This window comes from Podarcis erhardii (assembly GCF_964252035.2).
Source record: "Podarcis erhardii genome assembly, chromosome: 4".
In the NCBI taxonomy this organism is placed as follows: Eukaryota; Metazoa; Chordata; class Lepidosauria; order Squamata; family Lacertidae; genus Podarcis; species Podarcis erhardii.
Genome location: NC_138508.1, coordinates 8,710,840 through 8,782,928, shown reverse-complemented (window position 1 = coordinate 8,782,928; position 72,089 = coordinate 8,710,840). Strand labels below are relative to the sequence as shown.

Genomic DNA, 72,089 nt, shown 5'->3' with positions numbered 1-72,089 from the left:
GTTGCTCTGGTTTGCCAGAAGCGGCTTAGTCATGCTGGCCACATGACCCGGAAGCTGTACGCCGGCTCCCTCGGCCAGTAAAGCGAGATGAGCGCCGCAACCCCAGAGTCGTCCGTGACTGGACCTAATCGTCAGGGGTCCCTTTACCCTTTACCTATACCTTCCCTTGATCTGGACACTGTACTCCTGTTGATGCAGCCTAGAATAGTATTAGGTTTTTTTGCTGCTTCATCACACTGTAGTCTCATATTAAGCTTGAGATCCACCAAGATCCCTAGATCCTTTTCATATGTACTGCAAGTAAGCTAGAGACTTCCCTGCCTGACGTTTAACATTATAAGCATCTCTGACTGGGCTACAACAACCTGGGCATCCAAATCTTTCCTTAACAACAGAGAAATCTGCCCCAACAAGTTCCCTGTTACTTATTAATCCACTGAGAAACAGAGGTGGCATATTCGGTCTGCAAATGGCATTGCGGCTCCAGTGACCTGCCGTTGTTAACAAGCACAGAAAGATTCCTACCTTCTGTAATATGTATATTGCTCCATCCATGTTAGCGAACACCCTCCCTTCATATGTGAAGGAAAAAAGCAGCTATCCTATCTTTAAAAGACATCTGAAGGCAGCCGTGTTCAGGGAAGTTTTTAATATTTATTTATTTTTATTTTATTTTTTGATGGGAATTGTAAAGATATTTATTAAGATTTTATATAATAAAACAAACATACAACAAAACAAAAAGAAAAAATACATCACAAAGAAACAGAAAAAGACAATAAGAACATAAACAAGAAAAAATCCAATTTTTAACTTAATATCTATGTAACCCTCTTTCTTGACTTCCTCGCATCTCCCTTTTTTGTGTTCCCCTTTACACAATCGAGTTCAGCAAATTCTAACCCTCTTTCAAACCTCATTTAAAATTATATATTTCAACCTATTATATCTCCAATTTTTCTTCTCTTTTCAAAATCAATTTTTACCTATGCTTTGTAACTTAATCCCTTGTGCCAATTTGTTTAAGTTCGGCATAATATTACTCTGGTCTTTGCCCCGTTTCTTTTAAAAATTTTTTTGCATACTCCTTTTAACTATATCACTAATGCCATATTCTCTTTAAATCCAACATCATTTTAACATTCAAACATTTTACAATGTTTCTGCAAATAGTCTTTGAACTTTTTCCAATCCTCTTCCATCGACTCTTCTCTCTGGTCTCGGATTCTGCCAGTCATTTCTGCCATCTCCATGTAGTCTATCACTTGCATCTGCCATTCTTCCAGGGTGGGCAAATCTTGTGTCTTCCAATACTTTGCGATGAGTATTCTTGCTGCAGTTGTTGCGTACATAAAGAATGTTCTGTCTTTCTTTGGCACCAATTGGCCGACAATGCCCAAGAGGAAGGCCTCTGGTTTCTTAAGGAAGGTATATTTAAATACCTTTTTCAGTTCATTATAGATCATTTCCCATATTTAATGCTGTACTGTTTTTAACACTTGATTGGGAGCCGCCCAGAGTGGCTGGGGAAACTCAGCCAGATGGGCGGGGTATAAATAATAAATAATAATAATTATTATTATTATTATTATTATTATTATTATTATTAGTGGCACATTGCATAAATGTTAAAGCAGTGGTTTCCAAAACTTTTCAGGCCACTGCCCTCTTGGTTCCATAAACTTGTCCCCAGTGCTGTCCACCCTAAGGTAAAGGTAAAGGGACCCCTGACCATTAGGTCCAGTCGCGGCTCATCTCACTTTATTGGCTGAGGGAGCCGGTGTACAGCTTCCGGGTCATGTGCCCAGCATGACTAAGCCACTTCTGGCAAACCAGAGCAGCGCATGGAAATGCCATTTACCTTCCCACCTATTTATCTACTTGCACTCTGACATGCTTTCGAACTGCTAGGTTGGCAGGAGCAGGGACCGAGCAATGGGAGCTCTCCCCGTTGCGGGGATTCGAACCGCCGACCTTCTGATTGGCAAGTCCTAGGCTCTGTGGTTTAACCCACAGCGCCACCCGCGTCCCTACCCTATATAAAAAGCATTATTCAGAAAAGCATAACCCTCTCAGGAAAACAAGAACCCAATAAAATTTGGAACAGTAACAATCAATTGCACGTTCATTCAAAATCAGGCAGCCTGCGGTCATTGGGGGCAGTTTAACCAGCCCACGAGCCGCCCGCTTCGTGAGTCCCCGTGCGCTGCGCTAAACCTGCGCGGTGTGGTGCGGGGACTTGCTTCCGCGGCACCGCGAATCATGTCTGCGCATGCCCAGATGCTGGAAATCATGAGTGGGTCTTGACTGGTCCAAGCAGGTAAAACCTTGCCGCCCCCTGGTTTAATCAATTCAACGAAACTGGCAAATTTGATCCAGCGATACCAGATTTTCCAAATCTGATGGTCTTGCCCCCTATTGCCCGCTTGCTTCTTAGCACTTTTCATCCCACCCCAAATTGTCGCAGAAGTTGCAGAGAAGTTTGGCGCGCTCATCCTAATGTTTACCAGCAAAGCTTTCGTTATCCTCCTCCAGTAACTTCCTCATCCTGGAGAATCTTGGGTTTGTATGGCTCCCTAAGCTGTTGGAAGAAGTCTTGCAAGCTGCTCGGCTTATTACTCAAGCTATGTTTCGCCAGACCTCTGTGGCAATAAGCCAGGATCAGAATTTATTGTAATAATCACCATCCGTTTATTAATCGCCTTCTACACAATTGTCTCAAAGCGATGCAAAAAAACCCAGCAACCAATAACACGAAAAACAGCAGGAAAACTGATATTTAGAAGGACTTTATGGAAAGAATCTGGTAGAACAGCACCAATGTGCTGCCCATGCAGTTGAAGATCTTTATCATTATTTACTATACCGTCCCTTGCATTCTGAACCACAGGCAAAGTTTATCCTGCAGTTGTTAAATAAGAAACCTGATACTGATGATCAAGCAAACATTCCGTATTTGTTGTCTGATTCTGACAAACTGGTGACAAACGACATTACAAGATTTGCAGGGGTAGCCCAGGAGCGAAGGATAAATCTTACTGAGACGAAGGTGCCAAATTGCCTTGATTTAATTGGATCGTTTGATTTTAAAATTTATCTGGATGCTTTTAAATGTATTAGTTCTCCTAACTGTTTGCATTTTAATAGATGTTTTGTTTTATTATTTTTTAACCTTTTTGTTAATAATAATAATAATAATAATGTGAAGACATTTTGGTGAATGCTGTTTTTCAATATTGCACCAGTATATGTTTTTATTTTTCTGTGGCTTGCCAGGAGTGTGTGCAGGAGCCAGGCCCTGTGATCAGTAGGGCTTCGCAGGATCGGGGCCTTCCTAAGTTTGTTCTGGAGAGGCAAGGCGCGGCCGCACAGGTGAGGCCGCTTGGTAACTCACTGCACCTGGTCGCAAGAGCGAGGAAGGGATATAAGGTCAGCATTTCCCTTCGGCTCTTGGCCATAGCAACACGCTTCCTGCCTTTGGCTTCTTGCTTCCTGATCCTCGGACCTTGACTTCACGACTCCCTGCTTCCTGACCTTCGGACCCCTGGCTTCTGGACTCTCGTTCCTGCTCCCACACCGCCATCTTGCCCCCAGTCCCGACGTCCTCAGCTGGGACTTTGATTTCCCATAGACTGGACTGTGACATGGCTGATATAATAATAATAATTTATTATTTATACCCAGGGCCTCCCCAGCCACTCTGGGCAGCTTCCAACAGAACACTAAAATACAATAACCTATTCAACATTATAAAAAAATTCCTTCCAGTAGCACCTTAAAGACCAACTAAGTTAGTTCTAGGTATGAGCTTTCGTGTGCATGCACACTTCTTCAGATACACTGAATCAGAAGTCACCAGACCCTTCTATATAGTGGGAAGGTGGGGAGGGGTATTACTCAGAAGGGTGGTGGGAATGGGTGATTGGCAGATATCTGTGATGAGCCTGTTGACGACTCTTAACGACTGCAATAGGTCTTACAGGAAAAAGCAAGGGGTGAGAAGGTGAAAAATGGCTATGTCATGTATAATGAGATAAGAATTTTATGGAATTTTTTATGGAAGGAATTTTTTATGGAAGGATTTTTTAAATTTTGTTTTGACTATGGCAGACCAACACGGCTACCTATCTATAACTATTCAACATTAAAAGCTTCCCTAAACAGGGGTGCCTTCAGATGTCTTCTAAAAGTCTGGTAGTTGTTCTTCTCTTTGACATCTGGTGGGAGGGCGTTCCACAGGGCGGGTGCCACCACCGAGAAGGCCCTCTGCCTGGTTCCCTGTAACTTGGCTTCTCACAGCGAGGGAACCACCAGAAGGTCCTCGGAGCTGGACCTCAGTGTCTGGGCCAAACGATGGAGGTGGAGACGCTCCTTCAGGTATACTGGACCGAGGCCGCTTAGGGCTTTAAAGGTCAGCACCAACACTTTGATATGACCATGATGGTCAAAACACCAACAATATAAAATAGACACTCATGGAAAAGACTGATTCATCCTGCTCTGAGTTCCTACGGAGCAGACTTCTGGGATCCTTACAACAGACAGAACAAATACGTTGTGGGTGGGGGTGTAAACCTATTACGTAACTATGACAATGCCAAACTTCCTGTGCTGATACTAAACACATTGCCCAAGAACCGGAGATCTTCCACTTTGAGGATCCATTTTTCCGCATTCAAACAGCTGGTGCAACGAAAGCTGAGTAGCACCTGGAGAATTCACTCCCCCCCCCCCGCCTCCAGAAGCATATTTCACATAGTTAATTGTGCGTGAAGCATCTGCGAAGATTTGCACACCAAAACTGCCCTAGATGCGTCGCATTCCTGTTTGTAACTTTTTGCGCCCCGGCTGTTGCCAGTATGTCAACCCCAAATCTTCCTTACTTGGTTTGGGTCCAATCAAGGAATGACCCTCTCTCTCCTTTCTCCACCTGCTGAAAAGAGGGAGTCGTTTTGCAAGGCATGTCAGGAATTTGTTACAGGCTCCATGCTTAGCCGAGTTTCTTTTCCAGCATATCTCAGGGTAGCTGGAAGGCCCCATTACTGCTCATACATATTGTTATAAGAATTTTAAGGTCTTAGATATATAGTAAAGTAAAGGGGACCCCTGACCATTAGGTCCACTCGTGGCCGACTCTGGGGTTGCAGCGCTCATCTCGCTTTATTGGCCGAGGGAGCCGGCATACAGCTTCCGGGTCATGTGGCCAGCATGACTAAGCCACTTCTGGCGAACCAGAGCAGCGCACGGAAACGCCGCTTACCTTCCCGCTGGAGCGGTACCTATTTATCTACTTGCACTGTGACGTGCTTTGGAACTGCTAGGTTGGCAGGAGCAGGGACCGAGCAATGGGAGCTCACCCCGTCGCGGGGATTCGAACCGCTGACCTTCTGATTGGCAAGTCCTAGGCTCTGTGGTTTAACCCACAGCGCCACCCGGGTCCCTAGATATATAGTAAATATTCATAAATGTACCATGCAAGCACGTACATAAATATATAAACCACATGTCTGAAGCAGCACAGGAAGACAGTCGTGAAACCATTTTGACTCCCAAGCCGACCAAATGTTTCTCTGCAAGGAGGGAGGAGGTTAAAAAAAAACGTCCTTGTTACAGGAATTGGGTAATCACCATCTTAAAGGAATGGGCAGACTACCAGGAAAGGCAATCAGATAAGGCATTCTCAGATAACCTGGCAGACAGGAAAAACAACGTTCAAATTTCTGTTGCAGACCACCTTTTCTGTGATGCATGTATGTTGTATGGAGGGGGTGGCCTTGAGCTCCAGGGCAGGGAATTCAAATTGTCTATATAAGGGCAGGCACACCTTTGTTCTGGGTCCTCCCCCTTTCCTGCATGTGAGGGGAGCATCCTGTTGCAACAGCTTTAATAAAGATCAGGCTTACTAGCTGCTTTGCTTCTCAATATTCTCTGGTTGGCCTCTGTTATTCTCTCCTACCAATAGGGAACCTACGTAAGGACTCTATATGGGCTCTTGGATACCCCTTAAGGGGAAACGGGCAGATTTTGTTTACAACAGAACTCCCAAGAAGCTGAGTCCGATTATACAATGTAAAAAAGAATGTTATATCAAACGGTATAATGAGAAGGGTGGGAAGGATTGTGCTGAGGAGTATTTTTACTATGTAAATAACTTTGTCTCTTTTTAAAAAAATATGATTTCTTTGTTTCTTATCTTTGTTATAAGATAAATTTTCTATTTTATATAATTTTCTTTTTTTTTTCCTGTTAAGAGATAGTACATAATGTTTGTTGTTGTTGTTGTTTTGTCGTTTAGTCGTCTCCGACTCTTTGTGACCCCCTGGACCAGAGCACGCCAGGCACTCCTGTCTTCCACTGCCTCCCGCAGTTTGGTCAGACTCATGTTTGTAGCTTCGAGAACACTGTCCAACCATCTCGCCCTCTGTCGTCCCCTTCTCCTTGTGCCCTCCATCTTTCCCAACATCAGGGTCTTTTCCAGGGAGTCTTCTCTTCTCATGAGGTGGCCAAAGTATTGGAGCCTCAGCTTCAGGATCTGTCCTTCCAGTGAGCACTCAGGGCTGATTTCCATAAGAATGGATAGGTTTGATCTTCTTGCAGTCCATGGGACTCTCAAGAGTTTCCTCCAGCACCAGAATTCAAAAGCATCCATTCTTCGGCGATCAGCCTTCTTTAGGGTCCAGCTCTCACTTCCATACATCACTACTGGGAAAACCATAGCTTGAACTATACGGACCTTTGTTGGCAAGGTGATGCATAATGTTTGTATAGACATGCAAATCTTTTAATCAATAAAGAATAGATAGTAAAAAAAAAAAAACTCCCAAGAAGCAGCAGCAATTTGTTTCAAGAAAGCGTCATTTACACCATCCTTTGGCAACCTGGGGCTCTCTAGATTCTTTGGACCGCAACCCCAGCACGAATGATGCCCAATGCTTTTAGTTCTTCCTTCATGTGTAGTATTCACCCAGATGCTCACTGCAGGCCTCTGGGATTTCTGCGCAGGTGTATAAGCGTTTTTGACAAGCAGGGCTCCCCCCCCTCCTTTTCTTTTTCTGAAGAGGTTCTGTCCTTCAGCTGCTACATTCCAGTCCTGGGAGTTGTCCTACTAAGTCTCTCATGGACCTATCAAGTCAGGTTTACTCAAGGTTGGGACAGCGATTCAGGGGGTGCATGGTCACAAAAGGAGGATTTGCATTCCTGCCCACCCCTCCGGATTGGAAAAAAGAGGTATGCAATTAACAATGGCGTATGGTTGTTTGTATATTTAGCCACAAAGTTAATTGCAATACAGTGGTACCTTGGTTCTCAAACACCTTGGTACTCAAACAACTTGGAACCCAAACATTGCAAACCTGGAAATTAAGTGTTCTGGTTTGTGAACTTTTTTTGGAAGCCGAACGTGCTCCATTTTGAGTGTCTGTTTTGAGTGCTGCGCTGAGGTCTGTCTGTTTTTGCTATTTATTTTGCATTTTTGTTTTTGCGGCTTTTTTGTTTTGTTTTTGTGACTGTGTGGAACCCAGTTCAGCTACTGATTGATCGATTGTGTGACTGCAGTACATTGTTTATTGCTTTCATTTTATGGATCAATGGTCTCGTTAGATCATAAAATTCATGTTAAATTGCCGTTTTAGGGGTTGTTTTTAAAAGTCTGGAACGAATTAATCCATTTTGCATTACTTTCTATGGGAAAGCGCGCCTTGATTTTGGAACGCTTTGGTTTTGGAACAGACTTCCGGAACAGATTAAGTTTGAGAACCAAGGTACCACTGTAATTTGAATGGAAATACATCTCCCCACAGTAGGGAAGACACAAAGTGACCTGGGTGGCTGCTCATTCTTTTGGGGAGCTGATGAGAGGCTTAACCTAAGTGGCCAGCTCTGCCCCTGCCTGGATCACATGCAGGCACATCTGCCCCGGGCACAGGCAAACAGTGCCTGTCCTCTATTCCCAATTTGCTAAGTACTGCAGACCCCCTGTTTTTCAAAAGCCAAAGCCATGGACCCACTACTGTTGAAAATGCGGATATCTCCGTGGTATTTTTTGTTATGTTCATGGTGCCACCTACCCTCCAATTTGTGTCCCAGCACAAAACTGGGACGCATTCCATCGCTGTAAGTCATATGACCCACTTGGGCTGCATCAATAGGAGTATAGCATCTAGATCAAGGGAAGTAATAGTGCCACTGTATTCTGCTCTGGTCAGACCTCACCTGGAGTACTGTGTCCAGTTCTGGGCACCACAGCTCAAGAAGGACACTGACAAACTGGAACGTGTCCAGAGGAGGGCAACCAAAATGGTCAAAGGCCTGGAAACGATGCCTTATGAGGAACGGCTAAGGGAGCTGGGCATGTTTAGCCTGGAGAAGAGGAGGTTAAGGGGTGATATGATAGCCATGTTCAAATATATAAAAGGATGTCACATAGAGGAGGGAGAAAGGTTGTTTTCTGCTGCTCCAGAGAAGCGGACACGGAGCAATGGATCCAAACTACAAGAAAGAAGATTCCACCTAAACATTAGGAAGAACTTCCTGACAGTAAGAGCTGTTTGACAGTGGAATTTGCTGCCAAGGAGTGTGGTGGAGTCTCCTTCTTTGGAGGTCTTTAAGCAGAGGCTTGACAACCATATGTCAGGAGTGCTCTGATGGTGTTTCCTGCTTGGCAGGGGGTTGGACTCGATGGCCCTTGGGGTCTCTTCCAATTCTATGATTCTATGAGAGCATGGTGCCCCAAAAATGCACACAAGATGCTCGTCTAGCAGCAATCTTGCCTGTTTTGGGGTGCCGTGCTCTTGCATGAGAGCACAAACCCCCAACACGAGATGTCCTGGACAGTTGACGGGTATGTGCCACAGACCCCCTGGGTGGGTTATGTGGACCGCTTGAGATCTTCAGACCACCAGCCACAAACAACTGCTCTACTTGATTCTGACCCTCGTTGGTACAGGACCCCAAGTTTTGGGAGGGAGGCAGGGCGTCATCTAGACTGATGCCTCCAAACCCACAATATCATCATTCATTCCCAAAGGGTGAGCCAGAGGGCGTGATGATCAGTGGACTTAATATTTAGATTATTTACGGGATTAGAGTATTTACGGGACCGCCTCTCCTGGTATGTCCCACAGAGGACCTTAAAGTCCATGAATAATTGTAGGTCCTGGACCCTAAAGAGGCCAGATTATCCTCTATCAGGGCCAGGGCCTTCTCAGTGATGGCTCCAACCTGGTGAAATGCTCTGTCCCATGAGACCAGGGCCCTGCAGGATTTAACTTCCTTCCACAGGGCCTGTAAGACAGAGCCATTCCACCTGGCTTTCAATTATTTGAACTTATCCCGACCTTTTATTCCCCTTCCTTCCCTCCCCCTCCCCTTTTTATGAAGATTACCCATGCTGGGATCCCACAGCTAATTCTCCCCTGGTCTCCCTGCTGGCCCAAATAGGACTAATTTAGCCAGCTAGCCCTGGTGATCATCTAATGTTTATTGGATGGATTTCCCCCCTAAATTGATTTTTGAATTCTGAATTTATTGTTACTTACGTTTTATACTGTATTTTATGCTTTTTTTGGTTACATCAGTTAAGTGTCTTAAATTTGTTGTTAGCCGCCTTGAGCCTGGTTTTTTGAACCGGGAGGGATGGGTTATAAATAAAAAGTTATTATTATTATTATTACGATTATTGATTCATCAGAACAGAGACCTGTCCTCATACATACCAGTTATTTATTTCTTTATTACCTGCCTTCACCCTAGGGTCCCAGGGTGGGTGACATTATTTAGCCAGGCTAAAGAGGTGCGTCTTCAGCATCCTCTGAAAGATGTGGAACGAAGGACATACCTCTGAACACATGCAGGGAGTTCCACAGATGTTTTGTGCTACAACTCCCAATCAACTAAAGCCACCAGCATTCTTTAGAAGTCATGGGGCCTGAACTGGAGGTGATGGACCAGGAATGAGACCTCTGGGCCATTATAGAATCAAATCGCAAAATATGGCCTAAAGCTCAACATCAAAAAAACTAAGATCATGGCCACTGGTCCCATCACCTCCTGGCAAATAGAAGGGGAAGAAATGGAGGCAGTGAGAGATTTTACTTTCTTGGGCTCCATGATCACTGCAGATGGTGACAGCAGTCACAAAATTAAAAGACGCCTACTTCTTGGGAGAAAAGCAATGACAAACCTAGACAGCATCTTAAAAAGCAGAGACATTACCTTGCCAACAAAGGTCCGTATAGTTAAAGCTATGGTTTTCCCAGTAGTGATGTATGGAAGTGAGAGCTGGACCCTAAAGAAGGCTGATCGCCGAAGAATGGATGCTTTTGAATTATGGTGCTGGAGGAGACTCTTGAGAATCCCATGGACTGCAAGAAGATCAAACCTATCCATTCTGAAGGAAATCAGCCCTGAGTGCTCACTGGAAGGACAGATCCTGAAGCTGAGGCTCCAATACTTTGGCCACCTCATGAGAAGAGAAGACTCCCTGGAAAAGACCCTGATGTTGGGAAAGATGGAGGGCACAAGGAGAAGGGGACGACAGAGGACGAGATGGTTGGACAGTGTTCTCGAAGCTACCAGCATGAGTTTGACCAAACTGCGGGAGGTAGTGGAAAACAGAAGTGCCTGGTGTGCTCTGGTCCAGGGGGTCATGAAGAGTCGGACACGACTAAATGACTAAACAACAACATAATCAAATCACAGCTTTCACATACAGGAATCGAACCTGCAACCTTGGCGTCATCAGCACTACGCTCTTAACCAACTAAGCTATCGAGGCTCAGCCAAAATAGAACTCTCAATAACTTATTTCCATTATGAAAATCTGTGCCGCGACCACATTTGCAATCCTGTGTAATGTTCTGGTCGCCACACCTCAGAAAGGATATTGTAGAGTCCGAAAAGGTTTAGAAAAGGGCCACCTAAATGATTGAGGGGATGGGGGAACTCCTCTCTCAAGAAAGCTTACAGCGTCTGGGACTTTTTACTTTAGAGAAAAGGCAAGGAACACCCGATAAATAGAAGTTTATAAAATTATACATGGTAGGGAGAAAATGGGCAGAGAAAGCATTTTTTCCTCCCTCTCTCATAACGCTAGAATTCCTGGAAATGGCATGAAGTGGAAGGTTGGAAGATTCAGCCCAGATAAAAGAAAGGTCACGTAATTAAACTATGGTGCTCCCTCCCATAGGTGTTGCTGAAATCATCACCATTATCGCAATCCTTGCCAAGTCCCAGAAAGATTCCCAAGTTGCACATCAGGAAATTGCTTGAGTGCAGGCTTCCGGGTTAGCGCGAACGGCTAATGGCGGATTCCCTCCGAGCTCCGGAGGGAATCGGCTCTACTGAGGACGGGTCTTGCCGTGCCGGCGACACGGGGACCCTCAGAAACCGCAGGCGCGGAAGCCTGCGGACTTGGTGACTCGGTGGGCACCTTAAGCGCCCTCCCCGACCCACGAAGAGCCTTTTTAAAGGCTGCGGAGAGGGTACGGAGAGTGGCGTGGTGCTGAGAGTAGACCGCTACCTCGATAGAGCGAAGCCGCAAGCCATGGCCGGAGAGCGCTGACTTTCTTCCCAAAATTTGGACTGGATAACAAAGGACCCGTGAGTAGTGGAATTTGGACTTTAAAATTTTATCCTGTGAATTCGGCACGATCGGGGGATGTGTTAAAGGGAAGTCCGCACCCCCTCTACTTATTGACGTTTCAAAGCAAGGAACGGAGAATTAAGGCGGAATGAATACTGTTTTGATGATTTAAAAGTTTCTCACAAATTTGATAGAACAAGATTTTTGTGCTGGAGAGAAAGGGAATTTGGAACTTTGTGTGTATCCCCCCCAAAAAACCCGGGAGTGTCCTATTTGGGTCCCGGAGGAAGAAGTGAAAGGAGTTTGACAGCTGTCAAAGAAGCTGTCAAACGGGCGGACAAAGTAAAGAATTTTGCTATTCAATAACTCTTGGAATTAAAGCTGATACATTTGGACTGAGGCGACTGGAAACAAAGTATTGATAATAACAAAGTAACAGATTATTGGAAAAGGACTACTAAATAACTGAAAGCCCCCTAGGGGGAATTAGTGACATTACAATGGCTGCAGAGGGAAAATTACTGGCGGAGATAGAAAAAATGTTCTTTCTCGTGGGAATCCTGCAGGAGCAGAGTATGGCTCTGAGTAAAGTTTTTATGACCTTGAATCTTGAAACAAACAACTCTGCTGAATGCACAAAGGAGATGCATGATAAAAATTCTGCAGCTGAGCAGGAAGAGATGCCTTTGGAATTGACAGAGAAAAAAGAAGGAGTTCAGACACTACAAGTGGAAAATATCAACCAAGAATCTGCAGCGTTAGAGTATGAGCAAGAAGACCTCTGGATTACAGACCTGCGAAAGATGAGAAAGAAGAAGAGAGAAGCCCCTGGAGTACTTGGAATATTAAAACTAGAAAGAACAAAGCAACATGATTGGGACTTTTCTCTTGAGTATGGAAAACTAGATGGTCTTTCGCAGCAAACACTCTTTAACATTCTGAATGAAAGAAAATATGATCTGACTCTGACTGAACTCCTTCGGGGTCTTAGGACCATCAAAGAGGACTACCAATATAGTTGGCAGAGAGGGACTGACAGAGAATCAGACGCCTCGGACGTGAGGAATCCGGGCTAGAACTATTTTTTGTTTGTTTTCTGGACATTTGTCTAGGAAGGGACAGAAACCGGGGCAGGGGGGGGAGAGAATAGAATTATAAAATGTTATGTTTTGTTTTACTTGGTCAATGTGACCTATAATTAATATAATAAAGGGAAAATTTGTGAAGGGGAAGTTAGACCGACCTTAAAAAAAAAAGAAATTATTGATTATAAGAGAATTGGATAGTTGAATATAGATAAACAAAAGAATTTAATTTTCAAAAGTAATGTGAATATCTTTAAGAGGTTAGGTAAGAACTTGCTGAATTAATTTTGGAATTGGGATGTAAGAGGAGGGGGTGGGGGGAAGTCAATGAAAGTGGGTAAAGAAACTTAGGGTATGTAATTGTATTTGTGTGTTTGTTTGTCTTTGTCTTTGTGTGTGTGTCTGTTGTTATAAAATGTAAAAACCCAATAAAAATTATTTAAAAAAAAAAAAAAAAAAAAAAGGAAATTGCTTGAGTGCATCTCTGGAGGTGACTGAATCATCTTTCCTTCTGCTAATAGCAAAACAAGATCTTTATTTGGGCCAACCGGAAAACATCACGGTCGTGTGCCAACTTTCAAGCAGCCTGGAACTTTGTGATTTCGGCTGTTTTATTTACTTTGTTGTATATAATTTTTATTAAATTTTCTGTTTTACAATTTAAAATACTCATTTTACATCCTTAAGATATCACCTTGCCAACAAAGGTCCGTATAGTAAAAGCTATGGTTTTCCCAGTAGTGATGTATGCATGTGAGAGCTGGACCATAAAGAAGGCTGATCGCCGAAGAATGGATGCTTTTGAATTATGGTGCTGGAGGAGACCTTTGAGAGTCCCACGGACTGCAAGAAGATCAAACCTCTCCATTCTGAAAGAAATCAGCCCTGAGTGCTCACTGGAAGGACAGATCGTGAAGCTGAGGCTCCAAGACTTTGGTCACCTCGTGAGAAGAGAAGACTTCCTGGAAAAGACCCTGATGTTGGGAAAGATGGAGGGCACAAGGAGAAGGGGACGACAGAGGACGAGATGGTGGGACAGTGTTCTCAAAGCTACCAGCATGAGTTTGACCAAACTGCGGGAGGCAGTGGAAGACAGAAGTGCCTGGCGTGCTCTGGTCCACGGGGTCACGAAGAGTCGGACATGACTAAACGACTAAACAACAACAACAACAACAACAACAACAAGATAACAATAACTTCCCTTCTTCTCTTTCCATGGTTCATTTTTGCATATCATAAATCCCTGAATAGTTTACAAAAACTACACCATTCAGTATTCCATTATTGCATCCATCAAAACTTATTTACACTGTTGAATTTCTCTTAATGCTGCTGTTTTCAGTTGTACATAATTATTTCCCATATACTCAGTATATGTTTTCCAATCTTCTTTAAATGTGTGTTCTTCTTGTTCTCGCATTCTATATGTTATGTCTGCAAGTTGTGCATATTCTGTCAACTTAAGTTGCCATTCTTCTTTGGTTGGGACCTCGCTCGTTTTCCATTTTGGGGCTAACAAAACACAAGCTGCAGTAGTAACATAAATAAAGAACCATTTTTGAAACCTGGGAATTCCAGTCTGAATTATCCCCAAAAGAAAGGACTTTGGTTTTTGAGGGAAAGTACTTTAAAACATTTTTTTAATTCATTATGGATCATTCCCCAATGCTCTTTTACCCTTTTACAAGTCTGCCACATATGAAAGAACATTCCCTCCACCTATATTTATTAAGTTTTGCATTTTAATAATCCAATAAAAACCAATAAAAACCAGTTAAAACATTCCAAATTACAATGCAATCAAAAAAGCCAAATATAAATGCCAAATATATATCTTTAGGTGACTTCCCATACTCTGAATTTCGCGAAGTGCTGATCATCTAATACAGTGATACCTCAGGTTACATACGCTTCAGGTTACATACACTTCAGGTTACAGACTCTGCTAACCCAGAAATAGTGCATCAGGTTAAGAACTTTGCTTCAGGATGAGAACAGAAATCGTGCAGCAGCGGCGTGGCAGCAGCAGGAGGCCCCATTAGCTAAAGTGGTGCTTTCAGGGTAAGAACGGACCTCCGGAACAAATTATGTACTTAACCTGAGGTACCACTGTATCATGTTGCATTTCTTAATTAGTCAATAAAGCATTCCGATGTTAATTCTTCATTTAATTTTCATTTATTTTTACAACCACTGGTCTGTTCAACTTTCACCCTCGTAGTTCTGTGTGAAATATTTTCCCCAGTCTTATACAGTGGTACCTCGGGTTAAAAACTTAATTTGTTCGGGAGATCCATTCTTAACCTGAAACTGTTCTTAACCTGAAGCACCACTTTAGCTAATGGGGCCTCCCGCTGCTGCTGCGCGATTTCTGTTCTCATCCTGAAGCAAAGTTCTTAAGCCGAAGTACTATTTCTGGGTTAGCAGAGTCTGTAACCTGAAGCACCTGTAACCTGAAGCGTCTGTAACCCGAGGTACCACTGTACATCTTAGCAAGCCTCCTCAGAGTTAAATACCATCCGTGAATCATTTTTATGTAGTTCTCCTTCAAAGAATAACATGCTGTAAACTTCAAGTCCCTTTCCCAGAGTTTTTCCCACAGTGTGATTTCGCCCGTTTTACAATCCTTGTATGGGTTTAAAAGTGAACCAGCTTGCACCACTTGTGCATTTGGGTTCATCATTTAGTTCAGGGGCCCCAAACTAAGGTCCGAGGGCTGGATAAGGCCCAAGGGACTCGTTTATCCGGTTCGCGGCGACCCCTGCTGCTGTGTTGCGTGGCTGCCCACTTCTGGGTTGGAGGAGCGCTGGTAATAGCTTGTGCGCATGCACAAGCATTATTTGCACATGCGCAAGCGTTATTTCCAGTGCATGTCTGGGTCGGAGGAGGCCCGTGCACATGTGCACAAGCTATTTCCGGTGCTCCTCCGACCCGGAGGTGCGCTGGAAATAGTGTGCGCACACGCGTATGGGCATGCGCTCCTCTGCTCTCTGGCCATAACTGTCAACGTTTTCCTTTTTTTAAGGGAAATCCTATTCGGAATAAGGGAATTTCCCTTAAAAAAAAGGGAAACCTTGACAGCTATGTCTCTGGCCCACCAAGCAATCCGTGCTGGAGACACCGATGGTAAGTTTGCTGACCCCTGATTTAGTTAATTGTGGCTTTGGGGGAGACATGTCGGACGACGGCAAAATGCCGGAGGGAACAAAACGAGTGAGGATGTGAAAATGCGAAGCAATCTGGCCCCTCTGCTCAAGCAAACAAACAATAGTGACCTCAACGCAGGGCATGGAACCATCAGGCCCTGCCAGTCAATGGAATGACGCAACACCATTCTGCAGCCTCCTGGTGGATTTAATCCATGTGCAAAGGGCTCAGATTTCATCGCACGGCCGGCGCCTGCCAGCAGCAGCAGAAGCCACCAGCGGACCCCTTGCTAAGCAGTACAGCTTTCCTGTTTCCCCTGCATTGCTGACAAGGCAGCGGCAGCCAGGCGGCAGAAAACATGGGAATGGCTCTTGCTTGGACCACAGGGAAGGCCAATCGCATTAGGAGCAAAAAAGGTTGCAGACAGACCATCTCACCCGGATATTCTGCTCTCTGACATTCGCTTTCTAGGTTCTCAAGCAGGGATGGCCTTTCCCTGCAATCAGGAATGAGCAAATCGGTCAATCTCAGACCCTCCAAGTGTCCTCAATTTCCAGGGACAGTCCTGGATTTACAGAAGCTGTCCCACTTTCTGACTTGATCCCAGAATGTCCCGCTTTTTCTTAGGATGTCCCTACTTTTAACAAGGGGACGCAGGTGGCGCTGTGGGTTAAACCACAGAGCCTAGGGCTTGCCGATCAGAAGGTCAGCGGTTTGAATCCCCGCAACGGGATGAGCTCCCGTTGCTCGGTCCCAGCTCCTGCCAACCTAGCCGTTTGAAAGCACACCAGTGCAAGTAGATAAATAGATACCGCTCCAGCGGGAAGGTAAACGGTGTTTCTGTGCTATGCTCTGGTTCACCAGAAGCGGCTTAGTCGTGCTGGCCACATGACCCTGAAGCTGTCTGTGGACAAACGCCAGCTCCCTCAGCCTATAGAGCAAGATGAACGCCGCAACCCCAGAGTCATTCACGACTGTACCTAATGGTCAGGGGTACCTTTACCTTTACTTTTAACAAAGAAATGTTGGAAGGTATGGTAGGACGTCCCTATTTTCATCGGAGAAATGTTGGAGGGTATGGTTATGCGAAATGTTTTAGTGTGTTTTTATGTATGTTGGAAGCTGTCTAGAATGGCTGGGTCAACCCAGTCAGATGGGCAGGGTACAAATAATAAATGTATTGTTGTTGTTATTATTATGTTGATGGAATAGGACGTCCCTATTTTCATCAGAGACATGTTGGAGGGTATGCAGCCTCTCCCGCCATTTTTCGTACTTTCAACCTCAAATTCAGTTCAGCATTTGCAAAAATGGCATTTAAAAATGTGTTGTATTTCTTTGTGGAAAAAATGTGCATCTTAGGCAAGATTGCATGTGAAAAGGTGTAGAGACAGTATGAGATTAAGAGCCTCATGCATGAGTCTTGAGGGGTTGCCAGGCTCAAAATGAGGGGGAACAGGAGGATGATTGATTGATTGATTGATTGATTGATTGATTGCCATAGTGGAAGCTGACACATGGCTAAGGATGTACAAATCTGTGAGTTTTGGTTTCTCCCAGGCTCTTATTTTGCCCAACGCAGGACTCGAACTCACAACCCCGAGATTAAGCACCTGATTGATTCTATGATTCTATTATTTGCATGCATGCCTTAAAGAGTAAAGATAAAGGGACCCCTGACCATTAGGTCCCGTCGTGACCGACTCTGGGGTTGCGGCGCTCATCTCGCCTTACTGGCCGAGGGAGCCGGCATACAGCTTCCAGGTCATGTGGCCAGCAGGACTAAGCCACTTCTGGCAAACCAGAGCAACGCATGGAAACACTGTTTACCTTCCCGCCAGAGTGGTACCTATTTATCTACTTGCACTTTGATGTGCTTTCGAACTGCTAGGTTGGCAGGAGCAGGGACCGAGCAACGGGAGCTCACCCCGTCATGGGGATTCGAACCACCAACCTTCTGATTGGCAAGTCCTAGGCTCTGTGGTTTAACCCACAGCGCCACCCGCGTCCCTAGATATGCATTTTTGCACACATTACTTGTCTGGAGAGCAGCCTTGCAAAAATCAGAGAAGTGAGGATACGGAAGGATTCCTGTGTTTGGGCTCACCTCTTGTTTTTGGAAGTGCTTAGGTAGTTTCACCTTTAAATGTGAAACGAATCAGATTTCTCCTTCATCCCTGCCTGCAACGTGATGCTTTTAACTGGGGAGGGAGGTTCGGCATCCAGCCCGGAGCCTTCTGCGTCCAGAGCGGTTGCCTCCCCAACATGGAAACATCTATTGTCCCAGGTCAGACTATTTGTCCATCTAGTCCAACATTGCCTACACTGGCAGGCAGCAGCTCCCCGGGGTCACAAGCAGGACTTTTAAATTACCGTATTTTTCGCTCCATAGGGCACACCGGACTATAGGGCGCACCTAGTTTTTAGGGGGAGAAATAAAGGGGGGGGATTATCACCCCCAGCCCCAAAGAGCAAAGAAGCTAAGACAGCGAGTGGGATCCATCCTGCTGGCTGTCTTGGCTTCCTCTTTAGCCGCGCGCAACCTCTCCAGCCAGGAAAGGCTGTGCACGGATTGGCAGAAGCCAAGACAGCGAGCGGGATGGATCCCGCTCGCTGTCTTCGCTTCGTTTTTACCCACGGGGCTGGGGTGGGGTAAACCCAAGCTTCCCCCAACCCCAGCCCCCAGAACAGGTCCAGGAGTGGCGACAAGGTTGCACACAGCCTTGCCGCCGCTCCCGGAGCTTGCGGGGCTGGGGGCGCACTCTGAAGGCTTGCGGATAGCTGCCTGAAGCCTGGAGAGCGAGAGGGGTCGGTGCGCACCGTAGGACGTAGATAAATAGGTACCGCTCCGGCGGGAAGGTAAACGGCCTTTCCATGCGCTGCTCTGGTTCACCAGAAGCGGCTTAGTTGTGCTGGCCACATGACCCGGAAAGCTGTTTGTGGACAAATGCTGGCTCCCTCGGCCTGAAAGCCCCATAGTCAACTTTGACTGGACTTTTTTTAAAAAAAAATTTAAAAAATGTAATTTATTTAACATAATTCTTACAAAATATCAGCAAAATATTGCAAATACATACATATTTCAGATAAGCACACATATATTAAAAAAAGAACAAAAGAACAAAAAGAACAGCCAGTAAAGCGAGATGAGCGCCGCAACCCCAGAGTTGGCCACAACTGGACCTAATGGTCAGGGGTCCCTTGAGCGGGGAATCAGAGCAGCGCACGGAAACACCATTTACCTTCCCACCAGAGTGGTACCTATTTATCTACTTGACTGTTACGTGCTTTACCTTAAATAGGTATCTCAAGCCATTTGCACATAACAAAATATGTATTTTATCAAAGTAATTGTTGAACTGAAATACAATCAAGAAGAAGTGTATTAACAGTGAAATACAATTGAGAAGAAGTATAATTTTGGGGGAGGGCCAAGAGAGTGGGGCCCTAAGCTGTAGCCCGTTTAGCTTATATGTAAATCCAGCACTGGTGTGGAGAATGTGTTGGCATTCAATCCTGACTTGGAGAAATGTATTGTGACGTGACCATGCTCATCTTACTTCAATCCTGCACCTCGACGTTCCAGGCGTTGTTGCATATTACAATCAAACAGGCCGACAAACAAACTTATGCCTGGAATGAATGCCTGTCATGGATGAGTACAAACAAACGCATCATTTCGCAGGGGCCAATTATGGTTATTTTAAGGTTGTTGTCCAATGGCCCCTCTACTGTTTTGTAAGCATACTCACATTTTTCTCTCTCCCAGGCAGGCAGGAAAAAGCAAAAAACAAACAAACAAGTGGCTGGAATAATCCCGCTATGGGGGGCAGGGAAAGGTTATGGCATTTGAGGTTTGGGGTTTCTTTGGTTTAGAAAAAAAGAGAGGAGTAGGGTAAAGGGAAGTGACAAGAAGTATGTGGACAGCAAGAACTTGGGGACATCCAGTGAAACTGACAATTCAGGACGGACGACAGAAAGACCTTGAAGAATAGCAATGTTCAACTTTTTATGAAGCAATTTTCTATGTGTCCTTGGTATTTTACATTTAAATAGGTATTGAGCAGTATGAAGCCTTGAACCAGGATGGTGTAAAGGTTGTTTTCTGCTGCTCCAGAGAAGCGGACACGGAGCAATGGATCCAAACTACAAGAAAGAAGATTCCACCTAAACATTAGGAAGAACTTCCTGACAGTAAGAGCTGTTCGACAGTGGAATTTGCTGCCAAGGAGTGTGGTGGAGTCTCTTTCTTTGGAGGTCTTTAAGCAGAGGCTTGACAACCATATGTCAGGAGTGCTCTGATGGTGTTTCCTGCTTGGCAGGGGGTTGGACTCGATGGCCCTTGTGGTCTCTTCCAACTCTATGATTCTATGATTCTATGACTGTGTCCCTGAAGGACCAGGTGCGCAGCCTGGGGGTCTTTTTGGACTCACAGCTGTCCACGGAGGCTCAGGTCAATTCTGTAGCCAGGGCAGCTGTCTACCAGCTCCATCTGGTATGCAGGCTAAGACCCTTCCTGCCCGCAGACTGTCTCACCAGACTGGTGCATGCTCTGGTTATCTCCTGCTTGGACTACTCCAATGCACTCTACATGGGGCTACCTTTGAAGGTGACTTGGAAACTACCAGTAATCCAGAATGCGGCAGCTAGACTGGTGACTGGGAGTGGCGCCAGGACCACATAACACCGGTCCTAAAGGATCTTCACTGGCCCCCAGTACGTTTCCGAGCACAATTCAAAGTGTTGGTGCTGACCTTGAAAGCCCTAAATGACACTGAGCTAGATGGAGAAAAGATTTAACTCTGCAGATGGCCTAGCTTTCTGGTGGTTGGCACAAGGCTGCTAATAACATGACTTAGGAACGTTCCTCTGAATTTCCCCTTCCAATTTCTCCTTTCCGGTGCCTCTTCTTTCCCTGGCAGCTGGTGGAAAGAGGAAGTGGGACCCCTTTCTCCGCTACCCACTTGCCCTTCCGCTGGGAGACGCTTCCTCTAAAAACCTCACACTCTGGGTTTTTCTTCTGCATCAAACCCAAATTAGGGAAACAAAAGTTTGAAGGCAGGATGAAAGAAACCACACCCAGAGCCACGAAATTGAGCCCTTTGCTTGCTGACATATCTCTGCAAATCTGTTTCTGGCTGTAAAATGAAGTGGGGAACCACCTAGCAATTTGTCTCCTTAAGCCAGAGGTTTTTAACCTTTTCTGGTCCACGGCTCCCTTGAGCAAATACATTCCTTCTGTGGCACCCCTGTGGGGTTCAGGAACCCAGTTCTGTCCCCCCTTGCCTGCAGAGCTGGCAGCCCCTCACTCCTTTTCAAACACCCTTCCTTGTGGAGGGTTCCCTCAGCCTCCTCTCCCCTCTCCTGCGTGTCCTCCGGGCAGCCACAGTTGCCGCCCCTGTCCCAAAGAGAGAGGCCTCATTGCACTGCCCCACAGGGGCCTGGGAAACACCCCCCAAGCCAGCCCCACAGGCACCTTTCACCTGCAGGGCTTATAGCCAGGGCTGCTGCAACAAACAGCTGTGCAAACATTTGCATGACAAGTTCCCGCCCCCCCCCCAGTGGAAATAAAGACACATGACACAATTATTAAGGATAATGGGCTAAATAATTAGCATGCCAGAGTGCTGCATGCTCTAGATATCTCTCGCTTGGACTACTGCAATGCGCTCTATGTGGGGCCACCTTTGAAGGTGACCCAGAAATTACAACTAATCCAGAATGCGGCAGCCAGACTGGTGACTGGGAGCGGCCGCCGAGACCACATAACACTGGTCTTGAAAGACCTACACTGGTTCCCAATACGTTTCCGAACACAATTCAAAGTGTTGGTGCTGATCTTGAAAGCCCTAAACGGCCTCAGTCCAGTATACCTGAAGGAGCGTCTCCACCCCCATCGTTCAGCCCGGACACTAAGGTGCAGCTCCGAGGGCCTTCTGGCTGTTCCCTCCCTGCGAGAAGTGAGGTTACAGGGAACCAGGCAGAGGGCCTTCTCGGTGGTGGCACCCGCCCTGTGGAATGCCCTCCCAGCAGATGTCAAAGAGAAAAACAGATACCAGACTTTTAGAAGACATCTGAAGGCAGCCCTGTTTAGGAAAGCTTTTAATGTTTAATAGGTTATTGTATTTTAGTGTTCTGTTAGAAGCCGCCCAGAGTGGCTGGGGAAACCCAGCCAGATGGGCGGGGTATAAATAAATTATTATTATTATTATTATTATTATTATTATTATTATTATTATTACTAGGCCACAATTTTATTGGTTACAGGTGATGAGCGGTATTGGCTTAGGCAATGGCCCTAACCGACTATATCCGACTTCAGTCCGTCCGCTTGAAGTCTGGGAAGGGTTAACCACCAGTAGGGGGAGTCCTGCTGATGCACATTAACTAGGAATTCCCCCGGGGACACCGATAGGGGGCGTGCCTTAGGCCCTCACCTCCCTAGGCTTCGGACAGAGCCATGCCCACCAGAATCCTTTATCAGACTGCCCTTCAATATACGGGGCAGGTGATGGCGCTACCTCCCCTCTTCCATCTATAGAACAATACCAATGCCGAACCGCCAATACCAAGAAAGTTGTGCCGATTTGCTATGAGGTAGGTGAAAACCATGGGACACGGGTGGTGCTGTGTGTTAAACCACTGAGCCTAGGACTTGCCGATCAGTAGATTGGCAGTTCGAATCCCCGTGACGGGGTGAGCTCCCGTTGCTCAGTCCCTGCTCCTGCCAACCTAGCAGTTCGAAAGCACGTCAGAGTGCAAGTAGATAAATAGGTACCACTCCGGCGGGAAGGTAAACGGCGTTTCCGTGCGCTGCTCTGGTTCGCCAGAGTCGGCTTAGTACGCCGGCTCCCTCGGCCAGTAAAGTGAGATGAGCGCCGCAACCCCAGAGTCCGCCACGACTGGACTTAAATTGTTAGGGGTCCTTTACCTTTACCTTTTTTAGGCAAAAACCAAGTGGCTATAAAAATTCCTTCCAGGCACCTCAACGGCGACCAACCAAGGTCCATAGCAAGGTCAAGGAAGGAAAACCTAGGGAGGGAGGGTGGGAAACAGGAACAGCTGGTAGGCGGCAAAAGAGGGTGATCCCCGGCCGCATCCTGCCTTAAATAGGGCAGGCCACGCCCCCAGAGCCAGCCTATTGGCTGACCAGGGGGTGACACGGACAGGAATTCCCCCAATCGTGCAGGGGCTGGGCTCCAGCCGCCGCACACGTGGTGGGGCCATGAAGCCCGCAACTCCACCTCTGAAGGCTGGAAGTGGCTTTGTGAGGCAGAGACGAAGAGGCCATCACAGCAGGGAGGGAAGGAAAGAGGGGCAGGGTTGTTTGTGGTACCCCTGACCATCCTTCAAGGCACCCCAGGATGCCACAGCACACTGGTTGAAAACCACTGTCTCAAGCCAAAACATCCATATATTAAAAATTGTAAATGTATGGAAATAAACAGCCATGTAAAATATGTAATAATGAGGATTTTCATTGGAATTTAGTTTTGGCACACAACCCCTCTCTGTTCCGCAGCCGGACAAGCAAGAGGCACAAGTCCAAGGGCACATCTCAGTCAGGTGAAGATGAATGCATAGGTGTTCATCGAATTATAGACTTGGAAGGGTTCCCAAAGGGTCATCTAGTCCAACCCGCTGCAAAGCACATGACGTGTGCTTCTCATTTTACAACTCTGGATGAGCTGAACTTGGCCTGGTTGAGGAGCACGCTCTGTTAGTGCAGCCCTTGTTTCCCAACTCACACAGTACAAATTCATTGCTGTTGTCGGACTCCTATAGATGCAGAAACAGGAACTGCCACAATCTTGAAACCAGCAAAACAGGATGGCTACTTGATATGTAGTTTCCTGAGAAAAGTCCCTAAAAGAAAAAAGGAAAGAAAAAGCAAACTGTATCCTCCTTGGATTGCTGGTTGACCAGGAATTATGTAGGGGGGGGGGGAACCCCACAACTAGTCCGTTTTAGTTTCTAATTCTTATTTTTCCCCACTTTCGGACCACTTGCCAGAAAAGGGAGAAGGCGTTTTCTCTCCCGGTAACCTTTATGTGCAGAAGTGGGCATCTATTTCTCTGTTGGGGGCTGCATTCCATCAGGGTGGCCTGTAGAGGGCAGCACTGGCAGCAGAGGCGGAGTCAAAAGTGGGTGGGGCTAAACTAAGGATGGGCGGGGCTACCCCACATTCTCTGCTTACTGCCTTGTCTGTCTGTCTGTCTGTCTCTCTCTCTCTCTCTCTCTCTCCATATCTGTCCCCCAGAAGGGGCTCTCTCTGTGCTGGCCCCTCGCCAATGATGATGATGATGATGATGATGATGATGATGATGATGATAATAATAATACCGTGGTACCTCAGTTTTCAAATGTCTCTGTTGACAAATGTTTCGGAATTCGAACACCCAAAAACTGGAAGTAAATGCTTCCCTGTTTTTTATTTTTTTTTATTTTCAATGCAAAATTACAACAAAAATTACAAACATTGAATCCAAAATAAAACAGTACAAACAAGAAAAAAAGAACAGAAGAGAAAAAAGAACACAAAAAACACAAAAAACAAAAACAAACATGTACAAATAAAACCATATCATCATTCTAATCTCGTCATTATATACATATACACATTGATTTCCTTCCTTTGTTCTAAGACCTCAAAATTTTTACTCTTTTTAAGTTGTTGTGTCTACTGTAGATTACCTCTAGCTTTATACTTTTTACACCATTTTTCTCTTTCTTTAACCCTGCAAAGCATCATTCATTACATACCAATATGCTTACTCCAGAACAATGTTTTTTCATATAGCGCATCCCCATTTGTTTAATAATTTCTGGTCCGACTGTCCCCTTATGAAAGCTGTGAGTCTTGCCAGATTTATATATTCACAAAATTTAATTTGCCTTTCTTTCATTGATGGAATTTTTCTCCCTTTCCAATGTTTTGCTATGAGCATCCTGGCAGCTGTTGTCGCATAGAGGAATACTTCTATGTATAGAGGAATGCTTCCATTTTTGAACATGCCTCGGAAGTTGAATGGCTTCCGCTGAGTGTTTCTCAATTTTCTCAATTAAATTTGCAGGCCTTTTGCGCCTTGTTTATTCGAATGTTTTGGGACTCAAATGGTCTTCTGGAATGGATTACATTTGGAAACCGAGGTGGTGCTGTATTTATATGCTACCCATCTTACAGTGTGGCCCCTGCCACTCTGGACTGCTCCAACTAAAATATTAAAAACACAACTTTGGATCCAGCACAGAGCAAGCAGGTCTTTGTGTCTCCAGCTTCCAGGCTGCTTCCAGTTCAGCCCCTACACCCAACTCTGGCCCTTGTTCTTCTACCCAGCAGACAGGTGAGGGGACTCACTCATTGTGAGCACCATCACTCATGAGCACCTATCTGTCCGCAGACTCCCTCGCCAGAGTGGTGCTCTGGTTGTCACCCGCTTGGACTACTGCAATGCGCTCTACGTGGGGCTACCTTTGAAGGTGACTCGGAAACTGCAATTAATCCAGAATGCGGCAGCTAGACTGGTGACTGGGAGCGGCCGCCAAAACCATATAACACCGGTACCAAAAGACATACATTGGCTCCCAGTACGTTTCCGAGCACATTCAAAGTGTTGGTGCTGACCTTGAAAGCCCTAAACGACACTGAGCTAGATGGAGAAAAGATTTAACTGTGCAGAAGGCAGATTTGTGAAGAATTAAGTCTGTTATTATTGTTTATTTGTTTATTGTTTCCCCCCTTTCCCCCTCCCTCCCCCTTTTTTTCTTCTTTTCTTTCTTCTTCTTTTTTCCCTTTTCTGTTTCTGTGTATTATCCTGCTTTGTTTTTGTTTTTTTAATAATATTTATTCAAATTTTAAAAATTACAAAGAGAAAAAATAAAAAATAAAAATAGAAAAATAGAAAAGACAGAAAAAATACAAACAATTGAAAAAAAAAACAGATCAAACCTTTACATCACTTGCTTTCATTCACTTACTTCCTTGACCTCCTCACCCCTCCCATTTTTGTATTCTAATTCAGTTAGATATTTCAGCAAATCCTTTCCAGCTTTGTTTTTATCTTAATAATTTATCTTAATATATTGTGATTTTGCATTCTCTTCTTTCACCAAATTATTTTTACTTAATCCTTTATATCTTTCCTGCTAAAACCACATAATTCTATTCCAACATCTTTCTAACATTCCTTAATTTTACAATATTTCTGAAGATAAACTTTAAATTTTTTCCAATCTTCTTCCACCGACTCTTCTCCTTGGTCTTGGATTCTGCCAGTCATCTCAGCCAGTTCCATATAGTCCATCACCTTCATCTGCCATTCTTCCCGGGTGGGTAGGTCTTGTGTTTTCCAATACTTTGCGATAAGTATTCTTGCTGCTGTTGTGGCGTACATAAAGAAAGTTCTATCCTCCTTTAGCACCAATTGGCCAACCATGCCCAAGAGAAAGGCGTCTGGTTTCTTCTGGAAGGTATATTTAAATACCTTTTTCATTTCATTATAGATCATCTCCCAAAAGGTCTTAATCTTTGGGCACGTCCACCAAAGGTGAAAGAATGTACCTTCAATCTCTTTACATTTCCAACATTTGTTATCGGGCAGATGATAAATTTTTGCAAGCTTGACTGGGGTCATGTACCACCTGTACATCATTTTCATTATATTCTCTCTTAAGGCATTACATGCCATAAACTTCATGCCAGTGTGTATTATCCTGCTTTGTGGCTTGTTATTATGGTGGGAAAAAGTAATAATTTTTAAAAAATAAAATAAAAATGAAAGCCCTAAACAGCCTCAGCCCTGTATATCTGAAGGAGTGTCTCCACCCCCATCGTTCTACCCAGACACTGAGGTCCAGCTCCGAGGGCCTTCTGGCGGTTCCCTCCCTGCGAGAAGCCAAGTTACAGGGAACGAGGCAGAGGGCCTTCTCGGTAGTGGCGCTCTCCCTGTGGAACGCCCTCCCATCAGATGTCAAAGAGAAAAATAAATACCAAACTTTTAGAAGACATCTAAAGGCAGCCCCGTTTAGGGAAGCTTTTAATGTTTGATGTATTACTGTATTTTAATATTTGTTGGAAGCTGCCCAGAGTGGCTGGGGAAGCCCAGCCAGATGGGCGGGGTATAAATAAATTATTATTATTATTATTATTATTATTATTATTATTATTATTATTAGGTCTCCAAGCTCATTATTTTGGGATGCTAAAGAGGACACTTGAGCTGCCAGCTAAGGTCACTGACCTGTGCACAAACTTGTCTGAGTAGTTCAGCAACCTCCTCTGTTAGATTTTAACCCTTGCTGGGGACAGGATTCCAAGGATTGGAAGGGACTCAGGACATCATCCAGACTGACCCCCCCCTCCAACCCACAAAAGTACATTTAGGATTCTGGGAGCGGGAAGCCCCACAGTTCTTGCAGAGGCCTCTGCCAACGAGATGGGAGATGCTGGGAAGCTTTTTGCAGAGGCTCCTGGGAAATTAAAACTCCTGTTGCTGTGATAAACGATCCCTGGATGGTGTCCAAAGAATAGAAAGCCGGTTGCACATTAAAAGGGTTACATTATTAATGTTGAATTAATGTCACATCCGAAACCACATGCCAATTATCTGGGGTTCGACAGCTGGTCAACGTAGAAGGGCTTTTTGAGCCCTTACTTCTGGCAAAAGGTTGAGATTGATTCCCTGGAAAGCCCCCCCCCCCCTTTGATCAATGGATAGAAGATATGGCAACTCTTGCAGTGTGCGAACGGATTGCTCTCAGACACACCACCATTTAAGGAGGATGTTGACAAGCTGGAACGTGTCCAGAGGAGGGCGACCGAGATGATCAAGGGTCTGGAAACCATGCCTGATGAGGAACGGTCGAAGGAGCTGGGCATGTTTAGCCTGGAAGAAGAGGAGATTGAGAGGAGATACGAGACCCACCTTCCAGTACATTTCCGAGCACAGTGTTGGTGCTGATCGTTCAACCCTAAACAGCCTCGGCCCAGTAGACCTGAAGGAGCATCTCCACCCCCATCGTTCAGCCCGGACACTGAGGTTCAGCTCCGAGGGCCTTCTGGCGGTTCCCTCCCTGCGAGAAGTGAGGTTACAGGGAACCAGGCAGAGGGCCTTCTCGGTGGTGGCGCCCTCCCATCAGATGTCAAGGAAATAAACAACTACAGAGGTACCTCTGGTTGCGAACGGGATCCGTTCGCAACATGAAAAGAGTGCGACTGTGCATGCGCGTGTTGCGATTCGCCGCTTTTGCGCATGTGCGTGACGTCATTTTGCGCTTCTGCGCATGCGCGAGCGGTGAAACCCAGAAGTAACCCTTTCCGGTACTTCTGGGTTGCCGCGGGACGTAACCTGAAAGAACGTTACATGAAGCGGACGTAACATGAGGTATGACTGTATCTGACTTTTAGAAGACACCTGTTTAGGGTAGTTTTAATGTTTGATGTTTTCTCGTGTTTTTAATATTCTGTTGGGTGCTGGCCAGAGTGGTTGGGGAAACCCAGCCAGATGGGTGGGGTATAAATATTATTATTATTATTATTATTATTATTATTATTATTATTATTATCTACAAATATCTCAAGGGCAGCCACATGGAGGATGGAGCAAACCTGTTTTCTCCTGCTCTGGAGGGTAGGATCCGAACTAATGGCTTCAAGTTACGAGAAGGGAGATTCTGACTAAACATCAGAAAAAAACTTTCTGACAGTAAAGCGCTATTCCACAGTGGGACGGTCTCCCTCGGGAGATGGTGGACTCTCCTTCCTCGGAGGTTTTTAAGCAGAGGCTGGATGCCCCTCTGTTATGGATGCTTTGGTAAAGATTCCTGCATTGCAGAGGGTTGGTTGGACTAGATGATCCTCAGGGTCCCTTCCAAGTCTCCAATTCTGTGATTGAGTTTGTATGTGTTATGTACTGAGTTGAATAGGATCCAAAAGGCAGCAGTCTGATTGGTCCTAGAACAATAGGATTCAGAATGCAGCAGTCTGATTGGTCCTAGAACAATGCAGCAGTATGATTGGTTGGCAAGAACCACCCAATCATGCTCCAGATATAAGTGAATCCACAACCTGATTGGCTTACAGTAGAATTCCAGAATTAGCCAATCATGTGCAGCCCATTGTGTAAATAATGTATATAAAGCAGATACTTTGAGGGGACTTTCATTCATTCCTCCTCACCACTAAGAGCTGAATAAAGAGCATGAAATCACTTTGCGACTCTGAGTATATTTCAGTATGCATACTTAAGGTACATATGGAAGAGGCTCATTTATCATTATATTTTGGGAATAATTCAGGCTCTTATGTTGCAGCTTGCTTTAAACTTCCTGGACATCCCATGATCATATTATAAAGTAGTGGAGTTCTAGGTTATAAATAAAGCACTGCTAGGAATGGTTTCTTTCCGCTTTCCAAAGTATTCTTCCCATTAAAATAAATACAGTGGTACCTCGGTTTACATACGTTTCAGGTTACAGACTCCGCTAACCCAGAAATATTACCTCGGGTTAAGAACTTTGCTTCAGGATGAGAACAGAAATTGTGCTCTGGCGGTGCGGCAGCAGCAGGAGGCCCCATTAGCTAAAGTGGTCCTTCAGGTTAAGAACAGTTTCAGGTTAAGAACGGACCTCCGGAACGAATTAAGTACGTAACCAGAGGTACCACTGTAAATCCAGTTTGGCACAAGCAATTATTATTATTTTTTAAATTTTTAAACATTTTTTATTAATGTTTATAGAGAAAAACACAAAACTTAGTATCTTCCTCCCCTTTTAAAACCAAACCAAGATTTTTATATACATACTATAAAAACACGAAAGGGGGAGGCAGAGAAATAGAGCAGGAAAAAGAAAGAAAGAAAGAAAAAGAGAGAGATAAGAGGTTAAAAGCGAAACACGGGGGGGGGGGGGAAGGTTCAGAAAGTGATGAACTTCCGATTCTTCATCTGTCTGCCAAATAAAATCAATATTCACTTCGTCCAGACCATGGGTAGGCAAACTAAGGCCCGGGGGCCGAATGTGGCCCAATTGCCTTCTAAATCTGGCCCGCGGACAGTCCGGGGAATCAGCGTGTTTTTACATGAGTAGAATGTGTCCTTTTATTTAAAATGCATCTCTGGGTTATTTGTGGGGCCTGCCTGCTGTTTTCACATGGGTAGAATGTTTCCTTTTATTTAAAATGCATCTCTGGGTTATTTGTGGGGCATAGGAATTCGTTCCAAAAAAAAATATAGTCCGGCCCCCCCACAAGGTCTGAGGGACAGTGGACCGGCCCCCTGCTGAAAAAATTTGCTGACCCCTGGGGTCTCCAGACCAATCCAATATAATAGCCCACAGAGCCACTTTATAAAAACAAACATCTTCAGTCCTCAAATCCAGATGTCAAGGTTCCATTTTCTTTTTTTACGCAAAAGGTCTTTGACACAGGTTCACAACGACTTTTTCTGATTAAACGTGCAATTTTTTTAAAATTCTGAAATGGTGGCCTGGAGGGAAGGGGAAATAAGTCTGAGCGCCACTGATGCAAACAGACAACGCTGCGCCAAAGTGGACCGAAGTTCTGAATCTCTGCAGAAGGAAGATTCCTGGGTTGCCGGGGGTGGGAAGTGAAATATGGGCTGGGAAATCCGGCTAGTTTCCTATGAAGGCTTTTGACCCCGAGCTGTTTGCCTCTGCTCTGACAGCTGGCGGCAACTGGGTGTCGCGTTTGGAGCGCGCGCCTTTGCCAATCTAACTTGAGAGCGCAGCGACTTGCATTCCTAGTCATCTTTGCCGAGAGAGAGAGAGAGAGAGAGAGAGAGAGAGAGAGAGAAAGAAAGGGCAGCCTCTTCTCTACTCTTTCCCCACCCAGGGGCCAGTCTGGGCAGGCCAATTCGCAGTCCCAGGCACGCCTCTCTGCCTCCACTTCGCTTTGCTGCTGCGTCTCTTTTGCAAAGCGAGACAGAAACAAGCGAAGTGTTGGAAAGAAAGAAGCGCAAGAGCGCGCGCGCGAGAGAGATAGAAGCTAGCCAAGGAGAGGGGGGTAGAGGGGGTGGGATATTGTATTTCCCGGCGATTCCTCCTCCTGCTGCTGCTGCTTTTATCAGGGAAAGGCACTGAGCATGGAAAAGCAAAGAGACCCAGCATCGTGAGATTCTCCCCGGAAAAAGCAGAAACTGTAAGTTTGGGGTGGGTGTGTTTGCAGGTTGCGGAATAGCTCCCGGAAAACGTCTCTGACATACTCCAGTAGCGAGGAGTTCCAGAGATCAGGCACTCCATGAAGACTTCCACCCTGCTCACACAGAACAGAAGTGTTCTCCTTGATCTTATCTGGGTCTTTTCCTTCCCTTTCCCCCCAGGTCTGTGATAACTTAACCCCCCTGGGATGTCGATCTCTCCCTCTTGCGCTATTTTTAGGTTCCTGTTTTGTCAACCGCCGGTTTTAAATAGGTTGTGACCTGCTAGGGAGATGGGACCCAACACGTAGATCAATTTGCAGCCTTGAAGACTTAAAAAACACACAATTAAAGGGCCATTTTTAAAAATTCTTTTAAAAAAGAAGGTCAGGCAATCAGCCCTTGGGGGTTCAAAGTGGTATATGAACAGGTTTAGAAAAAGCCTTTTGAGTAATTGCAACATAGCTCACATTTTGCACGATAACGTGGTTTATTTCATGATGATTCATGGTTTATTTATGATGTAAAAGTGTGGTTTGTGTTTTTTTTTTTAAAAAAAGGTTGCTGGCTGCTTCCTTTTGAGTAAGCATGAATAAACTCTGGCATTAGGTTCTTGCAAGGGGGGCTGTGACACCATTGTATTCCCCACTCACTACAACCAAAAGCCTTCCTATCTGACCAAGATTTGAACCCAGTGCTTCTGAGTCCAGTGTTGTATTGGTTGTTAAGTGTGGGTGGGCTAGGAAGCAGAGGTGTGGGTGGACATTACTTGGAAGGATCCAGCCATTAATAAATCTGAGCAAAAAGTTATTCAACTGTTAACTATTTGATGAGTCAAATCAAATCCTTTACTAATCTCTGTGGAGCAACTGTGAGGACACAGGCAGACCGTGGAAAAACACATTTAGGAAGAATATATTGTGATTTCTATTGTGCTACCTCCCTGTTCATCTCATGGGTTTGCGAGGAGCTGTTGTTTATTCTTTTTACTGTATTGGGGTTTTTTGTCCAGGCTGAGAGTTTAAAATATATTACTTGACCTGCCTGATCAAGTGGCATGGACACCCATAGTTTGCAGGGGGTCAGGGAAATACTGGATGAACCCCAATTCCCCAGATCCCCAGCTTTCATGAAACAAAAAACTTCCTAGTATTTGTGGGCCTCAGATTTGAAGCAAAATATACTGATCATTTGCGCGTGTGAAAAACTAGCTTACTTTCAGAATTTGGTTTCCTCACCCTCCCAAAATTCCTGGGAACACCCATGGCTCTAAGGATGAGGATTCAGACACGGAAATAATATTGCAGCAGCACAGCTGTCAACTTACAGATTTGAAAATAAGGGACCAGCAGCCTCGAAAATAAGGGATCAGCAGCCAAAATAAGGGATCAACAATTACTTTGATAAAATACATATTTTGTTTTGTGCAAACGGCTTTGGATACCTATTAGGTCCATAAATTACCATATAGCATATATTCAACACAAAAAAACAGCAACAATTTGTTGTTGACAAAGCAAGCTGGACATAGAAAGGGCCCCATTACCTTCAGTAGCTTATTTAAGAGACATCATCAATAAGGGACAGCAGTGGGACATGGCACTGGAATAAGGGACTGTCCCGCCAAATAAGGGACGCTTGACAGCTATGTGCAGCAGTCCATCAAACACACAACACACAGCCCCTATAGGCTTTGCCAACTCAGTGCCCTCCAGAAGTTTGGGACTACAACTCCCATCAGCATCAGCCAGCACAAAACATCTGAGGGGCACCTGGTTGGTTAAGGCTTTGAGGGTCTTCTGTTTTTGTTTTACAGTTGAGGGATGTATAAATTTTATCAATCCAACAAATAAATAAATTCCAGAACGATGCGTTCTCCCACAGGTTTATCACAAACTGCACACAGACGTCTCCACAAATTAGTAGTTTCTGCATCCTGCATCAGACAGAAGGAATTTGAGCTAAGCTCTTATTTACTTAGTGTAAAGCAAGGTGTTCAATTGGAGCAAGCCTCCTTTAATTTCCTCGTAGCATACGCTGGAAGCACAACTTGAACTATTAAGCGCACGTTTCCCTGCTTCCCAGAAAGCCACGAGAAATGCAGGCTGCTATCGATGCCAGACAGCAGCATCTAGCTTCTAAAATTTCCTGGTAGGGCAGGGTGAGGCCCCCTTGCCCATGAAACCCTGCATAACCTCTGCCAGTCAGGGTAGACAATGCTGAGCTAGGTGGAGCAGCAGCCTGGCTCCTTTTCAATGCAGCTTCCCATGTATTTAAAGCACAATTGTGTTTTGGAATGTCAAAAACAATTGGCTCTCTGCTTGCAAAATGATCTGATCCAGTTTCGAGCGAGTCTTAACGCCCAGTGGGCAATCAGAATAGGCACAGGTGGCGTGTTAGCGACAGGACTGGGAACAAACCTCATCCTCATTGTTATACGCACAGAAAATAGTTATGTTGCTTGCTTTAACAGAAGGATGAAAGGAAGGATCAGATGACTCCATAGAACACATCAACACGAAAACACCCCTTGCTTTGGAAACCTGGGCTTGACCCCCCCAACCTTGTCTTTTCATTTGTTTTATCATTGAAGCGAAACCTGGTTTTGTTCTTGCGAGACGTGAATTTGCTTGGAGTTGTCACGGTGCCGTCAGTCTCTTAATTTGTTTGCGGCGCGGGCGAGGGGAGTGTTTGCATAGAAACGAGGATACCTGCAGGAACTGAAATCACTTCTTGCCTAGGACCCATGTACCTACGGGACCGCCTCTCCCGGTATGCCCCGCAGAGAACCTTAAGGTCCATAAATGACAACACTTTGGAGGTCCCGAGTCGCAAGGTGGTTAGATTGGTCTCAACTAGGGCCAGGGCCTTTTCAGTACTGGCCCCAACTTGGTGGAATGCTCTGTCACAAGAGACCAGGGCCCTGCGGGACTTAACATCTTTCCGCAGGGCCTGCAAGACAGAGCTGTTCCGCCTGGCCTTTGGCTTGGACTCAGTCTGACCCTTATGTTTCCCTCCCCTTATGGTTTTGATGAGGCTGCATTTTAAATTGCATTTTAACCTGTATTTTAAATTGTTTTTCCCCCCTATTATGTTTTTACTGTAATTTTACTGGTGTTAGCCACCCTGAGTCCAGCTCTGGATGGGGAGGGAGGGGTATAAATAAAAATTTATTATTATTATTATTATAAACTCCAAAGCAATAAGGAGCTGGCGTTGCCAGAGTGGTGGATGTTTCAGGAGGTAAACACACTCAGGGAAACAGAGGGCCTCCCTGGTGGCAAAACTCTTAGTATGCCCGGATTTGCACAATATTGTCCCCAGCTGGGGCGTTTCTTCAGAAAGTGAACCCCATGCTCTTTCACTATTCAAAAATGTGCTGGCTGTTGCTCAGATACGACCGGAGCTGGCACCAACGCCTGGCATTTGGGGGCAGCTGTTGGGGCCTCCAGTGCCCCCGGCAGGGCACACGGCCATGCCTGTCCTAATCCCATCCACTCCCCTTTAAATTCTTTCCTGGCCCTGCAGTCAGTGCAGGATTAACCCCTCTGGAGGCTCCTATGCAGTTGAAATCTCGGGGTGCCCCTCGCAAATGATCCGCTAATATATTTTTTTTGTTTGATCGTTCAAGATCAAATCAATATTACTGTACTTTGATCTGTTGCCACAGGACCCCTAAAGGACATGGGTCAGTGCCTACTCTACCTATTTGGTAGGGTGGCGCTGTGGTCTAAAACCACTGAGCCTCTTGGGCTTGCCGATTGGAAGGTTGGCGGTTCGAATCCCTGCAACGGAGTGAGCTCCTGTTGCTCTGTCCCAGCTCCTGCCAACCTAGCAGTTCGAAAGCACACCAGTGCAAGTAGATAAATAGGTACCGTTGTGGCAGGAAGGTAAATGGTGTTTCCGTGCGCTCTGGTTTCCATCACAGTGTCCCGTTGCACCAGAAGCGGTTTAGTCCTGCTGACCACATGACCCGGAAAGCTGTCTGCGGACAAACACCGGCTCCTTTGGCCTGAAAGCGAGATGAGCGCCACAACCCCATAGTCGCCTTTGACTGGACTTAACCATACAGGGGTCCTTTACCTTACCTTTACCTGCCTATTTCAGCACTGCCTGAATCTGATGGGATTCAAGCCACAGGCCCCACGAAAGCCTGATATTTTGGACCACAGCTCACTCCCCCCTGCATCGGTCCTGAAATCCTTTCCCAGTCCAGTCCTGTAACCCGTGAGTCGTAATTAGAGTGTTGTGTAGATGTTGCAAAGCAGGGGAGACCTTTGCACCCAAGACACTGCCCTCCTGGTCCCTTTGCTCTCTAAGCAGCTCTGGGCAGCCCCAGCTTGAAAGGGACTTTGCCCCTTTGGCAACCAGCAGCGTCGTAACCTGAAGCAAGACACAGTTCAGCTGCTTATTGGAGCACAGCGTCCGAGATGGGGAGACTCAGGTTAGTGGGGCAATGCCCCACTGGCCCTAATGACCCCAGTCCACCAGGTAGCAGCATGCCTTTCAGTGCGCGATGCTTGCCATGCTTCCCTACAGACCCTCTCGGGTGCCAAGATCGGCCAAGGGAGCCCTCTTGGTAGTTCCCCCACCCTCAGAGGCCCAAGATGAGGAGATTTCACCCCTCCCATATCCAAGAATCTCCTGATGAGTCTGCTGATTCTCCAGAGAGGAGGAGCAATGTTCTGCTTTCTACTTATTCAGCTCCAGCACCACATCAAAGACTCAGTCAGTCAGTCAGTCAGTGTGTCGGAGAGAGAGAGAGAGAGACTGAGTGTTAGAGATCGTGTGTAGAGATAAGGTTGCTGCTAAGAGCAGCTGCAGACACTCAGTGCAGCATTCATTTATGCTTAGACCTATTTAGCTCTGTATATAGTTTTGTATCATAGTTGTAGTTATAGAATAAAAGAAGATATTCTACAGAGCTGCTCTCCGAGTCATTTATACACTGCCAGACTCTGCTATACTCTGCTGTGCGACGACTGTATTGTGGAAGTGAATCCGGTGCTCACAACTCTAAGCTGTGAGTCCACAGCACTTTGACCTGTTCCTGTGTAAAAGGTGGTCTCTGGAAGTGCTACCCAGCTCGCCTAGCCCAGTCGGGGCTGAAGTGCATGAGTCCAGTTGGTGACACTGGCTCAAGGGCGATGCTGACACAAAGTGATGGTGGCTGTCCAGGAGAGAAACTTCTCTGTGGCCCCTAAGCAGTGGAACTCCCTCCCCACAAAGGAGCGCTGGGTACCTTCATTGTACAGCTTTTGGAGGATGCTGAAGACACACCTGGCCTTTGACACTTGAGGTCTACATTTTTAGGACTCGCCTGATTTTATTGATTGTAAGATGTTTTAAGTTGTTTTTTAATATTGTATAGTGGTACCTCGGGTTCCAGACGCTTCAGGTTACAGACGCTTCAGGTTACAGACTCCGGTAACCCAGAAATAGTACCTCAGGTTAAGAACTTTGCTTCAGGATGAGAACAGAAATCACATGGTGGTGGCGTGGTGGCAGCAGGAGGCCCCATTAGCTAAAGTGGTGCTTCAGGTTAAGAACAGTTTCAGGTTAAGAATGGAACTCCAGAACGAATTAAGTTCTTAACCTGAGGTACCACTGTACTTGTTTTACCATAACCTGCCCTGGGACCTTAGGGTAAAATTGTCGAATGGAATCTGTTGCGGACGTCCGTCTGACTTCCGAAAATGTTTGACAACCAAGGCGTGGCTTCCGATTGGCTGCAGGAGCTTCCTGCACGCAACCAGAAATCATGGAAGCAGCGTCAGACGTTTGGCTTCCAAAGAACGTTTGCAAACCGGAACACTCACTTCTGGGTTTGCAGTGTTAGGGAGCCAAAACGTTCATCTCCCAAGACGTTCGGCTTCTGAGGCACAACTGTAAATAGATACATAGATACTTACAGGGCCGTCTTAAGCATATCCGGCGCCATGGTTCAAAGATCCCCCCCTTTCCCAGAGTTGTTGACCTTTCCCTAAAACTCTGTGGGGATCACCCTACTGTACTCCTGTGGGGGCTTGGGAGGCAAGCTGCATGCCCGCCAGCCATATGGTTGATGGGGCACAGCTGGCGGGTGTGCAGGGAAAGGGGAGGCCGCTGGCAAAGCCGCACAGCTCCCCCACTCACTGGGGCGCCCCTGAGAGGCCAGCGCCCTGGCGCAACGCGCCAGTAAGCCCAATAGGAAATACGGCTCTGAATACTTAGATAGATAAACAGGGCTTTTTTCCCCAGCCGGAACTCATTCTAGTACCTCTCAGGTGGGCGCCGTTGCTATTATAAAAGAACAAGGGAGGCGTTCCGTTTCTCCCAATACACATATTTCGCTATCGATCCTCAACAACATAGTACATTTCTGCATGTTAGAATCACTCGTATAATGTTCATTTCTCTTCTTTTTTTGGTTGGACAATTGGACCTGGGACCTTCTGCAAAATCCAGAAAATTACACACTGAAGACCTGGGATAGACATAGCTGGTAGACATACCATATTTTTTGCTCTATAAGACTCACTTTTTCCCTCCTGAAAAGTAAGGGGAAATGTGTGTGCGTCTTATGGAGCGAATGCAGGCTGCGCAGCTATCCCAGAAGCCAGAACAGCAAGAGGGATTGCTGCTTTCACTGCGCAGCGATCCCTCTTGCTGTTCTGGCTTCTGAGATTCAGAATATTATTTTTCTTGTTTTCCTCCTCCAAAAACTAGGTGCGTCTTGTGGTCTGGTGCATCTTATAGAGCAAAAAATACGGTAGCTCATAGCACTGAGGCTCTGAATCTCAGGGTAGTGGGTTCGAGCCCCATGTTGGGCAAAAGGTTCCTGCATTTATATAGAGCCCCACGTTGGGCAAAAGGTTCCTGCATATATATAGAAAAATAGCACACTGGATAGATAGATAGATAGATAGATAGATAGATAGATAGGGATAGATGATAGATAGATAGATGATGATAGATAGATAGATAGATAGATAGATGATAGATGATAGATAGATAGATAGATAGATAGATAGATAGATAGATGATAGATAGATAGATAGATAGATAGATAGATAGATAGATGATAGATAGATAGATAGATGATAGATAGATAGATAGATAGATAGATAGATAGATAGATAGATAGATGATAGATAGATAGATAGAGATAGATGATAGATAGATAGATAGATAGATAGATAGATAGATAGATAGATAGTCAGGCAGAGATGCCTGTCCTAGTCTTCAGATTGGAACAGACTAGAAATAAACGGAAATGCAACTCCACTTCCCATTATATAACCCCACCACTAATTCCACGCTAAGCTAATTTCCGTTGATGTCGTCTTCCTCCCTAACTGTTTCCCCTTGAGGTTGCTATGCCAGGATGAGGAAGGTTTAATAGTTCCTCTCTCAGCCTGGCCAGACTGTTGGAGAAGACAGAGGGAGAGATCGAGAAAGAGAAGACATTCATTGCTCCTCTTCCCTGGGCAAGGAGGGTGTTAGAATTCCTGCACTGTGATTGCAGTCATGGGATTTTTGTCTATCACATGACGGTGGATGTTTTGACTCCACAGAGTGGGAAGTGACAGAGACAGGATGTTTGTGTTCCTGTGTTCCATGAAGTGGGACTATTGTCCTTCGTTCTTTTTTTCTTTCCTGTCTGATGCTATAGAGAGGGGGAGCCATGTTGCAGTGCTCCGTGTGTGTTTATATGTGAATAAAGTAGATTAGCCAAAATGCTGAGCTGCTGAGGTCTGTTACACAAACTGCAAAGACTCTGCAGATCCCTAAGTGTGTTGATGTCTGTTGGCATCGGTCGCTGTGATGTTCGGGCAGAAGAAAACTTTTGAAGCTACCAAACGAAAGACCAGGAGAGAGAGAACATGCCAGTTTGGGCATGTGTCTCTGCCAGGGTCCTACTCGAGTGTAGGACGATCTCCTGACAGCGGGTGAGTTGGGGTGTGGCTGCCCTTTCTCAACGGCATGGGATTAAAATTCTGTTTTCCGTTCACAAATGCATAGGCTCCAGTTAAGTCATGGGGCCCAACTCAGAATCAGAAAGGTGTCTTCGCTGTAGGCAAGGAGGTGGGATTATACTTATCAGCTGAGACCCAGCATGGATTTCTCAAAAGCAAGTCATGCAAGACAAACCTCATCTCTCTCTTTTTTTAATAGAGTTACAAGTTTGGTGGATCAGCATAGCTGTCAACTTTTCCCTTTTCTTGCGAGGAATCCTATTCGGAATAATGGAACTTACCTTTAAAAAAGGGAAAAGTTGACAGCTTTGTGGATCAGGGGAATGCTGTGGGTGTAGCGTATCTACTGAGATTCTATGATCATTAATGCTCAAAAAAACAGGTTTTCTGGAGGAGACCTCAGATGCTGGGGGGGAGAGAGAGAGGCTTCACACAATTTGCAGTGAATGTGCATACAGTGGTACCTTGGTTCTCAAACTTACGGTAATCCGTTCCGGAAGTCTGTTTCAAAACCAAAGCGTTCCAAAACCAAGACAGGCTTTCCCATAGAAAGTAATGCAAAACGGATTAATCCGTTCCAGACTTTTAAAAACGGCCCCTAAAATAGCAATTTAACATAGATTTTGCTGTCTAACGAGACCATTGATCCATAAAACGAAAGCAGTAATCAATGTACTGCAGTCACACAATCAATCAATCAATCAGTAGCTGAACTGGGTTCCACACAGTCACAAAAACAAAACAAAAAGAGCTGCCGAAACAAAAATGCAAAATAAATAGCAAAAACAGACAGACCCCAGTGTAACACTCAAAACGGAAGCGTGGCACTCAAAATGGAGCACATTCGGCTTCTGAAAAAAGTTCACAAACCGGAACACTTACTTCCGTGTTTTCAGTGTTTGGGTTCCATGTTGTTTGAGTACCAAGGTGTTTGAGAACCAAGGTACCACTGTATATATTTTTGGGGGTGATGCAGGAAGCCTGCCGTGCTGATGCCAGTTGCTGCCGCCCAAAGGCATTTCACCCTAACACCATCTGAAAAAGGCTCAAGGCCCAGCAACCAAACTGCGACAACTCAAGCGGCAGGGAGCCATGTGTGAACTGACCCCCTAGAGAATGATCTGACAAGCTGACCTGGCAGTAATCCTTTTGATACCCAGAGACTGAGGGGACGACCCTTGCGGGGGGGGGGGCACCTGAACAGAATGTTCCATTTAGCCGGATGTCAACGCAAATAGTTCACCGGCGGAGCGAGTTTGTTTGCTGTGTCTGCACAGAAGCACGGCAGGGATTTTGGCTGCAATGCCTGGCTGGCGTGTGGGGCAGTAATGAGGGTGGAGGGGTAGCACCCCACTATTCTTCCAGACCCCTCTCCTCAGAAGCTGCTTCCCTGTGAGAACAGGATTCTGGGAGAGATGAGACTTTGGTCTGATCCAGTTACAGAACTCTTTTTCTTCCTCGGTGCAGATTTGCGTACTTACCGTATTTTTCGTTCTATAGGGCACACCGGACCACCTAGTTTTTTGGGGGGGAAACAAAGAGGGTCTTTTCCAGGGAGTCTTCTCTTCTCATGAGGTGGCCAAAGTCTTGGAGCCTCAGCTTCAGGATCTGTCCTTCCAGTGAGCACTCAGGGCTGATTTCCTTCAGAATGGAGAGGTTTGACCTTCTTGCAGTCCATGGGACTCTCAAGAGTCTCCTCCAGCACCATAATTCAAAAGCATCGATTCTTCGGCGATCAGCCTTCTTTATGGTCCAGCTCTCCCTTCCATACATCACTACTGGGAAAACCATACCTTTAAATATACAGACCTTTGTTGGCAAGGTGATGTCTCTGCTAATAATAATAATAATAATAATAATAATAATAATAATAATAATTTTATACCTTGCCCATCTGGCTGGGTTTCCCCAGCCACTCTGGGTGGCTTCCAACAAAAGATTAAAAATACATTAAAGCGTCAGTCATTAAAAAACTTCCCTAAGCAGGACTGCCTTCAGATGTCTTCTAAACATCAGATGGTTGTTTATTTCCTTGACATCTGCTGGGAGGGCGTTCCACAGGGCAGGCGCCGCCACCGAGAAGGCCCTCTGCTTGGTTCCCTCTGTAACTTCACTTCTCGCAAGGAGGGAACCGCCAGAAGGCCCTCGGAGCTGGACCTCAGTGTGGGGCAGAACGATGGGGGTGGAGACGCTCCTTCAGGTCTACTGGGCCGAGGCCGTTGAGGGCTTTCAAGGTCAGCACCAAGACTTTGAATTGTGCTCGGAAACGTACTGGGAGCCAATGTAGGTCTTTCAGGACTGTTGTTATATGGGCTTGGCGGCCACTCCCAGTCACCAGTCTAGCTGCCGCATTCTAGCTGCAGCAAGGTAGGGCCAAGAACCACAGGCGTCGTTTCCAGCGCTGTTTCAGAAGGCTGGAGCCAGCTGATTCCCATTAGTGCCTTCTCATAGAGTTGTAGAATTGGAAGGGACCTGAAGGCCATCTAGTCCAACCCCGTACAGTGCAGAAATCTCAGCTAAAGCATCCATGACAGATGGCCATCCAACCTCTGCTTAAAAACCTCCCAGGTAGGAGAGTCCACCACCTCCGGAGGGTGAAGCCTGATCAACTGCAGATGGAGTCACTCTGCCATCTCCCCCTTCAGGCTGGTGTTCAGCAGGTGAAGCTGACCCCTGGCCCATGACTGTGTCCTTGACCCCTTAGGGCAGTGGTTCTCAACCTGTGGGTCCCCAGATGTTGTTGGACTACAACTCCCATCATCCCTGAGCTCTGGCCTTGCTAGCTAGGGGTGATGGGAGTTGTAGTCCAACAACATCTGGGCACCCACAGGTTGAGAAAGGCTGCCTTAGGGTGTCTGTATGTGTTTCCGCTTTCTGCAGCAGCGGCCAGTGTTATCTACAGGCCTGGCTCACTTCCATTTCTCAACTCTTCTCCTCGGATCAGCAGCTATTTAAGAGTCTGTTTTGCAGATGGTTTAGCAGGAATCAGAGCAGAGGTCTCCTCATATGTGCATTGAAGGAGGAGCTGGTGAACATCAAGGACTCAAAACATTTCTAGTTTTCAAGGAACCTTTACGATCTTGTTAAAACCTCAGGGAGGACAAAGGGTGAAAATCAGAATATATTATAGAGCTGTTAGTGGCGGGAACTCGCCTTTCAAGATAGGGTTGCCCCTTCCTACTTACCAGACTCAAACTTGCGAAGCGGTAGCTTTATGTAGCTTCAGACCCATACCCTGTTCCTATAGGGACACTGGGGATTTTCTCTCAGAGCTGAGGATAATGATGATTTCAGTTTATATCCGCCTTTCTTCCAAATACCAACCATTTAAACAAGCATTCTCAAAAGAACTTAAAAGCATTCCAAACACAGTTTAAAAACATTCACCCAGTGGTTTCACAGGGTTGCCAGGAACAGTATATTTCAGCCATCAAATGTCTGGGTAAACAGGAATGTTTTAAAATTCTTTCTGAGTGACAGCAATGAAGAAAGCAGACACACCTCACAAGGGAGGGCATTTGGGAAACAAGGAGCCACTGCCAAAAAGACCCTGTCATTGCTCAGTGCCAGCCAGGCAGCCCACAATAGTGTCACCACCACCAAGGCCTTGCCTGATGACTGTAGGGCCTCTAGTTGCCTTGGCAAACTACAGTTCATAAACAAGGTTTGGTTTGTGTAGAAATGAACTTTGTTTGTCCCTGGCTGTTAACAAGTGGCCTGGTCCTGACTCTTCTGTTGGCCCAAATCCAGATGTCCTCAGCAACCCCTGGAGAGACTCTGCTTACCGCGCATGTTCAGATCTTACGGCAAAAGTGTCCTTTTCCCAGTTTCTCTCTCATAGCAAGCTGACTTGTCGTAAGCCAAACTCCTGGTTCAGTCAGCTCCCCATTGTCTCATACCCTCCAACATTTCTCCAATGAAAATAGGGAATCAAATGAAAACAGTCTATTAAAATTTGGAATATGTAGTACAGTGATACATAATTTTTAAAAAGCTTACTATAAATGTTGTTTTATGCTGTTTGAGGCTATGATATAAATTTTCACCTTGATTTTTTGTATATCATAGTGAGATATTTCTGGGTCTTGCTCTGATAATGTGTTACAGTGGTGCCTCGCAAGACGAAATTAATCCATTCCGTGAGGCTCTTCGTATAGCGGTTTTTTCGTCTTGCGAAGCAAGCCCATTGACGGCTTAGCGGATTAGCGCTATTAGCGGTTTAGCGGCTTTTAGCGGGTCAGCTGATAAGCGGCTTAGGGCTTAGGAAAAGGGGGGGAGGGGAAAAAACCAGCAGGAACTCGCAAGACATTTCATCTTGCGAAGCAAGCCCATAGGGAAATTCATTTTGCGAAGCGCCTCCAAAACGGAAAACCCTTTCGTCTAGCGGGTTTTCCGTCTTGCGAGGCGTTCGTCTTGCGGGGCAGCACTGTATTCTTAATATATACTAATAGTAAGATCTACACCATAAACTTCCCCACTGAAGTCAGGACTGTGGCTAACAAGGCAACTACTGCTTTCCAGCAAATATTTATTTTAACTGACTTCCTTTCAATATTGTCTTATCCAAGGATGTACTGCTATTCGCTTTTGCAACAAAATCTGTCTTGTGATGCTGGCCAAATGTCATTTCAACTGGGTTTGCAAAGAGATGTTCCTGAAAGCCTGTCTGTTGGACGTCTTCCCACCCACCTGCATACAAAATATAACACTATACATTGCAAATAATAGTAATTTGAAAAGAATTGCCAGAAGAAATGTTTTTAAAGAGAAAAGGGGGGAGGGGGGAGAATCTCAGCTCTGCAGTCCCATGGAGTTGAGAGGACAAAGATAACATGCCATATGCATGAAGTAAAAGTGTTAAGCTAAAAAGGTACATGTCATTACAATCTTGGTGGGACACCTAGTATTCAGACCCAAGCCCGCCCACCATTCAGTGGAATAATTTCCTCCGAATTGGCAAATCGCCCCAGAAAACCATGCAACTGTACAAAATCACTGTGTCTTAAGCTGTACTGCGATTGCTTTGCCAATGGTGAGTTCCGCAACAACTGCAACTGCACAAATTGCTATAACAATCTGGACCATGAAAATGACAGACAGAAAATAGGGACATCCTAAGGCAGAGACATCACCTTGCCAACAAAGGTCCATATAGTTAAAGCTCTGGTTTTCCCAGTAGTGATGTATGGAAGTGAGAGCTGGACCATAAAGAAGGCTGATCGCCGAAGAATTGATGCTTTTGAATTCTGGTGCTGGAGGAGACTCTTGAGAGTCCCATGGACTGCAAGAAGATCAAACGTATCCATTCTGAAGGAAATCAGCCCTGAGTGCTCACTGGAAGGACAGATCCTGAAGCTGAGGCTCCAAGACTTTGGCCACCTCATGAGAAGAGAAGACTTCCTGGGAAAGACCCTGATGTTGGGAAAGATGGAGGGCACAAGGAGGAGGGGACGACAAAGGATGAGATGGTGGGACAGTGTTCTCGAAGCTACGAACATGAGTTTGACCAAACTGCGGGAGGCAGTGGAAGACAGGAGTGCCTGGCGTGCTCTGGTCCATGGGGTCACAAAGCGTCGGACACCACTAAACAACTGAACAACATAAAGGAAAAGCAGGACATTCCAGGATAAAATCAGAAACCGGGACATCTTCTGTAAATCCAGTACTGTCCCTGGAAAATAGGGACACTGGGAGGGTCTCATGTCTGAGCAGTTGCTGTCCAGGGTTTAGGACAGGATTCTGTCCCATCCCCAAATGGATATGTTGGATACTGAACCTGCGGCCTTTTGCATGAAAAACACATAGAAAGCTGTCTTATATTGAGTCAATTGGTCCATCTAACTCAATATTGTCTACACCAACTGGCAGCTGTTCTCCAGGGTTTCTGGCAGATGGTCTCTTCCAGTCCACCTGGAGATAGCAAGGAATGAACTGAGACCTTAAGTAAATAAGGAGAGTGCTGCATCTGGATCAGGCCAGCAGCCCATCTCTTCCAGCATCCTGTACTCACAGCGGCCGACCACTTCACCCAGATATTCTGCTTCTCAGCCCATCTTAACAATCTTATTAGGGAAATGAAAGAAATAGAAAGCTTCCTTTCTGACATTTCCCCGCAAGCTGAAACCACTTCTTTATGTGGTCAGCTCTTCTAATCAGCCGTATCACTTAGAAAATCCACAAATGTCTGCTAAATCGAAATGTTTCTGAAAGCCTTTGTTAAAAGAAAGCATATTAGTAAACTGAAAAGCACCTCTTTTTTCGTGTTGCGCAAAGACATCCATGTGTACTGACTGCTTTGAACAGTTTGAAATCTATCAGGTAAATAAAAACAGCCGGAAACATCTAGCAGGTTCCAATTAACCCTAACCCTAACCCTAACCCCAACTCTAACCCCAACCCCAACGCTAACCCTAACCCTAACCCTAACCCCAAACCTAATCCCAACTCTAACCCCAATCCCAACTCTAACCCCTACCCTAACCCTAATCCCAACCCTAAACCTAAACCTAATCCCAACCCTAAACCTAAACCTAATCCCAACTCTAACCCCAATCTCAACTCTAACCCCAACCCTAACCCTAACCCCAATCCCAACTCTAACCCTAAACATAATCCCAACCCTGACCCTAACCCTAACCCCAATCCCAACTCTAACCCCTACCCTAACCCTAATCCCAACTCTAACCCCAATCTCAACTCTAACCCCAACCCTAACCCTAAGCCCAACCCCAACTATCAGTCATCTGAGAAGTGTTGTGGCTCTGCTGGAAGAGATGTCTTCCTAGTCTCTCTCTCTCTCCCTGCCCTCCTGCGTCTCCAGTCGGGTGACTCATTGCTTTAATAGGTCAAAGTCATCATGCTGTGAAGCGTGGGGTGATTTTATAGGCCGCTCAGGTGTGTGGGAGGAACATCGAGGAAGACAAAGGGTTTTGCGTTTAATGATGGGAAGGAACTTTTCAAAGATAAGAGGCCAATTTAGACAAGATGTTGAAAGGAGGAGGACCAAATGAAAACGATGCACTTAAGGATTTTGTTTGTTTGTTTTGGAGGGGGCACTTCCAGGTTACCTGTTTCTTGAGGAATTTGTCCTGATTCCTTTGCAGGGAGATGAGGGAAAGTTGGCTCTTGAATGAGAATTTGCTCTGCTTTGTTTTCAGGGAGATTAGACGAGAATTCGTTCTGCGTTGGTTTTTTTGCAGGGAGTTTAGAAAAGGTTGGCTATTTAGTGAGTAATCCCAATTCATTTGTGGGGCGATTAGACTATTTGGTTATTCAGTGAGCGTTCCGATTTAGGTTAGATGCTCCTGTGTCAAAGCAAATATTGGCTCACACTTTCCGGTGTGTTTTCTGCCAACTTCCTTATTGCTAAAAGCCGGTGTGTGTGTGGAAAAGTGGGTTTGTGGCACATGACCTCCCAATCAACTCTAATTACACAACCTGAGCTTGCCATTATGGGATTGAGGTCACACCCACACCATGAGTTTCAGGCATGTGGCTTCACACAGAATCCTGGGGACTGTAGTCAGTTAAGGGTGCTAGGAATTAGTTCTGTGATGGGTGAACTATAGTTCCCGAGGTTCATCGCAGGAAGCCATGGCTCTTAAAATGACTTAAATGTGCATTAAATGTGGAGTTAGTAAAGGTAAAGGGACCCCTGACTGTTAGGTCCAGTTGTGGACGACTCTGTGGTTGCGGTGCTCATCTCACTCTATAGGCAAAGGGAGCCAGCGTACAGCTTCCGGGTCATGTGGCCAGCATGACTAAGCCACAGACGGAAACGCTGTTTACCTTCCCGCTGGAGCGGTACCTATTTATCTACTTGCACTTTGATGTGCTTTCGAACTGCTAGGTTGGCAGGAGCAGGGACTGAGCAATGGGAGCTCACCCCGTCACGGGGATTTGAACCACCGACCTTCTGATCGGCAAGTCCTAGGCTCTGTGGTTTAACCCACAGCACCACCCGCGTCCCTGAAATGTGGAGTTATCCCGCTCCAAAATAGCAATAGTGCTGAAGTGCCCTGTGTTTCGTTTTTAATGAAGGAAGGGAACATGCTGAACATCCCATGTATAAAACAGGAACAAAATGTTGCAGTATGACAAGCTTCTGTTCATTGTTTCTTCTTCTCCCCCGCTTTTTATAATTCTTTTTTATTCAGTTTTACTCTTTTATTCAGTTTTACTCTATACATTTAAATTCAGACATTAATCATAATCATCAACATTCATGATTCCCTGAATCCTTGAACTTTCCTCCAATGTTTCCATTTCAAACTTTTTTCTACTGCATCATATATTTTCTCTATTTTCTTAAAATAATCCATTTCCTCCTTAGTTTTTAATACATCACAAGCATCACTCAAACCCTGCCATAGTTTTAAGTTGTTTACAGTGTTCTCTTAAGTAAATTATAAATTTTCTCCCATCCCTTATTAAAGTTTCTGTCTTCTTGGTTTCTGATTTTCCCGGTCATTTTTGCCATCTCAGCGTAGTCCATCACCTTCATCAGCCATTCGTCTCTGGTCGGGACTTTAAAGTCCCTGTTCACTGTTTCAGCCAGCTGGATGAACCTTCTTCCACAATACTCCATCATGTTGCCCTCTCCCCATTTTTCACTCCTCTCTCCAAAAAGAGAAATTCAGTACTAAGGCCCGATGGGCGAATCTGGCCCAATCGCCTTCTCAATCCAGCATACGGATGGCTCAGGAATCAGTGTGTTTTTATATGAGTAGAATGTGTCCTTTTATGTAAAATGCATCTCTGGGTTATTTGTGGGGCCTGCCTGGTGTTTTTACATGAGTAGAATGTGTCCTTTTATTTAAAATGCATCTCTGTGTTATTTGTGGGGCATAGGAATTCGTTCACCCCCCCCCAAAAAATATAGTCTGGCCCCCCACAAGGTCTGAGGGACAGTGGACCGGCCCCCTGATGAAAAAGTTTGCTGACCCCCTGGTCAAAGAGCACGGGCTGCTTTGGGTGTCCTTTGCCCTCTTTTCGGTTTGCTTTCCCCCTAAAGATTTTGTGAACTTCTGCAAACTTTGGGGTTCCTCTCTGCCCACCTGCAGATCGCTAGCTCCCTCTTGTGGGTGGTGCGTTTGGGGCACCTAAGAACAGGCGCTCAAGAGAACCGGGAGAGTTATTAGTTTAGATACGATGATAAGAAGATAAGAGAATGGAAAAGCGAAGGAGAAAAAGGATCGGAGCCAAAAATGCAAAACCTCACGAGAAGAAGAGAGTGGAAAGAGCAAAGGACATGAGATTAAGTGTACGGTAGATGAAAACTTAAAAGAACAAAGATAAGAAACTGATTTGCTGTGTCATCATGATATTCTTCTCTCTGTTGTATACCACTCTCCCACAAAACTGCGTCCACAATTGTGGCTCGTGGCAGATCAAATGAGCAATAGCAATCCAGAAAAAAGTATCAGAAACCATTAGGAATAAACATAATGTTAATAAGCAAATGCAAGCCATCTAGGAAAAGAAACTAGCCTAATTTGACAGCTTAAGAGTAAACAGAATACAGTGGACGCTCGGGTTGCGAACGTGATCCGTGCAAGAGGCACGTTCACAACCCTCAGCGCCACGTCTGCGCACGCACATGTTGCGATTCGGTGCTTCTGCGCATGTGCAAAGCGTGATTTAACACTTCGGAGCATGCGTGAGCACCGAAACCTGGAAGTAACCCGTTTCGATATTTCCGGGTTTCAGTGTGTCCATAACCCGAAAACATGCAACTTGAAGCGTCTGTAACCCACGGTATGACTGTACAGTGGTGCCCCGCAAGACGAACGCCTCGCAAGACAGAAAACCCGCTAGACGAAAGGGTTTTCTGTTTTGGAGGTGTTTCGCAAAACAAATTTCCCTATGGGCTTGCTTCGCAAGACGAAATGTCTTGCGAGTTCCTGCGGGTTTTTTCCCCTCCCCCCCCTTTTCCTAAGCCGCTAAGCCGCTTATCAGCTGATCCACTGATAAGCTGCTTAACAGCTGATCCACTAAAAGCCGCTAAACCGCTAATGGCGCTAATCCGCTAAGCTGTCAATGGGCTTGCTTCGCAAGACGAAAAAACCGCTATACGAAGAGCCTCACGGAACGGATTAATTTCGTCTTGCAAGGCACCACTGTAATGCAAAACACAGAAATAAAACAGTGGCATACAAACTTCACCATGTTGCAGAGGATGTCTCCAAAAATTTGGATTGGAGACTCAATCGTCAAACATCCAGGCACCCCACTTGGAGGAGGGCAGACAGTCCCTTCCCAGTTTTCCTTCAGAGGCAGTGCTGGATTTACATATAAGCTAAACAAGCTATAGCTTAGGGCCCCACTCTCTTGGGAGCCCCCCCCCCCAAAAAAATTCACTATTACTGTAATATATTTCTTCTCAATTGTCTTTCAGTGCAACAATTACTTTGATAAAATACGTATTTTGTTATGTGCAAATGGCTGCTAGCTTGCTCCCTAAAATATCACTGGTCTGCTCATTTCTATATACAGTGGTACCTCAGTTTACAGACGCTTCAGGTTACAGACTCCGCTAACCCAGAAATAGTACCTCGGGTTAAGAACTTTGCTTCAGGATGAGAACAGAAATCGCATGGCGGCGGCACAGCAACAGCAGCAGCAGCAGCAGCAGCAGCAGGCCCCATGAACTAAAGTGGTGCTTCAGGTTAAGAACAGTTTCGGGTTAAGAACGGACCTCCCAAATGATTTAAGTTCTTAACCCAAGGTACCACTGTATGGGGTGCCTACATTCTGCATGGACTGGTTGCATGGCAATATTTGCAAAAATGGCTTTAGATACCTATTAGGTCCATAATAGAGCATATATTCAACACCAAAAACAGCGGCAATTTGTTGTTGACAAAGGCCATATAAAGGGCCCCATTACCTTCAGTAGCTTAGGGCCTCATCAAACCTAAATCTGGCTCTCCTCAGAGAGGCCTTGTGCCCACCATTATTGGGGTCTCTCACCCCACACGGCAGCCATAACATCTCTTCCCCCCTCTTCAACTAAGCAATATGTATTCCTCCTGCCCAAAGCCATGCGCAAAGTCTCAGGGGCCTCACTCCCAAAGTGCTGACTCCCCAAAGGAGCAAGTTCAGCCCCGGGGCCTCTTGTTTGCTCTCCACATCTGGCACGCAGAGGCAGACAATCCGTGTACATGGGTGTTCCTCTTCGTTTATTATATTGATATATCGCATCACACACCCCAAAGTGATTCGCAGGACAGTAAAATATGGAGATACGCCGTGCAGTGGGAAGTTCACACACCTATAGACATACAAAAATAAATAAGTGAATCACTTAGAAACGCAAAGTCTCTGCCCACAACAGAAAACAAAAGTGAACCCCGACAGCTGCCAAAGGGTCAATTGTTAAAGGTAAAGGTAAAGGGACCCCTGACCTTTAGGTCCAGTCGTGGCCGACTCTGGGATTGCAGTGCTCATCTCGCTTTATTGGCTGAGGGAGCCGGCGTACAGCTTCCGGATCATGTGGCCAGCATGACTAAGCCTCTTCTGGTGAACCAGAGCAGCGCACGGAAATGCCGTTTACCTTCCCGCCGGAGCGGTACCTATTTATTTACTTGCACTGGTGTGCTTTCGAACTTCTAGGTTGGCAGGAGCTGGGACCGAGCAACGGGAGCTCACCCCACTGTGGGGATTCGAACCGCCAACCTTCTGATCGGCAAGTCCTAGGCTCTGTGGTTTAACCCACAGCGCCACCCACATTCAATTGTTAGTGTTGTCCAAAAAACCCAGGAAGAGTCAGAACATCTTTCCCTGATGCTGAAAGGAAGGTAGAGGAAGGTCCGGCAGAGAGTGTTCCATAGATGAGAGGCTAATGCACAAATCATTGCTGTCATTGGTGGTGATCATTGATGGGCCAACATGCCTGTCTCGGTTTCTTCTCAGTTTCCAGTTTTTTCTGTCCCTAGATTCATCTTAAAGGAGTTGGTCTTAACGGAGATTCCGACTAAACATCAGGAAAAACATTTTGGCAATAAAAGCTTAGGGCCCTCGTATCTATGGGACTGCCTCTCCTAGTATGCCCCGCAGAGGACCTTAAGGTCCATGAATAACCATAGTTAGGGCCAGGGCCTTCTCAGTGATGGCTCCGACCTGGTGGAATGCTCTGTCCCATGAGACCAGGGCCCTTCAAGATTTAACCTCCTTCTGCAGGGCCTGTAAGACAGAGCTATTCCGCCTGGCTTTCAATGTGAATTCAGCCTGATCTTTTATTTCCCTTCTCTTCCCTCCCCCTCCCCTTTTATGAAGACCCCACAGCTAATTCTCCCCTGGCCTCCTCGCTGGCCCAAGTAGGACCAATTCAGCCAGCTAGCCCTGGGGATTATCTATTGCTTATTTCCCCTAAGCTGATTTTTGATTTTTGAATTTTATTGTTATTTTTTTATATACTGTAGTTTATGCTGCTTTTATAATTAAGTGTTTTAAATCTGTGGTTAGCTGCCCTGAGCCCGGTTTTTGAACTGGGAAGGGCGGGGTATAAATAAAAATTTATTATTATTATATTATTATTCGACGGTGGAACCGACTCCCTCCTGGTTTTGTTTATTAAAAAGTCCCCATGAAAATTTGTCAGCATTTGTCGGCTTTTCTCCTACTACAGAAAATTCATATGCGACTTCCCCTGACACACACATTTTTGCAAAGCAGTTTTCCTGATATAGCACGTTTCCGTATGTTATTTTCACCAACTATGCAGTAATACGGACATTTTAGCCTAGTGCATGTATTCCAGTACACATCACTCAGCTGAAAAACAGTCTTGCAAAATTCAGAGAAGTATACATTTCCGGATATGGCTGTGTTTTGGTTTGTTTATTGTTCCAGAAAATGTGAGTTAGTTAGGATCATCTCTAAGTATGACCTGAATTGAAGTCTCCCCTGGCTCTGTTGGGAATCCATAAGCGGCTGCAACAGGTCCTGCTAGCATCTTGGAGCCTTTGCGGCTGAGTGAGGTGGCTGCATGCTGGTGCCTGGAGATCTGAATTCTCAGCCCCTTTGATTTTGCACTTCAGGCTGGGATGGTAGATGTGATTTTTTACTCCAGACTTGGTTGGAGGACTGCGTCGCAAAATTCAGAGCAGTGCGAATTTCAAAAGAGAGCTGTGTCCTGATTCACATATTGTTTCAAATTTGGCATGTTCACTGTTTGACACAAACTGATTTGGATCTCCCCCTCATCTCTAGTGATTGTTCAATCTGCCATGAGTTTGTCTAAGAAAAAAAGCACACCAAGAACTTCATTTGATGAAGTGAAGGCCGTGAGGGCCAACCAAAGTTGTTAACCTTTTTTTAGGATTGAAGTTGTTGAGGTATTTTTTAGGATTTTACCCTGGGAAATAAACTGCCGCAGGGGCTGGGTTAAACAGTCTTTGGACATGCCTGGTCTAGCACCTAAAGGTGTGTAATGAAGGCACCAGGCAAGCATCACACAAATGGGGGGCCGCTGCAGAAAAGGCCCTGTTCTCGTGTTGCCACCCTGAGGGCCCTCGTGGAGGAGGCACACGAAGAAGGGAAGAGGGCTTGATTATTAAATCGTAGTGCTTTCTAGTGCAAGATGGGGCCTTAGTTCCTTACAAGCTAAGTAAAAAAACCCCCACAAGAGATGAGTATCGGGCTTCCTGCTTGCGAACAGAGAGGCATTTGCAGCCACTGGCATCTACGTGACCCTGTCGCTCTTTGCAAACTTGCCAGCGCAAGGCAGATTCGCCTAGTGCATCACACACGCACGACCTTCTGGCACATTTTTGTCTGCCCACACCAGACTCCGCAAGAAGGTCACTGTGTTCCAGCATCTTTGCTCTGGGCGCCTGTGGATATTCCACCAAGGTCCCCAAGGAAAGAGGATTTGCTTCCCAGGATTCGCAGGAATGTAGATCTAAAAGCTGGTCCAATACCAGCCCAAGAGACGCTATAAATTCACAGCACGGCAGCAGGGCAGTTTGTGGGTTTAAGATGTCTGGCAGGGTTTGCCGCACATGCCAGAATAATAGGATCCTTCTTGCAGTCCATGGGACTCTCAAGAGTCTCCTCTAGCACCAATACCAGACTATATATGATGATATTGTGTTCAATACCAGGAGTATATATGATGATAATTATATTAATCTTCTTGTATTTTATAGTGTGGTGGTTTGTTTGATTTTTCTGTTATTTGCTTGTATGTTTGTTTACTTGTATTTACGTCTGTTTTTCATAAATGTATTTATTTTAAATTAAGAAAGATATATTTTAAAAAAGAACTGTAGAATGGCAGTTGAAAGGGACCCCGAGGGTCATCCAGCCCAGCCCAGACGGGAAGTGCAGGAATGTCAGCCTTTGAAGAAGGCACCGTCGACTAAACAACAACAATTGCTTTAAATGCCAAGTGCTGGTGGGGGTCTCAGAGAGCCATAGCTGAAGCAGCAACATTTTTAGCAGTGAGTTGCCAGTCCAGGCCCACCCCAGGAGATGGAGACTGGTGGCTCATACCTAGCTGGAGAGATTGGGGGCTACCATGAGATCATGAGACTGAAACTGCCTTGGTCGCGCTGGTTGATGATCTCTGGCAGGCTAGGGACAAAGCTGAGAGCTGTTTCCTAGTTCTGCTGGATCTCTCAGCGGCGTTTGATACCATCGACCATAACATCCTTCTGGACCGTCTTGAGGGGCTGGGAGCTGGGGGCACTGTTATACAGTGGTTCCGCTCCTTCCTCCTGGGCCATGTTCAGAAAGTGGTGGTGGGGGATGAGTGTTCAGACCCCTGGGCCCTCACTTGTGGGGTGCCTCAGGGTTCCATCCTCTCCCCCATGCTTTTCAACATCTACATGCAGCCGCTGGGAGAGATCATCAGGGGCTTTGGTCTAGGTGTTCATCAGTATGCGGATGATACCCAGCTCTACCTCTCTTTCAAATTGGAACCAGTGAAGGCGGTGAAGGTCCTGTGTGAGTGCCTGGAGGCGGTTGGAGGATGGATGGCGGCTAATGGATTGAGGTTGAATCCTGACAAGACAGAAGTACTGTTTTTGAGGGACAGGGGGTGGGCTGGCTTGGAGGACTCCCTGGTCCTGAATGGGGTAACTGTGCCCCTGAAGGACCAGGTACGCAGCCTGGGAGTCATTTTGGACTCACAGCTGTCCATGGAGGCGCAGGTCAATTCTGTATCCAGGGCAGCTGTCTACCAGCTCCACCTGGCACGCAGGCTGAGACCCTACCTGCCCGCAGACTGTCTCGCCAGAGTGGTGCATGCTCTAGTTATCTCCCGCTTGGATTACTGCAATGCGCTCTACGTGGGGCTACCTTTGAAGGTGACCCGGAAACTATAACTAATCCAGAATGCGGCAGCTAGTCTGGTGACAGGGGGGCGGCCGCCGAGACCACATAACACCGGTCTTGAAAGACCTACACTGGCTCCCAGTATATTTCTGAGCACAATTCAAAGTGTTGGTGTTGACCTTTAAAGCCCTAAACGGCCTCGGCCCAGTATACCTGAAGGAGCGTCTCCACCCCCATCGTTCTGCCCGGATGCTGAGGTCCAGCGCCGAGAGCCTTCTGGTGGTTCCCTCATTGCGAGAAGCAAAGCTACAGGGAACCAGGCAGAGGGCCTTCTCGGTGGTGGCACCCGCCCTGTGGAACGCCCTCCCTTCAGATGTCAAAGAGATAAACAACTACCTGACATTCAGAAGGCATCTTAAGGCAGCCCTGTTCAGGGAAGTTCTTAATGTGTGACATTTTAGTGCATTTTTGGTCTCTGTGGAAGCCGCCCAGAGTGGCTGGGGAAACCCAGCCAGATGGGCGGGGTACAAATAATAAATTATTATTATTATTATTATTATTATTATTATTATTAGGAGAGCCTGCTAGACCAGGCCAAAGTCGTCTCATCTAGTCCAGCACCTGTTCTTGCAGAGACCAAATACTCATGAGGAATCGAGAATAGACTGCCTCTAGACCTGGAGGTTCCATAAGAGCATTGGGAAAGAGTGCTGGATCAATGGCTCACCTAGTCCATTCTGTTCTCGCCATGGCCAACCATGATGGGGAACCCAAAGTGAGGCCTGAAAACAGGACCCAAGCCGGGAGCGCTCTCTGTGCTTATCTGAGCCCCTGTTGACCGAACGCCCAAATTCCCCACAATCTGCAGGGCGGTATCTCCCCTCTCGCACCCTCAGCTCGCAGGAGGGCAGGGCCATTATCTCCCTCGCGCACATGAGGAGGCCCAGGGAGGCCAGCTGCCGGGGAGATGGGCTGGGCAGGCAGCCATGGGGAGCTGGGTGGGGAGGTGTCCTTGCCTATCGGACTTTGGAAAGCTGTCACCACTGGATCAAATCCATCCGCTTTGTTGCATTAATTAAACTGAATAGTTTTCGCTGGGTTTTGAATAGACGTGCATTTAATTGTTTCAGTTTTGAACTTCGTCGGGTCCTTATCTTCCTGAGTGGGGTGTGCACTCTGCTTTTCTGAATCATGGTTTTGGTAGGGGAGGGGGCACTGGGGAGGGGGTCATGCAATCAAGAGGGTAGTCTTTTCCCACCCCCCAAAATATTCCATCAACTTCCCCCAAATTCCTCTTCTGGTATGTTAGGTGTTTACTTCCCCTGCTTGTTTTTTCCTACCTTGATATTGCAGTCTTTAAATTCAATATTGTTATATCCTTAACATTTTTGCACCATGCTTATTTTCAAATTACCTCTTGCACTTTGTTATTTTCCAGTTATTTCGTCTTAATTTCTATGTTTGTTAATTGCAAGTGTTTACTCAAACCCTGCTAGTGAGTCCACTTCTATAGAAGGTTTCTGTAAGTACGACATAAACAGTTCCCAGTCCTTTTTTAAAGTCTCTTAAGTTTTCCAGTTAACTTTGCCATTTCAGCACATTCCATGAGTTTTTCTTGCCATTCTTCTTTCGTGGGTACCTTGTCGTCTTCTCTTCTCATGAGGTGGCCAAAGTATTGGAGCCTCAGCTTCACGATCTGTCCTTCCAGTGAGCACTCAGGGCTGATTTCCTTCAGAATGGAGAGGTTTGATCTTCTTGCAGTCCATGGGACTCTCAAGAGTCTCCTCCAGCACCAGAATTCAAAAGCATCCATTCTTCGGTGATCAGCCTTCTTGATGGTCCAGCTCTCACTTCCATACATCACTATTGGGGAAAAATAAACAACAACATCATCATCAACAACAACAACAGTAACAACAACAACAACAATAATTATAATTATAATTATTTATACCCCGCCCTCCCCGGCCAGAGCCGGGCTCAGGGTGGCTAACATCAATGAAATTTCAGTAAAAACATAAGAATAATAAAAAACAATTTAAAATACAGGTTAAAATGCAATTTAAAATGCAGCCTCATTTTAAAAGTCAAAACCATAAGGAGGGAAACATAAGGGTCAGACTGAGTCCAAACCAAAGGCCAGGCAGAACAGCTCTGTCTTGCAGGCCCTGCGGAAAGATGTCAAGTCCCGCAGGGCCCTGGTCTCTTGTGACAGAGCGTTCCACCACGTCGGGGCCAGTACTGAAAAGACCCCGGCCCTAGTTGAAACCCATCAAACCACCTTGCAACTTGGGACCTCCAAAGTGTTGTTATTTGTGGACCTTGAGGTCCTCCGCGGGGCATACCGGGAGAGGCGGTCCTGTAGGTACATGGGTCCTAGGCCACATAGGGCTTTAAAGGTCAAAATCAGCAGCTTAAACCCGGCCCTGTACTCCACCGGGAGCCAGTGCACTCTGCTAAGTAAAGGAATTTGCCAACGCAAGTTAGGGAGGATATTAATAAACAATATATCCTCTCCTGCCTCCCTGAACATTCCCACAGCCCTCCCCCTGCGAGCTGGAAGGAAGCCAGGAAAACCTGGAGATTTCAGGTCAAGGCTGGATATCTGGCAACCTGAGTCTTTTGTTACATGCTGGGCAGAAAACTGACACCCTCTAATCTCATACCGTGCATTCAACAGCTGCAGAAACCAGCAGGCGATTCATTTGGAACAAAACATAACCTTCTGCAACCCCAGAATCATAGAGTAGTAGAGCTGGAAGGGACCACAAGGGTCATCTAGTCCAGCCCCCACCCCTGCACATAGAATAATTGGGTTCCCTCTTCTCACCTTGGATCAGATCTATGCTTCCAGGTGCCATAAGAAAGCTGCAGAGATAGCGCTGGATAGTGCGCACACCGTAAATGATCTCTTTCAGCTTCTGCCTTCTGGAAGAAGGTACAGGGTTATAAAGACCAGGACTAGCCGCATGAGAAACAGTTTCTACCCAAATGCAATTTTGGTTTTAAACACAGTGTAAGGTAGTCTCTGGGACACGAGTGGCGCTGTGGGTTAAACCACAGAGCCTAGGACTTGCTGATCAGAAGGTCGGCGGTTTGAATCCCCGCGACGGGGTGAGCTCCCGTTGCTCAGTCTCAGCTCCTGCAAACCTAGCAGTTCAAAAGCACTTCAAAGTGAAAGTAGATAAATAGGTACTGCTCCGGCGGGAAGGTAAACGGCGTTTCCGTGTGCTGCTCTGGTTCGCCAGAAGAGGCTTAGTCATGCTGGCCACATGACCCGGAAGCTGTACGCCGGATCCCTCGGCCAGTAAAGCGAGATGAGCACCACAACCCCAGAGTCGGCCACAACTGGACCTAATGGTCAGGGGTCCCTTTACCTTTACCTAAGGTTGTTTCTATGGGAGTATATTGTATTTAATTATGGGGTATCAGAGTTTTGAGGGTGCTAACCAGACTGGGATAGCAGGCTTGTGGGTTTTTGAATGTCTGTTGTAGATTTTTTCAATTTCGTTGTTCTGTATGGGACAATGACAATAAAGATTATCGTATTGTATTGTATCGCAAGAACCTTTTGCCCAATGTGGGGCTCAGACCCACGGCCCTGACATTAAGAGTCTCTTGCTCTCGTGACTGAGCTATCCTAGTTTCTCTGTGTCTGGAAAGTTTGAAGGTTGAATGTAATCAAGTGTAATGCGGTGCTGCGCCAGGGGAAAAAACCAATAATTTCACATATATTCTCATGGGGTTTGAAATGGCTGGGAACGACTAGGAACGAAACCTTGGGCTCATAGCATGAAGATGTGCGGCAGCTATGAGAAAGGCAGATTCCATGCTAGGGAACATTAGGAAAGGAAAGGGAGATGAAGGTGCTGATATCACGATGCTGTTACGCAAATCTGTGGTGCGACCACATTTGGAGCGATCTGTAGAGTTCTGGTTGCCTCACCTCAAAAAAAGGATATTGCAGAGTTGGAAGTTGTGGGAAAGGGCAAGCAATGATCAAAGGGATGGAGCAATTCCCCTATGAGGGAAGATTGCAGCATTTTAGGGCTTTCTAATTTAAAGAATCCAGTAGTGATGTATGGAAGTGAGAGCTGGACCATAAAAAAGGCTGATCACCGAAGAATGGATGCTTTTGAATTATGGTACTGGAGGAGACTCTTGAGAGTCCCATGGACTGCAAGAAGATCCAACCTCTCCATTCTGAAGGAAATCAGCCCTGAGTGCTCACTGGAAGGACAGATCCTGAAGCTGAGGCTCCAGTACTTTGGCCACCTTATGAGAAGAGAAGACTCCCTGGAAAAGACCCTGATGTTGGGAAAGATGGAGGGCACAAGGAGAAGGGGACGACAGAGGACGAGATGGTGGGACAGTGTTCTCGAAGCTACCAGCATGAGTTTGACCAAACTGCAGGAGGCAGTGGAAGACAGGAGTGCCTGGCGTGCTCTGGTCCAGGGGGCCACGAAGAGTTGGACACAACTAAACGACTAAACAACGACAACAACATTGGACTACAACTCCCATCATTCCTCGATCATTGGCTACGGTGGCTGGGAGTGGTGGGACTTGTAGTCAAAAACGTCTTGAGGACACCAGGTTTGGGGGAGGTTGCCTTTGTGCCCATGGCAGGGTAGAGGGCAGCCACCAGCCTGGCCTGGCCTGACGTGGGCTTCTTTCTTTCCTCCTCGCGGGTTATTTGAGACTGGCAGGATTTCAAGAATCCCATGCTTGGGCACGAAGCGCCCGCTCGCAAAGGGCATTTGGAGAGAAGAAAGGCGAAAGGGGAGGCCGGTTCTCAGAACTGAGAGCTTCTCCCTGCCAAAGGGAGTCAACAATTGGGTGGCATTTTGAGCGGCACGGAAACAATGGTGGCTTTGTTGCTGTCGCTAAAGCTGCAGCCAGGCCACCTCCTTTCAGCTGTGATAGGAATTTTAAGGTCTTAGATATATGGTCATGTTCATAAGTGTACCAACCAAGCACGTACATAAGATCAGCCCAGGAAGACCGACCTGAAACCATTTTGATTCCCAAACTGAGCAAATGTTTTCTCTGCAAGGTCAAAGGAAAATGGAAAAGCCTCCCCATTGTCATTTCCTTCACAAATCCTGTCTTAAGGGCACATTTAAGATATGAATAGGGTGGGAGCCTGTGACCTGGCTCAGGAACGAAGTATTTATCACTACAAAAGACTGGCCAGGCTCCCCAGGCAATCCAATCAAGTGACCATAAAACAGGTAACCTGGCAGACAGGAGGTAAACAAAGCACTCAGATTTCTGCTGTAAACCGCCCTTTCTGTGATGTATGGAGGGGTGGTCTTGAGCTCCAGGGCAGGGAATTTAAATTGTCTATATAAGGCCTTGTGCGCCATTGTTCTGGATTCCTCCTCCCCCTCCTTTGCGTAGGTGAGGAAGCGCTGAATCGCAACCCGCACATGCGCAGACGCGGGTTGCGAACACTGCGGGTTGTGAATGATCACATTCGCAACCCGAGCGTCCACTGTACCAATCATTCAGATGACAAATTATATAATTTAGGTGGCCTCCCGTTTGCTAGAATTGATGGTTTGATTATTTACTTTATTTCTGCGTTCCAAAATTGTATTCATCTTAATTACACTCCAGTCAAAATAACAACCCCTTATACAACAACTGCAATATTGATGACTTCCATTCGTATCGACACATTAAATGATTTATAAACTTACAGGTGAAGCATGCAAACTATATCCTTGTTCTTCCTGTGTGTGGCAATTATTCGGTCCGTGATGTTTCTTCCTATCCTTGTAAAATATTATGTCTATCTATACTGCCTCCAGTATTTAGGTTCGTGCATGAAGATCGCTACATGCACACCTGTGCAACAGACTATTGGTGATGGATTGGGAGTGCAAGTTCCGGAGGTGGTGGGTTGAAAACGTTTGAGAAACACTGTTCTAGTGAATTTTAGAAAGGGAGACAGAGAGAGTTTCCTACATGGGGCATCCCTCCCTGGGCCTCCTCTCCCGCTTAGAATAAATTATGCAAAGCACATGCCTGATTTGCATAATGCGGCCAGGCCACTCCAAAGCGCAATGAATAAATAAAAGGATTTGTTTATTTAGTCATAACGTTTCCCCGCATGCTTTCCCCTCCAGCCTGGACGTCTAATGAGGTCAACTTCAACCAAAATAATTTCCCAACAACCTTACGCCAAAAACGCATCATAGTGGCTCGTTGAAATCTGATCCATAAAAATAACAATTCCCGCTCGTCGTAGGATGAATTCAGCCTGATTGTAATGATCCCAAACTAAAGTGTTTAAGGTCTAGAGGCCTCATCTGCCTGAGGTCCATTTGGCATGCAAGTAACCAAACAATTTAACCCCTGTGTTGCAAACAGTAGTCAGTAATATCCAAGGCAACACGATGACCAAATACAATGATACGATATCAATACACAGTGGTACCTCGGGTTAAGAACTTAATTCGTTCTGGAGGTCCGTTCTTAACCTGAAACTGTTCTTAACCTGAAGCACCACTTTAGCTAATGGGGCCTCCTGCTGCCGCAGCGCAATTTCTGTTCTCATCCTGAAGCAAAGTTCTTAACCTGAAGCACTATTTCTGGGTTAGCAGAGTATGTAACCTGAAGCATATGTAACACGAGGTACCACTGTACACTCTTTATATAATAGGAAATATATGAAATCACATAAACAGAATCTCTGAAAGTCACAAAATATGCACTCTTAATGGATTCTCTTGAAAACATAAAACCAAATAAACATAAATAAGTCTCTGGAAGTCTTTGAAGACTATGCAAGTCTCTGAAAGAAGCAACTTATCAGATTCTTATCTGGTGAAAACAGGCTGTAAGGCTTTGTTATGGCGTCCAACGCTGCCGAAGTAGTTCGCAAACAGACGTTGTGAACAGTGATTCTGGATATACCCACTGTTTCGTGGAATTCTTCAGCACAGTAGAAGGATACGGAAATGCTTCATAAACCCATCTATATGGTGAATGAAAAATTCTAACATCAATTGCTATGGAGCAGTGGTCATAAAGTTTTGTAGTCATTGCTGACTTTCAAATTATATTCAGGGTTTTCAATGCAAAACCCGTTTCCCAACTCCTGTACACTGCAAATGTCTGGCATGATGGGGACCTGCCAAAGCTAGATGGCTTTCAGGCAAAATTTCTACAAAATTTAAACAAAATGCTTGTTTAACCTGGAGGGAGGCTGTATGAATTGTGCATTGCTTTGTAACGATTTGTTGGGTCTCTGGACTGTAATAAAGATTGATTGATTGATTGATTGATTGATTGATTGATTGATTGCTATAAAGAGTGTATCATGACATTTGGCATGCAAAGCTGAGATATCCATATTTCACAGCTCCTGTTCTGAACGACAGCTAATATGGCAAAGCAGCAATGTTTTCTTGGGAGAAGGCAAAGTAGGTAAAGCGACTCTGTTTCTCAGAACAAGGAATTGGGCTGTGTCAAAGTGGTTGATTGACGCGAAAATCTGCAGTGGGGAGAAGGGAGGGAGGGAGATAAATGCGACTGCTGCCAGCGATACACACAACAAGGTCAAGTTGGGCGTTTTTCCTGTCCAAAGCCCAACCATCACTTGGGCTGTGTGTGCACACCATACATTTAAAGCACCTTGTTGTTGTTGTTTAGTCATTTAGTCGTGTCCGACTCTTCGTGGCCCCCTGGACCAGAGCACGCCAGGCACTCCTGTCTTTCACTGCCTCCCACAGTTTGGTCAAACTCATGCTGGTAGCTTCGAGAACACTGTCCAACCATCTCATCCTCCTCTGTCGTCCCCTTCTCCAAAATCAGGGTCTCTGTCCTCCCCTTCTCCAAAATCAGGGTCTTTTCCAGGGAGTCTTCTCTTCTCATGAGGTGGCCAAAGTACTGGAGCCTCAGCTTCAGGATCTGTCCTTCCAGTGAGCACTCAGGGCTGATTTCCTTCAGAATGGATAGGTTTGATCTTCTTGCAGTCCATGGGACTCTCAAGAGTCTCCTCCAGCACCATAATAAATAAACAAATCTGGAAACTGTAGTTTGCCCCAGCGGAAGATGCAGAGCGGCAGGGGTGCTGGCGCTTGCCAATGCTTTGCCACTCGGCTCGTGAGTCATTGGTTTGGGAGTTGCGGGGGGCCCGTGCCAAATGTTGCCCCATTCAGGATGGTACCCAGGGTGGACCGCCCCTCCACCCTGCTTCTTCCACCACTGGGCGGAACCAGCACCCTTAACAAACTACAGCTCCCTGAATTATTTGCAAGAAAGGACACTGACAAACTGGAACGTGTCCAGAGGAGGGCAACCAAAATGGTCAAAGGCCTGGAAACAATGCCTTATGAGGAACGGCTAAGGGAGCTGGGCATGTTTAGCCTGGAGAAGAGGAGGTTAAGGGGTGATATGATAGCCATGTTCAAATATATAAAAGGATGTCACATAGAGGAGGGAGAAAGGTTGTTTTCTGCTGCTCCAGAGAAGCGGACACGGAGCAATGGTTCCAAACTACAAGAAAGAAGATTCCACCTAAACATTAGGAAGAACTTCCTGACAGTAAGAGCTGTTTGACAGTGGAATTTTCTGCCAAGGAGTGTGGTAGAGTCTCCTTCTTTGGAGGTCTTTAAGCAGAGGCTTGACAACCATATGTCAGGAGTGCTCTGATGGTGTTTCCTGCTTGGCAGGGGGTTGGACTCGATGGCCCTTGTGGTCTCTTCCAACTCTATGATTCTATGATTCTATGTGTGTGCTTAAAATGCATGTTCGTGGGCAGCCTTCTTCTCTAATGCGACGGTGGGAGACACGGCAGTCTGGAGATGGGGAGTGCTTAATGCAAAGGCCCCTTTTCCACTCTAAGGGCTGCATTACCTTCTCAGCAACCTTCGGGGGGCCACATGACAGGGAGACCAGAGGCAAAAGGGAGCAGAGCAGCGGGTGTGAATTACAGCTTTGTAAGATAGGCTTGTTTCTACACCTAGGAACCTCGTACCTACGGGACTGCCTCTCCTGGTATGCCCCGCGGAGGACCTTAAGGTCCACAAATGTTTAATGTTTTATTATGTTTTTATATGTGCGGGATGCTGCACAGAGTGGCTGGGGCAACCCAGTCAGATGGGCAGGGTGCAAACAACAACAACAACAACAACAACAACAACAACAACAACAACAGTAATACTAATTCAGTCCAACACCCCTGTGATGCAGGAATCTTTTGCCCATGTGGGGCCAAACCCATGACCCAGAGATCAAGGGACTTATGTTTATTTGGTTTTATGTTTTCAAGAGAATCCATTAAGAGTGCACATTTTGTGACTTTCAGAGATTCATAAGTTTTCTGTTTATGTGATTTCATATATTTCCTTTTATATAAAGAGTGTATATTGATATCGTATCATTGTATTTGGTCTTTGTGTTGCCTTGAATATTACTGACTACTGCTAGGGTGGTCAACTTTTCGGGGGGGGGGTTCAGCCCCCTCAAATATTTATGGGGCAGAAAAGGGACCTCTGTCCCTATGAGTTGGCTTCTATGGAGAGAGCAAGACTTGGAAACTGCCCAACAACAGAGGAAGCACACAGGCCACCTGTTGCATAACCTCCAATATTTCTGCGATGAAAATAGGGATGCCCTATTTTTATTTATTATTATTAGTAGTAGTAGTAGTAGTAGTAGTAGAATTACCCACCCATCTGACTGGGTTGCCCCAGCAACTGTGGGAGGCTTCCAATATATAAAAATACATTTTTTTAAAATTAAACATTAAAAACTTCCCTATCCAGGGCTACCTTCAGATGTCTTCTAAAGGTTGTATAGTTACCGTATTTTTCGTCCCATAGGACGCTCCATCCCATAGGACGCACCTAGTTTTTTGGGGGGGAAATAAAGGAATTCCCCCCCTTTATTACCCCCCCCCAAAGCAGGTCGGGAAAACCGAACCAGGTCGAGGAATGGCGCTGCGCCTCCCTGCTGTCCCCCGAGCTTGTGGGGCTGGCCGATGTCTGCCTCAGGTGGCAGGCTGCTATCCGCAGCGCGGGGAGCCCTGCGGGGAACTCCTGCAGGGCTCCCCACACTGCGGATGTCTGCCCGGCGTGCAGGGCGCTCTGCTTCAGGGCGCCCCACCCGCCAGGCGGCAGGCTGCTATCCGCAGTGTGGTGAACCCTGCGGGGAACTCCTGCAGGGCTCCCCACACTGCGGATGTCTGCCCGGCGCGAGGGGTGCTCTGCTTCAGGGTGCCCCGCCTGCCGGGCAGCAGGCTGCTATCCGCAGCGTGGGGAGTCCTGCGGAGAACTCCCACAGGGCTGCCTAGGCTGCGGATGTGTTCCCGAAGCGCCGGGCGCTCTGCTTTCAGGGCGCCCGACGCTCCGGGAAGCAGGCTGCTATCCGCAGCCTAGACTGCCCTGCCGGACCTCCTGCAGGGCTGCCTAGGCTGCGGGTGTCTTCCCGAAGCCTGGAGAGCGAGAGGGGTCGGTGCGCACGACCCCTCTCGCTCTCCAAGCTTCAGCGAAAGCCTGTATTCGCCCCATAGGACGCACCCAGATTTCCCCTTCATTTTTGCAGGGGAAAAAGTGCGTCCTATGGGGCAAAAAATATGGTACTTATCTCCTTGGCTCAGGGGTCGCCGGTGAAAATAGGGGTCTCCTACCATACCCTCCAACATTTCTCCGATGAAAATTGGGATGTCCTAAGGATAAACCGGGTCAAATCAGAAACCGGGACGTCTTCTGTAAATCCGGGACTGTCCCTGGAAAATAGGGACACTTGCAGGGTCTGCTGTTGACAGCTTTGTTCCCTCTGTACTGAGATGAACTACATTTCTATCTAAATTATAGTCATTTCCAAATTTGTATCTACACACAAAAAGAATCTGTGTCTTTTTTTTAACCTCTCTTTGGGGGGGGGCAGTTTGGGGACATGGAATGTGGTCCATAAATGGCCACCTTGGTCCATTTTGGCCTATTCAGAGGCTACTGAACTGGTTAGGCTGCTGAAATCAGAGCAAAGCTTTCCGCTTATGCAGCAAAACCAGCCTGTTTGCTTTTTCATCTCCCCCCTCTGCATGACAGCTGGCCGGCACCTTCTGGGAGTTAATAATTAAAGTGCAAACTTTCTTCCTGAACCCGGAAAGAGTCATTTAATAGGAAGGATGAGGAGCAATGAAAGAATTTTTTTCTTGCACAATGAAAGAATGTTGTTTGTGCAACTCCCAGAATAGAAAGAGGTTTTTTTTATTATTATTTGTAGTGTCATGAGTGCTGCGGGGGCAATAAACTGCCATTGAGCATTTATTGGACTGGCAATTTGGGTTAAAAGGGTAATGACAGTGGAATTTCCCCTCGCTTTTGCCTTGGTTACTTGAACGTATCCGGAACTCATCTTAATGTGGATTGTGAACACTGTTAATTCCCCCTTCACCATAAATCTCTGCATTTCCCCTAAATCCAGAGATTCCTTATGCTTTGCCAATCCTCCTCCTCCTCCTCCTCCTCCTCCTCCTCCTCCTCCTTCTTCTTCTTCTTCTTCATAATTATTTATACCCCGCCCATCTGGCTGGGCTTCTCCAGCCACTCTGGGCGGCTTCCAACAAAATATTAAAATACAGTAATGCACCAAACATTAAAAGCTTCCCTAAACAGTAAGAGAGCTACACTGATCGCACAATGCAATTTCACAATGCAATTTGCTTTTAAAAATCCTCGTGAAAACCTGTTAGCGTTTTACTTCTAATTTCCTTCTAACAAAGACACATTTTGGCAAAACCATTTCGCCTAACGCAATGCATCTTTGTATGTCGTTTTCACTAACGTATGCTTTTCGATGGATGCGGTTCCCTTATGTATACATTTTTGTTCACATTGTACGGCTGGAGAATTGCAGAAGAAGTTCCAGAGGTGTACGAGTTTTGAAAGAGAGCTGCACTCCATTCGTGTTCTGGTTCAAGGAGTATGAATGCTTTGATTTCTGCTTACGGCATTTGCTTCAGCCACACCTGGGTTCCTATTTCTCTCGCTTTGACGCTCTTGGATGCTAAATCGACACAAACCTCTTTGTATGATGCTGGGTCTACAACTTCATTCATTCATTTGGCAAATTTGCCTCCCAAAAAAGCCCCACAACTTTTCTGTCCCAAAAAAGCCCCACAACTTTTCACAGTTTGAATTATGGCAACCAGTGCCGGATTTATGTCTAAGCTAAACAAGCTATAGCTTAGGGCTCCACTCTCTTGGGGGCCCCCCAAAAAAATTAAAGGGAGAAAAAAACCTGGATGTACATTTCCAAAATATAAGTTAAAAAACAAATAAAATAAAACCTACATGCAGCAACAGTGTTTTGTGTTTGTAGGCTCCTAGGATGTAAGTCATGGGCCCTGCCTGCTAGCCTGCTCCATCAAATATCACTGGTTTGCTCATTGCTATATACAGTGGTGCCTCACAAGACGAAAAGAATCCATTCCGCGATTCTCTTCGTCTAGCGGTTTTTTCGTCTTGCGAAGCAAGCCCATTGACAGCTTAGCGGATTAGCGCTATTAGCAGTCTAGCGGCTTTTAGCGATCAGCTGAGAAGCGGCTTAGCAGCTTAGGAAAAGGGGGGGGGCGAAAAAAAACCGCGGAACTCGCAAGACATTTTCGTCTTGCGAAGCAACCCCATAGGGAAATTCGTTTTGCGAAGCGCCTCCAAAACGGAAAACCCTTTCGTCTAGCGGGTTTTCCGTCTTGCGAGGCGTTCGTCTTGCGGGGCACCACTGTATAGGGTGCCTACATTCTGCATGGACTGGTTGCACAGCAATATGTAGCAATTAGCTGCAGACTGCAGTGTAGCACAGTTGAATGTAGGTCAAGCTGTTGTACCTGTTGTCGCTCCACACAAAGAAAATGGTAGAGTTACGCAGCTGTGAATTCATTCATTCATTCATTCATTCATTCATTCATTCATTCATTTTCTTAGCTATCTTCCCCGGGCAGGTTCCAGCAACAGCATATCCAATGATTTGTTGTTGTTTAGTCGTTTAGTCGTGTCTGCCTCTTCGTGACCCCCTGGACCAGAGCACGCCAGGCACTCCTGTCTTCCACTGCCTCACGCAGTTTGGTCAAACTCATGCTGGTAGCTTCGAGAACCCTGTCCAACCATCTCGCCCTCTGTCGTCCCCTTCTCCTTGTGCCCTCCATCTTTCCCAACATCAGGGTCTTTTCCAGGGAGTCTTCTCTTCTCATGAGGTGGCCAAAGTCTTGGAGCCTCAGCTTCAGGATCTGGTTGTACCTGTTATCTAATATTAAAGAGTACTTGTAGACTGATGATCAGGCAGCAGAGACTAATGGTATGAGTCTTATGCCTACTGACTGATTTCATGTAACAATTACTTTGATAAAATATGTTATGTACTGAAGTTCTCACTCTGGGCCAGCAGGGGGATACTGTAGATAGTTTTCACTCAGGTACACATATGCAAATAAGGGATTGAAAGTGACGTTCAGTGATTGGATAGCTACAGAAAGTTGTTACAGTTGCATTGTAGTGGAGCTCTATATAAGCAGGCTGGCTGAACCCTTCAGTTCAGTTCAGTTCTGGCCTGTGAATAAACAAGAGCTGTTTGAAGAATCACTGTGTCGTCTGATATGTTCACCCACAAGTTAACAAAAGACATATTTTGTTATGTGCACATGGCTTTAGATACCTATTAGGTCCATAAATTACCATATGGCATATATTCAACACAAAAAAGAGCGACAATTTGTTGTTGACTAAGGACAGCTGGACATATAAAGGGCCCCATTACCTTCAGTAGCTTAGGGCTTCATCGAACCTAAATACGGCCCTGATGGCAACCCTAGTATGTGTATTTTATTGAGCTAAATTGAGTGAAAGATTATGCGCCACGCGGACATGGAGAGTGAGTACATGAACCTAACAGTGCTATGTTTATCTTTCGGCGGCTATTTCGTTCATGTTGCTAATATTTTTTTGCAGGATATACACGCTGTGTTTGTTAATCATCTAGTCAGACATTTCCTTTAATTGTGCTATTTAGCTGATTTGTTCAGTTGCTTCGTGAACAGTGTGCTATAGATTACTATTGTTTCAAGGATGGTTTGTTGATTGTTCCATATGATTTATGCTGTGTTTGTGACGTTCTATTAGGCCCTATCAGGCTCTTGTTATTTATTGTTTGTAAGCCGCTTCAGGATTCATCCGAATGAAAAGTGGTGTAGAAATATTGTCAAGCAGTCATCTTTTACGGCTTTTTTGTATTTGATTTTTATTTGTGGTATTTTTTAGGATGTTATGTAGCGCTTATAGACTTTCTTTGAAATATGGCTGATTAAATAATCAACAATAAACTGTGGCATGGGTTCGTTGTTTGGCTTGTAATTATGTATCTTTGCATTTTTATATTGTACAGTGGTACCTCGGGTTAAGAACTTAATTCGTTCCGGAGTTCCGTTCTTAACCTGAAGCTAATGGGGCCTCCTGCTGCTGCCGTGCTGCCACCGCACAATTTCTGTTCTCATCCTGAAGCAAAGTTCTTAACCTGAGGTACTATTTCTGGGTTAGCTGAGTCTGTAACCTGAAGCGTTTGTAACCTGAGGTACCACTGTAAACCACCCTGTGCTCCTTATTTTAATCATCATCATCATCTTCCTTGCTGATCACTCATAGCTGAGTAAGATTGTCTTCCATGAATGAGATCTTAACAGTGAGTCCGTGAGTGACTGTGGAGGCCAATTCTGGATCCACACATCCTTCCACAGTGGGGACATAAGTTTCCGGGCGGGAGTTTATCCCGGTGAGGGCTTGCCAAGCGTGCCTTCCTCCTAGCACGTTTCTCCCTTGCGTCCTGAGTTCGAGCGTCTTCAAAGTCCATGACACCTTTGGTAAAGGCTGTTCTGAACTGGAGCACTCACAGGCCAGTGTTTCCCAGTTGGTGGTGTTTATACTCCATTTTTAAAGATTTGCCTTGAGAGAGTCTTTAAACCACTTTTCTTGACCACCAGCATTACAATTCCATTTTTAAGTTCGGAATAATAATAGGAGTCCATCCATGACTGGCACACCCTCAACCGCCAATGCTGCTCCTTTCTAACCTTCTCTCTTTTGGTCCCCCCCAGGGCTATGGCGAATGCGTCCCTGCTGCTCCTGCTGCGCTCCTTGAACGCGAGCGCCAACGCCTCCGACGCCGACTGCGAGGAGGAAGACCCCTACAGGTGCACCTTCAACGAGGAGTTTAAGTACATCCTTCTGCCCGTCTCCTACAGCCTCGTCTTCGTGGTGGGCCTGTGCCTCAACTTGCTGGCCCTTTACATCTTCCTCTTCCGAATCAAGACCTGGAATGCCTCCACCACCTACATGTTCAACCTGGCTGTGTCAGACACCTTGTACGTGATCTCGCTGCCGCTCCTGGTCTACTACTACGCCAAGAGGAACCACTGGCCCTTCAGTGTGGGCTTGTGCAAAATTGTCCGCTTCCTCTTCTACACCAACCTCTACTGCAGCATCCTCTTCTTGCTCTGCATCAGCATCCATCGTTTCATGGGCATCTGCCTCCCCTTGAAGTCCCTGGAGTGGGGACAAGTCCGCTACGCCCGCTGGGTCTCGGCCACCGTCTGGGCGGTCGTCATCGCCTGCCAGTCGCCCGTGCTCTACTTCGTCACCACCAGCCCCCGGTGCGACAAGATCACCTGCCACGACACGTCGGCGAAGGACCTCTTCGGGGACTTCATCATCTACAGCACCGTGATGCTGGTCCTTCTCTTCTGCATCCCCTTCCTGGTCATCATCGTCTGCTACTCCCTGATGGCTCGCCGGTTGCTCCAGCCCACCCGCGGCACCACCCGAATGTCCAGCTCCAAGAAGAAGTCGGTCAAGATGATCGCCGTCGTGCTGGCGGTCTTCATCATCTGCTTCTTGCCCTTCCACATCACTCGGACCTTGTACTATTACTTCCGTGACTGGGACCTCAGCTGCGCCACTCTCGACGCCATCAACTTGGCGTACAAACTCACCCGGCCCCTGGCTAGCACCAACAGCTGCCTGGACCCTATCTTGTACTTTTTAGCAGGACAGAAGTTTGTGAAATTTGCTTGCCCCAAAACGCCGGGGCCGGGCGAGAACCAGACGACCTCGAACACCACTGTCAATTGCCGCTTGCGGGCCAGAGACCAGTTAGCGATGAAAGCGAAAAGCATTGTGTCGTAGGCGCTTGACATTTCTGCCTTCGCCCATCTGCAAAGTATTACTTACCTGTCTGTGTTGGTTGGGAAAAGTTCCATGCAGGGAGAAGGGTTTGGTTCTCGACCTGTGAGACGCCGGAAGTGTATTTTCAATTTGTACCTGCAAGAAATGGTTCGAAAAGTGATGGACATGTCACTTTTTCCTTCCCCCGACATTTGTTGTTGTTTTGGAAGCTAGGTACTATATTAAGCGTGTTGTCTAATCTGACAATGGCACAATAGACACTGAGCTGTGTGAATAGGGAATCCTACACAAGGTGTGTAGTGAGAGGCAATGTAGCGTAATGGACGAAGGATTGGGTTTAGACCCACTGAATACAAGCAGTGTATCACATGGAAAAATTGTTTCTAGACTGCACCACTTCAGTTCGCATTGGCGGGGTGTGTGTGTGTCACAAGTCTGAATGCTAAAACATTACACTTCCACAGCCAACGGAACCTACAGAGCTGCTGTATACAGAGTCAGACCACTGGTCTATCTAACCCAGAATCAACAAGTTTTACTGGGGCTGGATCTACATTGATCTGCTAAACCTTTTTTAAAAAAATAATGTTCTATAATGCTGAATAGCAGTTTTCCATTGCTGATGGCTCTCTGCTCTGCAGCGCTCTCTGGGGTCAAATTTTAATAACGTATTTTAACATTATAAATGACGTGTGTAGATCCACCAAGGGATTTCAGGTCGAGAGCCTTTCCCCAGCCTACTTGGATATGCCAAAGCTTGAACTTGGGACTCTGTGGTCCTAGAAAGAACCTCTGGCATCTAGTTTTCAATACACGGGAAATCTTTTATTTAGGTGAACATTCAGCCTTGCACCCGCCCATCCAAACACCTGCCGCTCGAAGCCATACAGTCCAGAAATGGTTTCATCATTTCGTCTACCGTTCGGTCAGACCACAGCTGCCCCCTTCCTTGTTTCCTAGAAAGGGCTCACCGGGTGAGGCAGAACTGCCACACTAACTTCCCAGCAGATGGCTATAGTATTGTTATTAATATTATAGATGCAAGAGTAACCTCAGACCAGCTTCCCGTGAGCCCCACTTACCCCCAGGCCAGTCCCAGCCAGTGGCAACCCTCATACAGGCAACCATTTGGTGTGACCCCCCCCTCTAAGTATCCTTGAGCAAGCTTTGGCCTCTCATCCTGACCCACCTCTCAGGTTTGTCGTGAGGATAAAATGAGCCCCGCGCTTTCCGCCCTGGCTGCTTGTGTTTTCTCTCATTTAAACCCAATGTCTAGATGCTGCCTGCCTTTCTGGGCAAAACCTTCCCATGCTCACCCATGCTTTCCCTCCAGGCTTGACTACTGTGATGCACTTTATGTGGGGCTGCCCTTGAAGGTAATTTGGGAACCGCCGCTGACGCAGGATGCTGCTGGCTGTCTCTTTGCAGATAGGTCTGCCTCCCGGGCCCGAGCGAAGGCCTGAAGGAACACCCCTCCCCGAATCAGTGGCCAGCGAGTGTGCAGCCCCGGCTCCCGTGCCTTCACTCTCCAGTGGTTCCAAGAAATTGGACCTGGCTCTTTGACACAAGAAAGAGTCCACCCCTGGCTGTCTTCTGCATAACACACTCCCTCTGCGTCCGCCTAAAACTCCACAAAGTCAGCAAGACCCATTTCATCAGGCATTTAATTGAATCAGTAGTTTCAGTCTGTTTTGCTGTTG

The 72,089-nt window shown here is 46.2% G+C and overlaps 1 protein-coding gene across 2 annotated transcripts; it reads left to right on the top strand.

The window, feature by feature from the left end:
• The first annotated feature begins 30,589 nt into the window (after positions 1-30,589).
• P2RY2 (purinergic receptor P2Y2) lies at positions 30,590-70,549 on the top strand. 2 transcript variants are annotated; one of them, XM_081860624.1, is made up of 2 exons: positions 30,590-30,978; positions 69,303-70,549. In XM_081860624.1, exon 2 carries the CDS (start codon positions 69,307-69,309, stop codon positions 70,387-70,389), a length of 1,083 nt encoding a protein of 360 aa, XP_081716750.1. In that variant the 5' UTR covers positions 30,590-30,978; positions 69,303-69,306; the 3' UTR covers positions 70,390-70,549. The 2 variants fall into 2 exon arrangements, with proteins under 2 accessions (XP_081716750.1, XP_081716749.1); XM_081860623.1 differs by having other exon boundaries at positions 30,591-30,967.
• Positions 70,550-72,089: the final 1,540 nt, after the last annotated feature.

Excerpts from the sequence above, each read along its gene's own strand:
- P2RY2 (XM_081860624.1), top strand. The coding sequence starts at position 69,307 with ATGGCGAATGCGTCCCTGCTGCTCCTGCTGCGCTCCTTGAACGCGAGC.